This window comes from Sorex araneus, chromosome 1 (assembly GCF_027595985.1).
Source record: "Sorex araneus isolate mSorAra2 chromosome 1, mSorAra2.pri, whole genome shotgun sequence".
In the NCBI taxonomy this organism is placed as follows: Eukaryota; Metazoa; Chordata; class Mammalia; order Eulipotyphla; family Soricidae; genus Sorex; species Sorex araneus.
This window is the reverse complement of record NC_073302.1, coordinates 319,822,271-319,894,359: the sequence shown is the minus strand read 5'-3', so window position 1 is coordinate 319,894,359 and position 72,089 is coordinate 319,822,271. Positions and strand designations below refer to the sequence as shown.

Sequence of the window (72,089 nt, the reverse complement as noted above, 5' to 3'; positions counted from 1 at the left end):
TCACCTTAATCAATGGCTGAATAAATAGTAGTACTCCTACATTAAAAAAAGAATGCTATGATTATACTGAGATTAAGAAGGTTTATTTTTTATATTTCTCTAGCTTTTACAGGAATAATGTGACTACAGAAGCCAATGTATGAATTCTGTACATTAGATCCTCTCCTGCAAGAAAGAAACAAAACAATCCCTGCAAGGGAACTTCTATGTTTAAGAAACCTTTTAGCACTACACAGCATGACATCATTATGAGAAGTGGCTCTGCTATGCTGATAAGGTGGCATTCCAAGGGAGTTCTGAGCACTAGACTAACTGCCTTTTATTTTTCAGTACATTGAGTAACAATGTATGACAGTGCACTGCTATAAAGTCTGATTTCACCACACAACTATTATCTTTTACCTGACTACCAACATCACTCTTTCCTCCCCTGCCTTCTGGGAACCACTAATTGGTTTTTGAGTATAAAGGTTTACTTTTGTTTAATTCATTTGTTTATATTACTCAGGAATGAACTGATAAATAAAGCAAAGTAAACAAACAAGAACATAATAGTAGCTGTCAGACAGGAATGGGCGAAGAGAATGGGAACAAAGGAGTCAATTGTATTGTGAAGCACTGGGAACCACTTCCTACCTTTTAGGGCAACTGTAATGTACATCAGATGTTCATAGTGTTCTGAGTCTGAACTGAACTTCTATCATAGTACAAACCAGTGTTACTTCAATAGTTTCTTTTAAGCTAAATAACTTTCCTAGATCCACACTGCTTTCGAAAGACAGAGGTAAAAATTTAAGACTCTCAGCAGGGGGCCACCTCTCTTGCAAGCATGAAACTCTGAGCTCTGATCCTGGCAGTACCCTATGGGTGTTCTGTGTACCATTCTGTGTTACCAGAATCCCCTGTGCCACAATAGTAAGAACAGAGTCCTGAGAGTTGGACAAAGAGCTGAACCCACCCTTCTCCCTTCTGTGAGGGTGCAGTGATGCGCTGAGGACCCCTTGACACCTTTTGTCTCTGCCTGTCCCATCTTTCAGACTTGAACCCTTATTCCCTGCCCTTACCTCACCACGACATTTCCCCATGCAAAATCTGTGGTTTTTCAGAAAATAATTTGAAATGTCAATAATAAATATTAACTATAAGACTTTTTTGAAGAAAACAGAAACTTGTCCTTTTTCTTCTGTGATGATGACAATATTCCATTCAACACGTAGTCACTGCCATATTTTGTTCCATTTACATCACTGGCACACTTGCTTCATAAAACAAATTAATTGCTTGTGATATATTCTATACATTTAAATCCCCATTTTACAAGGGCCTGAGGTTTGTGTCACTGCATGTTTTTCACACTTGTAGTTCCTTTGCAGAATTTATTCTGACCTCAGTGAAGATAAGACTCCTGGCAGCCAATAATTTACTAACACCTCAGAAAGAAGAGCCCTTGAAAGGGAAGATAAGGAAGTTCTCTAATAGTTTTAACAGCTTTTACTGAATGTATAAGGAAAAGAGTGACTCAGCTATATGAGAACTCTGCGAATCGTCTATTTCTTTCTCCTGCTACCCCCCAGAAGGAGGATGAAGCAAAATGGAAAGTCCAGAGTTACAGAAGCTTGCACATGGGACGGGCAGAGTATGTCTGCTGGACTGTGTATATCTGGGCATTAAAGGCATGGATGGCAGAAACAGTCTTCATCTGGCTACTGGAGGAGGCTCAGTCTTTTAGGCATGTATGATATATTCCTATTCATGTCTGGAAGAAATATATTAGTATTTCAAAGAATTATAAGGCTGGAAGAAAAAAATTACTTCATTCATTTTAATGAAAGTATAATGTTCCTAGAGAGATCTGGATGGAGGTGTGTACATGAACCTGTGTATGTAGGTGTGTCTACGAGAGTGCATGTATGTGTAGGAGTGGGTGTGTCCATGTTGCCTGTTCGTGTGTGTTACAGAGTAGAAATGTGGTAAGTTGGATAGTGCAGTGGGTAGAGCATTTGCTTTGCACGTGCCAACCAGGGTTCGATTCCCAGCATCCCATATGGTCCCCTGAGCACCGCCAGGAGTAATTTCTGAATACAGAACCAGGAATTCCTGAGCATCACCAGGTGTGACCCAAAAAGCAAAAATAAAAAAAAAGAAATGTGATAATTTCTCTTTATTTTTAACATCAATAATAGTCACTAAGAGCTGTGTGTCAGTCATCATACATGACAATTGTATTTAAAAATAATAATCCATCTGTTCCTTATAATGGTCCTGTCAGGCCATGCAATAACAAGCACATGGAGGCTCACACAGTTCAGATGAGGTACCCAAGGTACACTCAGACCTTACATGCAGGTCAGAATTGGGGTTCTGTGTAGAGCTCACCCTCTTATCATACTTCTACTTTTTATAGCTACTCCCTAAAGTCTAGCTTCTCCATAAAAAATTATTTTTGATAAAGTACACTCCACTTCACAAAGAACGATGGCCCACTGATCTCATCCATGTCTCTGTTTTACAGACAGGCAAGCTAGTGAAAATCTGAAATGACTGAAGCCATTTCATGGGGTTAGTGAACACAGAGCCAGAACTGGAGCTCAGGTCAACAGATCCTGAACACACCTGGCAGGACACCCCAGCATCCTGGCCGATGCCCAGGCAGTGTTCTTGGTGTGCAGTGCCTGGAGGCAGCTGCTAACACAATATTCAGAACAAGCCAAGTCAGTGTAAGCTCTAACACCCTTCTTTTTTTTTTAAATTTATTTATTTTTAATTAGTGAATCACCATGAGGGTACAGTTACATATTTATACACTTTTGTGCTTATGCTTCCCTCATACAAAGTTCGAAAACCCATCCCTTCACCAGTGCCCATTCTCCACCACCAGTAAACCCAGCATCCCTCCTACCCTCCCCAATCCCATCTCCCCCCACCCCACCCTGCCACTGTGGCAGGGCATTTCCTTCTGTTCTCTCTCTCTGTTTAGCTGTTGTGGTTTGCAATAAAGGTGTTGAGTGGCCACTGTGCTCAGTCTCTAGCCCTCATTCAGCCCGCAACTCCCTTCCCCCGCATGGCCTTCGACTACATTATAGTTGGTGATCCCTTCTCTGAGTTGCCCTTTCCCCAGAATGTGAGGCCAGCCTCCGAGCCATGGAGTCAACCTCCTGGTACTTATTTCTACAATTCTTGGGTGTTAGTCTCCCACTCTGTTATTCTATATACCATAGATGAGTGCAATCTTTCTATGTCTGTCTCTCTCTTTCTGACTCATTTCACTCAGCATGAAAGTTTTCATGCCGATCCACTTAAATACTAAATTCATGACCTCCTTTTTTCTAACAGCTACATAGTATTCCATTGTATAGATGTACCAAAGTTTCCTCAACCAGTCATCCGTTCTAGGGCATTTGGGTTTTTTCCAGATTCTGGCTATTGTAAACAGTGCTGCAATGAACATACAGATGTCGTTTCAATTATACTTTTTTGCCTCTCTGGGATATATTCCCAGCAGTGGTATTGCTGGGTCAAATGGAAGCTCAATATCTAATTTTTTGAGAATCGTCCATATTGTTTTCCAGAAGGGCTGAACCAGTTGGCATTCCCACCAGCAGTGTAGGAGGGTCCCTTTCTCCCCACATCCTCTCCAACAGCGGTTGCTTTTGTTCTTTTGGATGTGTGCTAGTCTCTGTGGTGTGAGGTGGTATCTCATGGTTGGTTTGATCTGCATCTCTCTGATGATTAGTGATGTAGAGCACTTTTTCATGTGCCTTTTGGCCATTCGTATTTCTTCCTTGGTAAAGTTTCTGTTCATTTCTTTGCCCCATTTTTTGATGGGGTTGGATGTTTTCTTCTTGTAGAGTTCAACCAGTGCTTTATATACCATTGATATCAACCCCTTATCTGATGGGTATTGTGTAAATATCCTTTCCCATTCTGTGGATAGTCTTTGTATTCTGGTCACTGTATCTTTTGCGGTGCAGAAGCTTTTTAGTTTAATGTAGTCCCATTTGTTGATCTCTGTTTTTACTAGATTGCTTAGTTCCGTGTCACCTTTGAAGATACCTTTATCTTCAATATCGTGGAGGGTTTTGCCGACCTTGTCTTCAATGTACCTTATGGTTTGTGGTCTAATGTTGAGGTTTTTAATCCAGTTTGATCTGACTTTTGTGCATGGTGTCAGGTCAAGGTCTAAACCCATTTTTTTGCATGTCGTTGTCCAGTTGTGCCAGCACCATTTGTTAAAGAGGCTTTCCTTGCTCCACTTCACATCTCTTGCTCCTTTATCAAAGATTAGATGATCATACATTTGGGGTTGTGTGTAGGGATATTCCACCCTGTTCCATTGGTCTACGGCTCTGCCTTCGTTCCAGTACCATGCTGTTTTAATTGTTACTGCTTTGTAGTAAAGTTTGAGGTTGGGGAGGGTGATGCCTCCCATCATCTTTTTCCCAAGAATTGTTTTAGCTATCCTTGGATGTTTGTTATTCCATATGAATTTTAGGATTGCTTGATCCATTTCTTTGAAGAATTTCATGGGTATCCTTATAGGGATCGCGTTGAATCTGTATAATGCTTTGGGGAGTATTGCCATTTTGACAACATTGATTCTCCCTATCCACGAGCAGGGTATATGTTTCCATTTCCTCATGTCCTCTTTGATTTCATGGAGTAGCGTTTTGTAGTTTTCTTTGTAGAGGTCTTTTACTTCCTTGGTTAAGCTGATTCCGAGGTACTTGATTTTCTGAGGCACGATTGTGAATGGGATTGCTTTTCTCATGTCCCTTTCCTCTGCCTCATTGTTTGCATATATGAAGGCCATGGATTTTTGGGTATTGATTTTGTAGCCTGCAACTTTACTGTATAAGTCTATTGTCTAACACCCTTCTTGTTCCCTCACTTCCAGGATATCATGGTGTTACTGTCTGGTCAATCTGCTGGCCACAAGGAACAAGAAGTCGTGCTGGGAGTGCCCAACTTTATTTGTAGAATATAGAAGAGGAAATGGTGCAGAAATAGGCATGTGGGTTTGGGAAATTAACAGGAAATATAAAGTAATATAGAGAACAGAGAGCAATTTGGGGCTTCTCCTCTTCCTAAAAAAGTCTGAGTGGCTATAACTTAAGAAAAATGTCCTTACTTAAAGATCATTTAAGTAGAGGTAACAATCACCACCTAAAATATTTTCTGGGGCATGCATCAAGTTCTTAACTTTTGAAATTTCTTGTCATAAGAAGATGACTTTTTATCAAGTATGTTGTTGTATAAAATGTTGCTACAACTTCAAAATATTCCCAAAGCTCTTAAAAAATAACTTGAATTTGTTTACCAGTACCCTCCAAATGACAGGACAATCATAAATAGTAAAATAAATCAAAACTAGTACCTCAAACATGAAGGTATCCACTTCTTCTCGAATATCTTCATGACTTAGCTTGTTTCCTTCATCATCAGTTACATTTAAAAGCAAGTCAAGGAAAACCCTTCGTTTGTTTTGGGGGGGTTTAGTGCCCCCATTCTCAGTTCTATATTCTTCCTCTCTCTTCATTGCATTGGCCCTTTCAACAATGACCTGAATGATTTAAAACATTACATTCTTTTGTTTGGGATTTCACATGCCAATAAAATATTTATCCCATGAAAAGATACCTGGTTGTTTAATTCATTTACAAACCCTTTCCTGTTCTTCCCCTCTCAACAATAACTTAATATCCTATGGAAATGTAGCAAAACTTCCTCTTCACAGATTAAGGCATTATCCGGGAGGAGTTTAGCAACAACCTTTAAAATTTTTTTTTTTGTTGAATCACTGTGAGATAGACCCTTACAAAGCTGTTTGTGATTAGATTTCAGTCCCACAGTGTTCCAACACCCATCCCTCCACCAGTGTATATTTCCCATCACAACAACTTTTGATGTGAGAATAATTCCAATTTTCAAATGTAATTTCTGCAGCCTTTCTAGCCAGGGAACTGAGCTGTGACCCAAGAGATCTGAAGGATCTAATGAGAAAAAGCTCAGGTGGTGGAGAGAATGCAGCCATTCTATAATAGACTAATTATAGGTCACTCTAATTACATGTGCTGAGAAAAGAAACAGTAAGTCAATTAGTCAGTTCACTTATGTGCTGCTGGACCTTCTACCTGGAATGCTCTTTCCTCAGACAGTTCCTCAGGAAAGGCCTGGCTCCCAACTTCTTTACGAAGGAACTGAGTTACAGTGTTAGTCTCTAGAACTCATTATCTCCTGCCCCTCATTTGTTGTTTTAGCATCAAATTTCCACAGACATAATATCGTGCTTGCTATTCAGTGTCTTTCTCCTCCAGCTTCGATGACCATCTACATTGTCTTGGTTGGTGGATATATTTCGAACTTTCAAAACATGACTGGGCACTTAAAAAATTCTCATTAGATAGTTTTTTAATAAATAAAAGAATTATAGTTTATTAACATAATTGCCTATATGTTAAAATTTTTCTTCTATAAGATATTTGGCCAAACCTGACACTGCAGGATTTGACTAAATAGATTCTAAGTTCTTTGAGAGAAGAACGTCATATACTTTATTTTCTCTATCCTGGTATAGCCCTTAAATCTAGCAGTCAGTAATCTATTTTTACATTTAGAAAATACTAGGGCTTACTCTTGGCTCTGTGTTCAGGGATCTTTTCTGGCAGGGCTTGGAACCTTATGGGGTGCCAGGAATCAGACCTATGTCAGCCATATGCAAGGCAAGCACCCTACTCCCTGTACCTATACCGTCTCTCCAGCTTCTCATGTCACTTTCTGAAATTATCTGTTTACATACTACCTCTTCTACTAGTGTAACTCCTTTGGGGTAGGGAGCACACATACGAATATTATACACTTGGTAGTGTTTGGCATCTAGCAAGATCTTAGTAGTAGGTGAATACATAAGTTAGAATTAATTATATTTTCCATCATTATTTTTTCCATCATTATTCAGTGTTTCTCTGGTGAGAAGCAGGCTCCATGAAAAATCACTAGGTATGAAAACAAAAATATAAATCACAGACTTTTAAAAGTTCTGGAGACAATAAAGCTGATGGATAGACAATAATGCATTTGATGTTTTGGAATCATACATTTAGAATGATAAATATGTAAAAATTTATGCATATTCTACTGTAGTCTAAAGAAATCAAAGACTTACTTTGTTCGTAAAATTATGGAGAATTTTTAGGCTCCTTTTGTGTTCCCACCCATCTTTAACCATAAGGAACCAGAGGTCAAGCCAAAGCCAAGGCATCTTCATTCTTCGATGTATCATATCACTCATCCTATAAAAACAATAAGGGTATATCAGCTGATACATTGAATATGTATTTCATGAGCACCTTTTCAGTTCCTGGCCCCTATGATGTTAATAAGGAAAAAATGACAAATCATATTAAAGGCTACAAAGTGCTCCATAATTTATTCAAAATGACCCAGTCCTGAGTTACTTTAATACATTTGATCAAAAATTCTAATTTTGATCATTTCTCTAGAGGAAAGCACAGTATGTTATTAAACTTCCCTTCTAGCTGACCATCATTTGTCTGCTTGTATCCATTGGGAACATCCTGGCTTCTCAAGGCAATCTGTGACACTTGCATCACCAGTTAGGATGAGATCTGTCCGTTCTCAATGACAAATCATTGCTTGATCACTCCTCTGGACTAACAATAAAAAAGACTGCCCCATTCTATAGATATGGTCTATTATTCCTCATCATTTCCAGTGACAGAGCAGAAAGGTATCTCTGTACATGATCTTTTTCCTCATGACCTGATTACATGCCAGTTATTTATGGTAGCATTTCCTAGCTATTCAATCTGTATATTATTTCACTGTTTTCTTCTCTAATACCAAATTTATCTTTTCTAAATATTTACTATTATTTATAAGATTCTTTGTTTCAATGCCCATCTCCCATTCTGTTGTTAGTTACATAATAAAACTCAGCAGTATGTTCTACAATGGATGACAGATTAAAGCTAGTAAATATTTAAGAAAGTGAAATAATTCTATCCTTAATATAGAATATGTCCAATCAACTCCTGGCTTTATCCTTTAATAGCTGAATAATTATAAATGAAACCAATTGTTTTAGTTAAAATAATACATACTCATTGCAGAAAATATGAGAAAAATAAAATGTTATTAATTCACATCCATAAAAATGTGGATCTATAGCAAAGAAACTGAATCACAGTAATGTAGATAAGTGTATAAACATAACATAAGAGTCATAGCTAACATTTTGGTACAGTATCCTTTAGTTTTTCTTATTATAGTTTACTTATACTTGCTGACTTCAGTACTAAAATGTTTTTATCTCTTTTGCCACAGAGTCACAATTCAATTACATTTAAAAACTATCATTTAGGGCTATAGAAATCATCCTGAGATTAAGGCTCTTGTTTTGCATGCAACCATCCTCAGTTGGATCCCCAGAACCAATATGGTCCTCCAGGCACTGACAGAAGTGATCGCTGAGCACAGAGTAACCCAAATGTAAGCCAGCCTTGAGCACCATCAGGTGTGGCCCAACTCACTTTCCTCCAGAATAACAAAATATCAAAACAAAACAAAACCAATCATTTAAAAGATGCTAGGGCTGGAGCAATAGCGCAGTGGGTAGGGAGTTTGCCTTGCATGCGGCCGACCCAGTTTCGATTCCCAGCATCCCATATGGTCCCCTGAGCACTGCCAGGAGCAATTCCTGAGTGCAAAGCCAGGAGTAACCCCTGTGCATTGCCAGATGTGACCCCCAAAATTAAAAAAAATTAAAAAGAGGCTGAATATTCTGAGTGTACCATAATTTATACAAGCATTCCTCTGCTATTGAAACACATACAGAAAACACACTTGATTAAATGACTAGGTTGATTTTTCTTACTGTTTCCTTCAATGCAATGAAAATATATAAAATAAATTATTAACAATTTTTTGTTACTCATAATGCCAGCAAACTTCAGTAGAGTTCCCAAAAAGTGCTTGTGGGCTACTGGGCTACTGGGCTACCTCTCAGGAGACCATGAAGTATTGGGGACCCAACTCAATGTCTCTGCATGCAGCCATAATGCTCCAGCCTCTTTGACCAGTGCCCTGGCCCAATAGTAACTATAATTTAAAACAATCTAAAGGATCCCATTTACCTATAAACTGCACGAACATACTCAGAATCATCATTCCTCTGAGCACCGATATTCTTCCCCATCGCTGTTTCTGTAAAACATGTTGAGAAACCAAATTTCAACTCCCGCATATTTATGTTATTGGTCCTCCAGGGCCCACTCTTGAAAACTGATGTGTAAGCTATTCTGTTCTAGTGGACTTGAAATGTGTTCCTCCCCCAGCAACTGCCGGCCTTTTATTTCTCCTCCTCCTTGCTCCTGACCCATTCCGGAAAGGCCCGGCTGTTGGCTTTCTGACTGCTCTGTTCCAGTTTCTAAGAGCTGTAGATACTTCTCAGCATGTTCAGAAGTAGGACCCCTGACAACCCCCAGTGTCTTTTCTAATCCTCCATTGGCATTTCCCAAGACTTGTTATATTCCTTTGGGGCCATTTCTTCTGTGCGGCACAACAGTAGAAAGAAATCACTGAGACTCACCACAGATGATATCTAAAGCACAAAGAGTGATGTAGAAAAAGCAGTTAAATGCTTCCTGGTTAACATGCTTCTCAAGCTTATCAGCCAATATATTGGCTTGTTCATTCATGATGTCTAAAAAGTCCTCCAGAATAGTAAAGTGGAAAGTGGGAGTTAGCATTTTCCTCCTGGAGCGCCATTTTTTCCCAGTACTAGAACGAAATACAAGACATGATGATAGATAGAAGAAGTGACACTTGGAACAAAGTATAAATAAGAGCATAAATAAGCAACAATAAGTATAAGTAAGCAACAAAATTCTCCTAAAGTAGCTTAATATACATAGTCACAAGTGCATTGCTCAAAGAAACAAAGATCCATAAAAAGATACAGAATGTAAACATGAAGTATCACACCATATTACTACCTTTTAAAGAAAACTTATTAAAACTCTAAAGTATGTTTAAAAAGCCTAAATTTTAAGTTTTTCAAAGTTAGACTTTTTCACTCCTCTACCAGTGCCATCTTTATGCTCCATGATACAGTGATGTATCTTGAGTTCTGCAGAGTACCCCATGGATCTCATGCTTGTCTTGATAGGCCCACTCAGAAATTAGAGTCTTCATTCTGGATGCCAGCTGGTGAATTGGGGTTTCTTCAAAGTATGTGTGCAACTGATTGCCTTTTTCTTTAAAGTTATATCTCTGCTATAAATGCTGTTCATCTTCACCCATTTATACATCCAGGCCTTCTAACTCTGCATTGGGTCATCACTATCGCAATAGTGGCTGGAGATTCCCTTAAGCCCTGGACTCCTGCTTGTGAAAGGCTCATTGTTAGTGAAATCATATTTTCCAGTTTACCCCCTTAGTTTCCAATGGCATACTCCTGCTTCAGGAAAACTTTTTTCCACCAGTTCCTGATATAACAATTTATTCTCAGATGCATTGTTTCTATAAGACAATTTACACATGGAAACTCACCTTGTAAGAAGTCCTAGGCCAAGCCATGGTTCTAGGAACTTGTACATAAACGACTTGTCAATTTGCTTTGAACTAGTTAAAATTGTCTTAGAAAGAGAAAGAAAGAAAAGTATCTGAGAGAGATATCAGAGACATCAGTACAATCTCGATGATAAGAATACCTGGCCAGAACACAGCAACTTTTTAAAGTCTCATTTTATTTTATAGCACTTATTTATTTGCAATTCATTTTCATTCCTGTGTTTCAAAGAAATCCAAGTAGAGATTTGAACATACAACTGTCATTGAGTCTTGGGCACTGAATGGAGTGGAACAAAATGAAAATATCCAAGAAGATTCCATGGCTCCTGCCATGAATTACAAACCAAGTGGGATCATTTATTAAGCAAGGGGGGAAGCTCAGGAAGGATCTCATAGCAAGCTGGAGTTCAGGATGAGCTCAGAAACACATCTAAGGAGCTGGAGCAATAGTACAGTGTTTGCCTTGTACGTGGTCGATCCGGGTTCGATCCCTGGCATGCCATATGGTTCCCGGAGCTCTGCCAGGAGTAATTCCTGAATGCAAAACTAGGAGTAACCTTGAGCATCACCAGGTGTGACCCAAAAAACTCTTGCTTTGGAGAGCTTTCTCCCCACATCTACCAAACTACGTGAGCCAGCAACAGTTGAACTCTGCTATCTGGGCCTTTACTGTCTACTCTGAACCAGGTGGTGGTACAAGAGAAACGCCAACATTTTAACCTCATTATAAAACTGGCATATCCCAGTACTATTCCCTAGGGAGTTCTGTTCTCTAATCTAGTTCCAGAATAGAAGCCATGCTTTGCTTACTTTTACTGCCTAACCCTTTCTCATCAAAGAAATTCCGACAACACAACAGTTTCTATAGCATAACAGTAATAAGTAAAGGATACTCGATATATTTTGTTCTGCAGTGACTAGTGTTTGGGGGTCCACAACTGGTATAGTAGAGAGCCTCGAGCCCCACTGGCAATCCTCTGGCATTGTGGTGGAAGAGGACATGGACTGCTGGGGACTGAGCCCAGAGCACTGGCATGTGCTCTACCATTTGAAACCTATCCCTGGGCCAACAATATTTTGTTTGTCTCTTGTATTTTCAGGGAAGTGCTGTGCAGGCCATGCAGTTTGGGGACTCCGGGGACCTGTGCCAGGTAAGCGCTCCAGCCCCTTGGGCATCTCCCCAACTCCCAGGCCTACGGTGTTTGTGAGGAGTGATTTTGAGTTGCGTGGAATTAACGATACCTGCTTTCTCACTATCAGGAACATTAAGAAAATTAATTTGGCGTGTTGTGAAAATTAATTTGGAAGAATACATTTATAATGTAGAGAGAGATGAGACTGAGATGCCTTTAAGGAAGAAAAATTCCTGTTTTATTGGGATTCAGAATCATAAGATAGTACAAGGTACAAAACTTGTGCTCACCTATAGAAAAATCGATTCCATATTGCTATATATATGTATACATGTATACATATTGCTATATATTGCTATATACATGTGCACATATGTATACATACATATATATAACTATATATATACTTATATAAAATTTTTATAGAGTTATAGAAAACTATATCCTTCTGAAAATGGGGAAACAAACATTTTGAGACTTGGTAACCGATGTGCTTAGATATCTACAAACTAAGGATTCAAAGTACATGCGGAAAGCATTAAATGTTTCTATGTCACCCAAAATGTTCAATTCAGTGTTTGAGATACAGAATTCAGTGAACCTTAAGGATACATTACTGCATTTACTATTATATCGTCAAATGTGGATTACATTTATACTGATGCATTATCTTGCTGCATTTACTATGGTGAGATTCTTATACTGTCAAATGTGTATTGATTTATATACTCACCTCCACATTTTCTGCATTATAAAGTGCTAACACAGGCACTGGCCCAAGCCAGAGTTTCAGTAGTGGTGTTTGTCGATACTCTTCAGTATAAAAAATAAGCTGCTGAAAAAATTCTGAGAGAAAACACTTCATTTTAGTTTCAACCACATCAAAAATATTGTAACAAGTTACTGATTATATCATTTGGTAGTTTTAATTAACTTACTTTGGGCAAGTCAGCTAAATATCCCAGTTTTCTCATTTCTTAAAAACAAACCATATAGTCACTATTCAATCAGATGAAATTAAAAAGGTGGAGGGAAGCAGACCTTCCAGGGGTGTGTGGTGCTAGAAGTTTTTATGCAAGAAACATTATCATTTGCATAATTGTAAACCACAGTGCCTAAAATATGTTTAAAAATTTGCTTGTCAAGGACGCAGGCTAGGGATTGGGAGGGAACATGAGACATACGTCAAAGGAAGTTGACAGATCATGGGACTGGTGTGGGGACATTGTATCCCTGAAACTCTATTATGAACAGTGTTGTAAATCATGGTGAGAAGAAGGGAAGGAAGGAAGGAAGGAAGGAAGGAAGGAAGGAAGGAAGGAAGGAAGGAAGGAAGGAAGGAAGGAAGGAAGGAAGGAAGGAAGGAAGGAAGGAAGGAAGGAAAGAAGGAAGGAAGGAAGGGAGGGAGGAAGGAAGGAAGGGAGGGAGGGAGGGAGGGAGGGAGGGAGGGAGGGAGGGAGGGAGGGAGGGAGGGAGGGAGGAGTGTAATGTAAAATGACTTGACACATTGGAAGCAACCTGCCAACCAGGAAATACCACACTAATTGGGTGCTGATGGTTAGCCTTCTCATGTGCATTCTCAAGACACCTGGCTGCTTCCATCTACCATGCCTTATGCTTCCTTTCCTAGGAAGGAAAGCCTGTCCTCTGTTTTCAGCCCTGGAAGATGCTGCCCTTCCACCCCCATAAATGCTCCTGTCCTGCTATTCCTCCTCTTCTCAAAGATCTCAAGGCCTTTTGAGAATTTCTCTAAGGAACTATTAACATCTGAAAAAGAAGAAAAATACCTCCCTCTGTTTCTTCTCTGAGTCTTGTTTTTAGGTTTTGCTGTCAAGGCTTTAATCTGTTTTGAGAGAATACTTCTGTTTCATTCTTTTGCATGGGAGTATCCAGGTTTTCCAACACCACTTTTTGAAAAGTCTGTCCTTACCCCATTGGATATCTTTAACTCTTGACATAGGTAAGTTGGCCATATTTGCATAGCTTTATTTCTGAACTCTATTTTTTGTTTACTTTGCTCAAGAGTCTGTTTTTATGTTAATATTATACTGTTTGGATTACAGTGGTTTTGTAGTATTGCTTAGAATTGGGAAGTGTGATGTCACCAAATCTTTCCTTTCTTCTCACTATTATTCTTTCTGTTTGGGGTCATCTGTGTTGGTTTTTATAAATTTTCTCTATTTCTGTGAAAATGTCATTGAAAATGTCGTGGTGATTATGTTGTGCCTGTGTATGTTTTGGGTAGTAACAGTGTAGCACTATCATACCATTGTTCATCGATTTGCTTGAGCAGGCACCAGTCTCCACTGTGAGACTTGTTGTTTGAGTAGTATGAATATTAACTCTTCTCAACCATGAGCATGCAACATCTTTACATTTATTTGGATATTCTTTTATTTCTTTAAGCTACATCTTATTGTTTATAATTTTACATGTCTTTCATATCTTTGGTTAACTTATTCCTAGGTATTTTTATGCAATTATAAATCACTGTCATCCCATTGCTCATCGATTTGCTTGAGCGGGCACTATTGTGAGACTTGTTGTTACTGTTTTTGGCATATTGAATACGACATGGGTAGCTTGCCATGCTCTGCCGTGCAGGTGAGATACTCTCAGTAGCTTGCCAGGCTCTCCAAGAGGGACAAAGAAATCGAACCTGGGTTGGCCACTAGGCTATTTTTTTTAAAGCTCACTTCCTCACCGTTCATTATCAGTGTCAAGCATAGCAATCAAAAGTTGTGCATTGATCTTAGTTTTATTAAATTCATTTATTGTAACTTTATTTTTATGAAGTCATTAGGGTTTATGTGTGTGTATGTGTGTGTGTGTGTGTGTGTGTGTGTAATACTGTGTCGCTGGCAAATAGTGACAATTTTACTTCTTTTGAACTCAGGTGTCTTTTATTTCTTATATTGTCTATATGCTCTGAGTCAGAAATTCTAATCCTTTATGAATAAAAGTGCCAAGACTGGGCATCTCTGTCATGATGCTGATGTTACAGAAAATACTTCCAATATCATTTCTATGATCTTCTTGTCAAAAATCCATGAACTCAACCATGTAAAAACAACAGACAGACCAAAACTGAGAGACATTTTACAACTGCCTGACCTGTACTCAGTAGAAATGTCAAAGCTATAACAGACAAGGAAACACTGAAAAATGATCACAGATTTAAAAAGATTTAGAAAATACAATAATTAATACCATGTGGGATCTTGGATTGAATCTTGGAAAGAAGATACTCTGGGAAAAGTTGTGAAACCCAAATCAAGGCTGTAGTTCTGTTAATGATCTTATGCAAATGTGATGATGATGATGGTGATGATGATGTTGATGATGATGATAGTTTAGATAATTATACAGGATCTGCGTGAGTTATCATTAGAAGTAGCTGATACAGTGTATGTGTGAATAATCTGTACTATTTTCTGCTATCCTGTAGGTCTAAAATAATAAAATATGTATATAACATATATATGTATGTATATATTGTTTTTGATTCTAGGCCATACCTAACTATGCTCAGAGTTTACTCCCAGTGGGCAGTGGGGTTCAGGGACAATATGGGTGGTGGGAATGAACCTGGGTTGGCCATGTGTAAGGCAAGCGCCTTACCTGCTGGACTATCTTTGCAGCTCAATAAACATAATTTTTAAAAGAAGAGGAGGTTTAGTTTTTTAAAGCTGAAGAGTAAGAAATCTTGATCAACTTTCTGACGAGAGTAAGAATATGAGATTGTGATGCTGGAGAAAGATTTAAAATTTATTTTGCTGGTGGGAATAAGACACTGTCACTGTCACTGTCATCCGGTTGCTCATCAATTTGTTCAAGCAGGCACCAGTAATATCTCTCACTGAGAGACTTATTGTTATTGTTTTTGGCATATCCAATACACCATGGGTAGCTTGCCAGGCTCTGCCGCATAGACTCGATACTCTCGGTAGCTTGCCGGGCTCTCCGAGAGGGGCGGAGGAATCGAACTCGGGTTGGCCGCATGAAAGGCGAATGCCCAATCGCTGTGCTATAGCTCCAGCCCCAAAATACATAAATATCTTATATTTGTATTTTCTTTAATGTATAAAAAGTTTATATAAGTCTCGGTGGTGGAATTGGATTAGTAAATGAGATAAAATAATATGGACTAATTATTATCGTAAATGTAAGAATCATTAAACTAAAACATTTTACTAAGAAGAAATGGAAACCATATAGGGATTATATCAGAAAAAAACTGTAGGCATCCCTGTTAGTCAGTTTTCTAGCACATGTTCAGAAATGGGACTAAATATGATGGTGTTACCTTCATCTCCCTGGATATAACAGGCACTGAATGGACACCTCCAATGCACCCAATCGCTATGATCAAGAACTAAGCATCTTGGGAGGTGGTCACTTCTGGAATAAATCACAGTTCCTGAGAGAAGGAAGTGGTGCTAAAACAGAAGTTTAAGTCTGACTCATGGAAAGGACTGGGAAATACAGGGATGCCAATGGCATGGGAGCACTGATGAGTTGGACTTCCGGAGGTGAAAAGGAAAAATGGGGCTGGGAGAAAGAATGTCAACCAAGCAGCAGCAGGAACACCCCAGCAGACACACAGGGCCTGAAAATCCCCCCAGGGGTTCAACACAGGCATAGGACCAAGGATGATAACATTGGGAGATGAGACAAGTTTGGAGGGAGTTGGATGTGTGGTTTTTCTCTTAAGGGCTCTAGGAACAGCTGGAAATTTCTGATAAGGGCTAGCAAGGCAGGACTTATACTTTAGCACCAACTCTAATGTGTGTGAGGTCTGTGAGCGCTTGGGTAAGATGGGGCCACAAGAAGCTTCTACTTTTTGAAAAAATGTTGAGAATCCAAGCAGCCGGGATGAGGGCTGTGACCTTGGTATTGGGATGGGTAAATCCCAACTACAGCATGAGGATTGTGTGGATAACTTGGGAGTGAACAAGCTGTTCTGTGCCACCATCTGGTGGGCTCAGCCTGGAGACGGCAGCGGGACCACAGGCAAAACCAAGCCATGGCAAATCTCTCAATCAGGGGGTACCATGTGGGTGAGCCCTGGGAACGCATGGACGAAGATAGCCCGGGATTAAAGGATGAAGATAGAGTCTAGAGCTTTGAGAACCAATCAAACAAAGGCTAGACAGAGTATTGGGGCTTATGTCCAACAAGGTGAGGTTATGGGAAGATTGAGTTAGTTGCTGATTGCATCCTAGGAAATGAGATCGCATTCAACTGTTAGGAAGAGCTAGGCAGAGAAGTGAGCCGTCAGGGCTGGCTGACTAGTAGCCACGTTGGATCCACAGGACTTATCCCAGACAAAGAGAAAGCCCAGGTCACAATGGTAGGACTAACTCCAGCACCACTGGGATTTTACTATTACAGCTTTTGAGATTGTTTGAAATCGTTCTGATCACTTGTTACAAGTAAATGTTTCTAGTCTTTTAGTCACAGACTTCCAAAAGGCCTTGTCATATTCCTGAATATGATATGTTGCTTTCCTATTTCTTCAGGTGGATGAAATTGGAAAAGAAATTCTACTTTTGGAGTTAATATTCAATCTGTAAAACTATTAATAATCTGGAGGAGGAATTGGGGTTTAGACATGGAGGAGTTTTAAATATATAAATCACTTGGTGGTAAATCTTGTCCACTCTGGGTATCTCGACTTAAACAGTCATGGAAATGAAATTTAGAGCTCAAACTGACATTCCCTGATGTGGAATTGTAAATACCAGTTTTCTTTGAGTGCATCAGAAGTTAAAATGAGTTTTACCTGCCAGCAAAACATTACATAGATTATCTATTTGAAAATATTGTCAATAAAAAACAATTTGCTCTTATTCAATAAAGTATTTCTTTAAGTTTCCCAGAAGACCCTGCCATCAGTTTATTGCTATTATATAATTTTTTTTAAAAGACTGGAATAGTACAGTGAATAGCACACTGGTCTGAACCCTTGAACCCCCTGGAAGTGAGCCCTGAGCACAGAGCCACAAATAAGCCCCAAGCACTGCCCTGCGTGGCTCTTCCAGCCCTGGTGCCTTTGGCAGCTATTGCAGACAGAATGACAGTTTCCAGATAGAAGCAGCTAAAAGTGGGAAAGAGAAATAGCGGAACAGGACTTTAGATTTATTACCTCCTTGCTAGACAGGAGAAAAAGTTCACATAACGGTGTGTGCTTAAAACATTCATACTACTGACGGGGCCGGAGCGATAGCACAGCGGGTAGGGCGTTTGCCTTGCACGCGGCCGACCCGGGTTCGATCCCCGGCATCCCATATGGTCCCCCAAGCACCGCCAGGAGTAATTCCTGAGTGCAAAGCCAGGAGTAACCCCTGAGCATCGCTGGGTGTGACCCAAAAAGCAAAAAAAAAAAAAAAAAACATTCATACTACTGAAAATCCACGATACCTCCATGAAAGATATATACATATGGATGTATGTCCTGATCCCTTTATCCTAGGGACATATATGTTTACGTGCATATAATATACATGTTTACATATATGTCCTCTCTGCGATCCCTGGAGACTAGTGATCAGGGACCACGTGTGTGTGAGTGGTGTGTGTGTGTGTGTGTGTGTGTGTGTGTGTGTGTGTGTGTGTGGTGTGTAATGTATATTTCATAGGGACCAGAGGACATTAGCGATTTGATGAGGTGTCAGTGGGGACACCCCGGAGAGAACTGTGAATCTGCTCTGTGGAGTGTGATAGATTGTATCAGGCAGAGCTGTCACCACCTCTGGCCACCTGGAGGGGGAACTAGGGCTCAGGGTGGAGGATCCTGCGAGGCGGGGCGTTGCCAGGGACCCCAGCAGCGCCCGGCGGCGGGCCCTTACCCCTCGCGTCGGGTTTCAGCATCAGCGCGTGTCCCACCAAGGGGTAAGCACCGTCGATGGTCGGCACGGGCCGCAGCCACAGCCACTTGCGCGCGTAGCTCGCCAGCATCCGCAGGAGGTTTTGGAGGAGGGAGGCGGCCGCCAGGCACGCGGCGCTCAGCGCGCCCCAGAGCAGCAGCTTCTGCCCGAGCCGCACCAGCCAGAGCGCGCCCATCGCTGCCGCGCCCCGCCGCGCCGCGGGGTTAAAGACTGGAGCGCGGCGGGGCGGGGGCGGGGCCGCGAAGTTCCAGCGCTCGGGTCCTGGGAGGAGCCAGGGTTGCTGGAGACCGACGCGGCCCGCAGTAGATTTCCAGGAGGTCCCGATCCGAGCCGTGGGCAGTGACGCGGCCGCCCCGGAGCGGGGCCTGGAGGCTGAGATTCAGAGGTGCGGGGGCTCCTCTGACCCGGGACCAAGTGGTGCCTCCGACGCTGCTCGACAAACCGCCGCGAGGCTTGTTGCAATGCAGGGCAGAAACCTACGTAATGCACTCGGGCCTCTTTGTTTGGTTCCAGCCGGAAACGAAAGCCGGGGAAACAAACTCCGAGTCCGCTGGCGTGTGCTGTAAGTAAACGCACCGACCTGCATCGGGGCAGGCGAAAGCCAGGGAAATTGAAGGCAGAAGCCCCCACCCACCCGCACCCCGGGATCCTGTGAGCTGAGCTTGCGGGGGTCGGAGGACCCAGCTCCGGAGCGCCGGGGAGAATTCCTGATCGGAGAAATAATAAAAAAGAAAACAGCATCGGGTTTAATATTGGGTCTTTGGCGGCTTTTATTTCTTTCTTTGGAGCGACCTGCCAGGTCCCTGGACTTGCAGGGCAGCTGCGCCCTGGCTCTGTGTCCGGGGTCGTCGGAGCTGCTTGGGTTCTGCGCTCTCGGGAGCTTTCGGGCCGCGTTCCCCGGGAATTAGTCGAAACACAGGAGAGCCGAGTTAAGACGTTATTCAAGCATACATATTTTTCCTCCAAAATATCCTCCACCAAGAAAAGCCAGAAGATGCTCGTGGTGAAAGAAGCATGGGTACAAGATATTAAGGGGGGTAAGGGGAACTGTAGGTCTAGAACGTTCAAAGAGGTGCGCACGAAGCCCTACGGCCCCCCAAGGAGAAAATGACCACCTTTGGCACCCGGGACCCGACTCCTCACTCTCAGCTTCTCTCTGTTCTCCAGACGGAGGCGCTACAATCCTGCCTGATCCCTGTCTATACTCCATACTTCCTGCACGCGGGCTGGGCTAGGAGGGCCCCTCTTTTGGAAGCCAGCCCTAAGCTCTATGAAGCCTTGTCCCAAAAGATGAAATATTGGCTGGAGCAATAGCAAAGCAGGTAGAGTGTTTGCCTCCCACGCGGCCAACCTGGGTTCCAATCCCAGCATCCTATGTGCCCCCCCCCCCCCCCGCCCCCCGCCCCAGCACGGCCAGGAATAATTCCTGAGAGCAGAGCCAGGAGTAACCCCTGTACATCACCGGTGTGACCAAAAAAGCAGGAAAAAAGAAATACCCAGAAATGCCCTACTCAACTGGAGTTGTTTAGTAGTTGTGTACACATTGCCTGCAGCCACCCTGCAAGTCCTTTTTTTTTTAATAAAAAATTTTATTTTATTGAATCACCATGTGGAAAATTACAATGCTTTCAGGTTTAAGTCTCAGTTATACAATGCTGAAACAACCATCCCTTCACCAGTTCCCATATTCCACCACCAAAAAAAATCGTATACTTCCCATCCTGCCCCCCCCCTTCTGTAACTGATAAATTTCACTTTACTTTCTCTTTACTTTGGTTACATTCAATATTTCAACAAAAACCTCACTATTATTGTTAGGAGTTTCCCACTAGAGTCAGACCTGTTGTGAAGAGATACGAGGTCCGCAGCCGCTACTGAGCGATTTCTGTACTTTAGCAACTAAGTCCAGGGAGATTTCTTCCAGATACTGGATCACTGCAAGCTTGTAACTCTCATCTTAGGTGGTCATAATTTGGCGGTCGCCACACCCTTCACTCCCAGCAAGAAGAGGCAAGAGAGAGAAATACCTTTCCCTCCTGGGCAGGCATGGGGCCACGGCTTAGTTCTCAGTCTGGAGACATTCTGCAAGGAGCTTCCCATACCAAAAGTAGTTTAGCTGGCCTCTGGAGTCCTACTCCTGCAGCTGGATCATATCTCGGCAACAGGCCCTTTTTTGATGTAGAGAAAACTTGCCCGGGGCTTTCTCCAGCTGATGGTTGGTTTTTGTTTGTTTGGTTGGTTTTGGGTTTTTTGGTTTTTTTTTTTGGTTTTTTTTTGGTTTTTGATTTTGGCGGTGGGATGTGGGCAATGGGAAGGGGTGCTGGGGCTTCCTCCTGGTTCAGGGATCAGGGATCACTCCTGCAGTGATCTGTGGAACCCAAAGAGCAAACTCCTGTCCTCAGCTCACCCCCCCTCAATAACAGCTCATTATAAAATAAATAGTCTTTAGGTTTTCTGTGTGCACTCCGCGTAACCCCATGCACTTGAGCTATTTGTTACATAACCCGCATCTGTCAATCATGCACCCAAGTCCCACCTACAAACCCTGCTCCAACGTGATGTAATCACCTGATCCGCCCTAAAGTTCTAGAATTTAAAAAGGAGATTGCACGGTCCAGTACAACTGGCATAATCAACTCACTCCCACTTTTTATAGTTTTTATCAGTGTTCTCTGCTTTAATAAACTTGCTTACTTTGTTGCTACAGAACATGTGTGCGTTTGATCTTTATAACTTTATAAGGTCAATGACTGCTAGAAAACCACAGTGTATATCTATATCCAACTCACCGCTAATCTCTATGGACTAATAATAATAATAACAACACTATACAGGTTGCCTTGGAGAGTTAGGAAAAGGAACATCATGTACCCAGCCGTTGCACATAAGAGTTACATGCACTCTCCAAGGCAGGGAAGGATATGATGAGCTCAGAAAGGGCTGAGTACCCCTGCCTGTTAGCTCTTGGTGACAGAGCAAGATACTGTTGCGGAGTAGCATGAAGCAAGCGTAAATAGATCTTGCCTTCCAATTTAAGTTGTGTCTTTTTCTTGAGCGCAGTTTGTGGGTAATGAAGAGGGACATTACCATTTTGTGAAAAAAAGTCATCAAATAAAAGCCATCCACTTATCTTCTCCAGGTTTTCGTTTTACCACATAAGACGCTCTCATACAGACTCATCCTACTGAGGTTTCAAACTAAACCATTCAAGATGACCACATATGAAAGAAATTCATAGCGACATCCTTCTCTTCCAGCCACAAGTACACAGTTTACATCTTATAATATTCTGCATGGTGATATGTAATACAACCCTGTGTAGCAAATGCTGCATTGTCAACATAAAATAATCTATCTTTGATAAAGACATTATAGGCACACTGATTTTTCAGCTTCATGGAAAACATCCAACTGGATAGGAAGGTGTGTCCCTACTTTTTCACCTAATAATTCATTCTGTATTAAAGAACTTTCACTTATCACATGACAATTTTGGTTTTGTATTCTCCCCTGTTTGAGACAAGTTAATTTTTTGAAAGTTAATGGCCTAAAATTTGATATAAACTTCAAAAATTCTTTTAAACGTTGACACTTTGATCTCATTAAATTTTATGACGTTGTGGGGGGGAATGTTTTCTCTCTTTGTCCTGACTTGAATGAATATGAGCTTTCAGAGAGACAGAGTCATATATTAATTTGGAATGGTGACCTGTATCAAAAGGAAAGAAACAAATATCTGGGAGAGATAGTACTGGGGTATGGCGCTTGCCTTTCATGCAGATGTCCCCAGTTTGATCCCTGGCACTGCATTTAGTCCCCTGAACACCATCAGGAGTAATTCTTGAGTACAGAGTCAAAACATTATAGGTTTGGTTCAAATCAACAACGCTCCACCACCAAAATATATCTCTATAGGTAAATTGAGTCCAATAAGAAATCCAGATCCATGAGAAACAGTGGAAACTACTTTGTAAGCGGACCAGAGGAAGACCTTTTTACTTCCAGGAGTACATAGCTAACTCAGTGCATCCCAAATAGGTGTGTGTGTGTATGTGTGTGTGTGTGTGTGTGTGTGTGTGTGTTGGGGACAGTGTGTGTGTGGGGTGTAGATATTGAGGGGGCATGGACCATGCAGGGAAATATAAAGAACTTAAAATTCCAGCAGTCCCACATTATACCATATGGCATTTGTAAAAATATACTGACTTATCCTGAAATTGACCAGTTAATCTGTTTAGAGGATTAAGAACTTTTAGCCAGAGGTCCACTACTAGTTTAATTAATTTTGCTGTTGTCAGTGATGGTGGTTATTCAATATAAATTATACCTCTGAGGAAGTGCAGTTCATTATGTTGCTGTGGTTTGCTTGTTTATTCTCCTACTTATCATGAGTTTATTCCAAACACTGGTTTAAGTTATTGTTGTGAGTACTATCTTTGTGCGAGGGTGCCTCAGAGGGGGGCAGATGAGAGCCCTCCCCTCCCGAAGGGACTCAGACCTGGCAGCTGACCTCCACTACCCAACCACTGCCATGTTCCAGGCCACTTTCCACACTCTAGGGCTGAGCCTCATGCATGAGCAAAGTCCCACGGAACCCAGGTAACGTGGAACTTTGTGATCTTGGACTCTGGGCTCAATGGGATCCTGGAGCAGAAATCCTCTGCCTGCTTCCCCCAATCTCCAATCTCCGGCAACCCAGGGGTCACACCCATAAACCGCCTCCTGCTGGAACCCGATAATCTCCTCATAGGCCACCCTCCAGAGCTCATGGCTGTTTCTCCCAGAAGGGAGTATAATAAAATGAGGCCCCCATAACTGTGCCACAGGACTCCACACCAGGAGTGCCCCAGGGGGGGGTGGGTGAGAATCATCCTCACCCCAAGGGACCCAGCCCCAGCAGCCGACCTCTCCACTACCCAACCACCGCCTGCCACGCTCCAGACCGCTTTCCACACACTCAGGCTGAGCCTCACGCATGAGTGAACATATTCCTGGAACACACGACGTATCATCATAAAGAGAAATATCTATATTTATATATAGATATATAAGCATATATATTAAAATATATGTATATATAAATATATATGTATGTATATAAATATCTATATATGTCTCTGGGAGAGCCTGGCAAGCTATCGAGAGTATCCTGCCCACATGGAAGAGCCTGGTAAGCTCCCTGTGAAGTATTCGATATACCAATTACAGTAACAATAACAGGCCTCATTCCCCCTGACCCTGAAAAGATCCTCCAATTGTTAGAAAAAATGAGTAAGGAGCGACTGCTAAAATCTCAGGGCTGGGATGAATGGAGACATTACTGGTGCCTGCTCGAGTAAATCGATGAACAGGATGACAGTGATACAGTGATACAGTGACAGAATGTTTTGCATTGCTTCTTGGCCTTTTGGTTAAGATTAAGTATAGAATAATTTTCAGTTTGAAAAATATTTAATTTAGTTTATAAAAGTAAATTCTGATGAGACATGAAGCTATAATATCTCCAGATGTATATAAATCAATTTATCAAGGCAGCAATCACACTGTCACTAACCCCCTAGATCATCCAGTATTTGTTGCTCTCTCTGTCTTAACATAAAGCCTTTCAGTAATTTGATTTATTTCTTTAAATTTGATTTATTTTATTTAATTGATTATATTTCCTTTCATTAAACATTTTATTTTTAGGTATCTCAGACCCTCTGCTTGCTTATCCAGCCTCCTGGGTGAGGTTAACCTCCCTGATTGACAACCCCAAGGCTTTTTTGAAACCAGAAAATAATTCTCTTACCTTCCCTGGCACTATCCATGTCTGTCCTCTGCCATTTCATCAGGCCCACCTCCACATCTTCTGAACTCTACTCAGAATACATTACAGTGCTTACATATATGCTTCCTGTCACGAAACCAGGTAGGAAAGGAAGAGAGCAATTTCCACAGAGACAGAGAGGGGGCTATTGTAGGGTGGAGGATGGTGGTGGGAGTAGGCAGAGGACTAACTACAAAGATTCACCCTCAGCTTAACAGGAGCACTGAAAAGACAATAAGAAGACACGTAAAAGCTCATCAAATTCAGCGAGTTAAAATAATAGCATGGAAGGCTCTACCAGTGACTTTATCTCATGGATTGTTGAGGATATTTAATGGGCTCAAAGAAACAATAGCACAGTTAGTCACCAATGCACAAGAAAGTATGAGAGCAGAAATGAGAAAACTACCATCAGAAAAAACAGAAATAAAGAGGTGATACAAAAATGCAGTAGAATCCTGAGCAGAATAAAGAGGTGATATAAAGATGCAATTGGGGTTTAACAACAGAATAACAACTGAGGCACCAGTTTACAGTAGTATCAACATGATTGCTTGCATGCTTTCAATACTTCTAGAGCACACCTACAAGGTAGAGATGCCCTGAATCTTTATTCCAAGATCCTTTATTCTCTTTCCCCTTCTGTCAGCTTCAGTTCTAACTTCTTTTGACCATAACTGGATATTGTTTTCATTACACTTTGTCTGGGCTGGAGCAATAGCCTAGCGGCTAGGGTGTTTGCCTTGCACACAGCCAACCTGGGTTCGATTCCTCCACCCCTCTCGGAGAGCCCGGCAAGCTACCAAGAGTATCTCGCCCGCACGGCAGAGCCTGGCAAGCTACCCATGGTGCATTCGATATGACAACAACAGTAACAAGTCTCACAATAGAGACGTTACTGACGCCTGCTCAAGCAAATTGATGAGCAATGGGATGACAGCAACAGTAACAGTACACTTTGTCTGTCAGGGGACAAAGAGCTTTATTCCTCTATATTCCACATATAAGTGAGATTATCCTATAGTTCTCTTGTTTTGGTCCACTTCACTTAGTAACCTCCAGTTCCATGCAAGTTGAAATGAAATAACTGTCACATTCCATTGTGTATATATAAATGTGATACATATGTACTATACATACTATACTATATGTACATTGGAAGGTGATTCTTCTCTTAAGAGCCCAAGGCAACTGCACCCTGCAGCTGAACGTGAATTGGAATTAATTGAGGAAATTGTAAATAAGGCTCAACTAGATAGAATGGATTCGTTAGAAAATTTAAATCTAATAAGGTGGAGTGATAGCACAGTGGGTAGGCCGTTTGCCTTGCACACAGCCGACCTGGGTTCGATTCCTCCATCCCTCTCAGAGACTAGCTACTGAGAGTATCACGCCTGCACGGCAGTGCCTAGCAAGTTCCCCATGGTGTATTTGATATGCCAAAAACAGTAACAAGTCTCACAATGGAGATGTTACTGGTCCCGCTTGAGCGAATCGATGAACAATGGGATGACAATGCTACAATTCTATACTGTGTATATATACAGTGCCCATAAACACACACATACCCCTCACAATTTTTGTATATAATCATCTATTGTTGGGTACTTTTGTTACTTCCGGATCCTGGCTGATGTCAATAGTGCTACAATGAACATAAGTGTACATCTGTTCTTAAAAATTAATGTTTATATGTTCATGGAAAACATGCTGGGGAGTGGAGTCACTGGTTCAGATGAAGCTCTGGTTTTAATATTTTGAGAAGTTCCCATAAAGGCAGAAAAGGACAAAAGTCCTATGTAGGATAACATTTGGTTTGTCCATTCAGCCTTGCCACAGGGAACTTAGTTTACCTTAAAGCAATGTCCTTTCTGTATAGACACAGGAAGACAGTTAATATTATGCTTTGTAACTTGGGAGTTGGTTGACTCCAATAATATTTACTCCTGGGCATCTGCTTTCTCAACTCAGTTGTCCTTAGTTCCTAGCACCCCAAAAGTAGGGTCCCGGCGAGGGACAGAATGGACCCAGGGCAAGCTGTGAGCTACCCTGGCATCAAAATGGGCTAGGCCAAAGCACCACAATATTCAACTATAAGTTGAGAACATGGTCATAGACAAATACTGTCATGATCCAAAAGTAACGAGGAGACTAGGACCCTGCTGGGGTTAGGAAGACTAACTTGACCTGAGGACTGTGGTCTGGAATATACAGTGAAAGTCCTCAGGAAGAACCAAACTTTAAGTGTGATATCTCTTACTGTGCTTATACAGAACTACATTGCTAGAAATATTAGAAGTACATTTACTACAACTAATTTAGTGGATTACTAGCTGGGGAAAGAAGAAAGCAACACACCCAGGATGGGATCCTGCCCTTAAGTGGATCTCCTAGTAATCAGGAGTAATCTCCTTAGATGAGATTTTGTTAATCTCCTGGAGGAGTGGTCTTACCCCTCTTTGCTGATTTGTTAATGTTCAACCCACCTTTGTTTTACCGTCCTATGTGATTGCTATATAAACTAAGACTGTAGCAGAAGCAGGGGGACAGAGGCAAGACAGAAGACACAGAAGCAGAGGTAAGACAGAAGCAAGGAGAAGAGACAGAAGCAGAGAGAAGACACAGAGGCAAGACAGAATACACAGGAGAAAACACAGAAGCAAGAGAGAAGACACAGAAGCAGAGACAGAGAGAGGTCAGAAGAGACCAGTGGAGAGACTACAGAGACAGAGACAGAGATAAGGAGACAGACAGGAGAGAGCACAGTGGCACACACAGAAGCAGAGTGCAAGGAGGAGCCATCCCGATCCGGTCCATACACAGCGGCTCGAGAGCACAGAATGTGAGCGATGAGAGAGAGAGAGAGATAGAGAGATAGATAGAGAGAGAGAGAGAGAGAGAGAGAAAGAGAGAGAGAACTGCCCCGAGAACCCGCGAACAACACCACACACATCATCATCATACCCTCCCGCGTACACGTGTCTATGTATTTTTTAAAGTCCTACAGACAGTGAATAAAAGTTTCCTTTTCACCACATTCCCCACTAGTACTGTTTCTGTGTAAAAAATACAAAGGCGTGTGTGCAGGGGGCGGGGGGTGATGTGTGTGTTGTGTTGTTCGCGGGTTCTCAGGGAGGCTCTCTCTCTCTCTCACCACTCGCCTATGGTGCTCTCAAGCCATTGTGTATGGACCGGATTGGGATGGCTCCTCCTTTGTGCTCTGCTTCTCTTTGTGCAGCTGTGCTCTCTTCTGTCTGTCTCTGTATCTCTGTCTCTGTCTCTTTAGTCTCTCCTCTGGTCTCTTCTGACCTTTCTTTGTCTGTTGTCTCTCCTCTGGTCTCTTCCGATCTCTCTTCTTCTGATCTCTCTCTCCGGAGCCCTTCTGCTTCAGTCTTAAAAGGTATTTTTTCACTATTCATGACACCTCATACACAATGCTATTCCATGGGGTATGTGACAAGTGCCATTTACATCAAGCACACAAATTAAATTAGGTATATTTTGGCCTTAACTAATTTGCTTCACAGTGCAGGAAATTTTTTGTTTGGTATTGTTGCATTTGTTTATTTACATGTTTTTGTTTTATTTGCCAGTAGAGCACTCATCTTTTTTTATTAATAGTTTATTTTTAATTAGTGAGTCAACGTGAGGGTACAGTTACAGATTTATACATATTTTGTGCTCATGTTTCCCCCATACAAAGTTCGAGAACCCATCCGTTCACCAGTGCCCATTCTCCACCACCAGTAAACCCAACATCCCTCCCACCCTCCCCAGTCCCGACTCCCCCCACCCCACACTGCCACTATGGCAGGGTATTCCCTTTTGTTCTCTCTCTCTGATTAGGTGTTGTGGTTTGCAATAAAGGTGTTGAGTTGCCATTGTGTTCAGTCTCTAGTCTATATTAGGCCCGCATCACCCTTCCCCCACATGATCTCCAACCACATTTTACTTGGTGTTCCCTTCTCTGAGTTGCCCAGAATGAGAGACCAGCCTCCAAGCCATGGAGACAACCTCCTGGTACTTATTTCTACTATTCTTGGGTGTCAGTCTTATAGTCTATTATTCTATATTCCACAGATGAGAGAGCACTCATCTTTTGAGGTTAGTATCATAGAAAGTTCTGCCCTTTGTTTTTCTCATATACTTTATGAATACATGTCTCATATTGAGGTCTTTACTCCATTTGGAATTAACCTTAGGGTATTATGAGGTAGGAATCTGGTTTCATTTATTTTTGCATGAGAATTACCATACAAGAAATAGTTTTTTCCACCATTATTTGTTAAAGAGACTTTCCTTCCTCCACTTAACACACCTAGCCACTTTGACATAAAATTAACTATCCATACAGATGAGTCTTTGCACTCTGAGTTCCATTCCATTGTTTGGAGAATCTGCCTTTATCCCAATACCACACAGTTCTGGCTACTATGTATTTAAATAATAATATACTTTATTTTTCCAGTGGTTAGGCTAGAATTTTATTTCTTGAGCTTTCAAACTCTCACTAAGCTTTTCCTTTTTATTTTATAAACAACCCCTGTGTAGAATCTAGGAGACTTTCTGAACTCAGCTGTAGACATTTTCCCAGAAGAAATTTTCATCATTTAAACTCAGGGAATACAAGGTCTCATTTTTATCTAATCATTGTACATTACTGTGTAAACTAAAACCTAAAGACATCTTTTATGATTCATCCAGAGTGATAAAAATTGCCCAGGTTGCAAACTCTGTATGCACAATTTCTTTCAGGACCTAAGACTTGGCTACTGATACATGGGCCAGATTTGAGTTTCATTTGTCCTTTCACCAGGCAACTGTGTGCTTACAAAAATCAAGAGCCCTTCAACAAAATGTGGACAATTCCACATTAATACAAAAAAGATCAAAATGTCTGAATCACTAAATGTCTAAATAAGTAATGACTAAAATACATAAAAACCAAATCACTAGTTGCTCTGTTTCACTTTGTATTTAATACAATTAATTTTGTATTTAAAAAGTAATAAAAAACTAAAATGAAGATATCTTTAACTTTTAAATAAAATTCACCCTGACTGGTGGAGCACAGTGTTTATCATTAAAATATGCTTTCAATGAACCTTTTAAACAATAACTTCTCTCTTAAGCAAAAATTAACCTTAGGGTATTATGAGCAAAAATAACTTCCTAACGCTAAAGTGAAAAACTTTCTATTTTCTACAAAATTCATATTTTCAAAGGCCGGAGTGACAGTACAACAGTAGGGTTCTTGCCTTGCATGCAGTCAACCCAGGTTGGATCCCCAGCATCACGTATGTCATTGATTACTGAGCAATGACAGTGATCCCTGAGTACAGAGTCAGGAGTAAGCCCTGAGCACTGCTGGGTGTGGCCCCAAAACAAAGCATTACTTTTTGCCACACAAATACTTACCTTTTATAAATTATAGATACTATAGTGATTTGGGGGAAAATCCAGCATCCAATATTATTAATAAGAACACTGATTTAGCATCCTCTTAGAGTTTAATTTGGCTTTCAATGAAAGTAGTCCCTAGTTTTTAACATTTTGTTTTTCTTAAACAAATATATATATATTTTTAATTTTTTAAATTTTTTATTGAATCACCATGTGGAAACTTACAAAGCTTTCAGGCTTAAGTCTCAGTTACACAATGCTCAATCACCCATCTCTTCACCAATGCACATATTCCATCACCAAGAACCACAGTAAATCTTTTCTTCCACCCCCCACCTCCCCAACCCCCCACCCTGCCTGTGTAGCTGATAAATTTCACTTTACTTTCTCTTTACTTTGATTACGTTCAATATTTCAACAAAAAACTCACTATTATTGTTTGGAGTTTCCCCCCCTCCGCCCAAAGTCAGACCTGCTGGAAAGGAAGCATTTGATAATTTGTCTTACATTGCTGAAAATAAAGAGATATGAGGTCGTGTGGCTACAATAGCGGCCACGAGGTTTTGGATTTCTGTATTTTAGTAACTAAGTCCAGAGAAATTTCTGCCAGAAGTTGCATCATTGCAAGCTCGTACCTCTCTGCTACTTTATATTCCACATATGAGTGCAATCTTTCTATATCTGTCTCTTTCTTTCTGACTCTTTTCACTCAACATGATACTTTCCATGTTGATCCACTTATATGCAAATTTCATGACTTCATCTTTTCTAACAGCTGCACAGTATTCCATTATGTAGATGTAACAAAGTTTCTTTACCCAGTCATCTGTTTTGGGGCACTCTGGTTTTTTCCAGATTGTGGCTATGTAAACAGTGCTGTGATGAACATAGAAATGCAAAGGTCATTTTACTATATCTTTTTGCGTCTCCGGGATATATTCCCAGGAGTAGTATTGCTGGGTCAAATGGGAGCTCAATTTCTAATTTTTTGAAAATCGTCCATATTGTTTTCCAAAAGGGCTGAACAAGTCGGAATTCCCACCAGTAGTGAAGGAGAGTCCCTTTCTCCCCACAACCACGCCAACACTGGTTGCTTTTGTTTTTTTGGATGTGGGCCAGTCTCTGTGGTGTGAGATGGTATCTCATTGTTGTTTTGATCTGCATCTCCCTGATGATTAGTGATGTCGAGCATTTTCTCATGTGCCTCTCAGTTATTTGGTTTTCTTCTTTGGGTAAGTTTCTGTTCATTTCCTCACCCCATTTTTTGATTGGGTCGGCAATTTTCTTCTTGTGGAGTTCAACCAGTGCCTTGTATATCCTTGATATCAACCCCTTATCGGATGGGTATTAGGTAAATATCCTTTCCCATTCTGTAGGCTGTCGTTGTACTTTGGTCACTATATCTTTTGAGGTGCAGAAGCTTCTTAGTTTAAGGTAGTCCCATTTATTTATCTCTATTTTAACTTGTTTGGCCAGTGGCATGTCAGCTTTGAAGATACCGTTGGCTACAATGTCGTGGAGGGTTTTGCCAACCTTGTCTTCAATGTACCTTATGGATTCTGGTCTGATGTTGAGGTCTTTAATCCATTTTGATCTGACTTTTGTACATGGTGATAGGTGGAGATCTGAGTCCATTTTTTGGCATATAGCTGTCCAGTTTTGCTAGCACAATTTGTTAAACATGCTTTCCTTGCTCCACTTCACATTTCTTGCTCCCTTATCAAAGATTAGATGATCATATATTTGGGGAGCTATGTCAGAATATTCAACCCTGTTCCATTGGTCTGCAGCTCTGCCTTTGTTCCAGTACCATGCTGTTTTAATTACTACCACTTCGTAGTAGAGTTTTAAGTTGGGGAGATTGATTCCTCCCATTTTCTTTTTCCCAAGAATTGATTTAGCTATTCGTGGATGATTATTGTTCCATATAAATTTCAGGAAATGCTTGTTCCATTTCTTTGAAGAATGTCAAGGCTATCTTTATAGGGATCACATTGAATTTGTACAATGCTTTGGTGGGTATTGACATTTTGATAATATTAATTCTTCCAATCCATGAGCAGGGGATATCTTTCCATTTCCTCGTGTCCTCTTTTATTTCCTGAAGTAGAGTTTTGTAGTTTTCATTATATAAGTCCTTTACCTCCTTAGTAAAGTTGATTCCGAGGTATTTGATTGTTTGAGGTACAGTTGTGAATGGGATTGCTTTTATCATGTCGCTTTCTTCTCTCTCATTATTTGCGTATAGGAAAGCCATGGACTATTAGGTATTGATTTTATAGCCTGCAACTTTGCTATACAAGTCTATTGTTTCTAAGAGTTTCTTGGTAGAGGTTTTAGGGTTCTCTAAGTATAGTATCATATCATCTGCAAATATTGAGAGTTTGATTTCTTCCTTTCCTACCTGAATGCCCTTAGTACCTTTTTCTTGCCTAACCGCTATTGCAAGTACTTCCAGTAATATATATAACAGAAGTGGAGAGAGTGGGCATCCTTGTCTCGTCTCTGATCTCAGAGGGAAGGCTCTTAGTTTTTTCCCATTGAGGATGATGCTTGCCGTAGGCTTGTGGTAGATGGCTTTAACTATGTTGAGGAAAGCCCCTTCTATACCCATTTTGGTGAGAGTTTTCATCATAAATGGGTGTTGGATCTTGTCAAATGCTTTCTCTGCATCTATTGATATGATCATATGGTTCTTATCTTTTCTTTTATTGGTATGATGGATTATGTTGATTGATTTCCGGATGTGAAACCATCCTTGCATCCCCGGGATGAATCCCACTTGGTCGTGGTGTATGATCTTTTTGATGAGTTGCTGAATTCTGTTTGCTAATATTTTGTTGAGAATCTTTGCATCCATGTTCATCAGAGATATCGGCTTGTAGTTTTCTTTTTTTGTGGTTTCTTTGTTGGCTTTTGGTATTAGAGAGATATGAGCCTCGTAGAAACTGTTTGGGAGGGTTTCTGTTTTTTCAATTACCTTAACCAAATATATTTTTAAGAAATTTTGTTGTTATGAGCCTGCAGTACTTTATAACTAAGAGAATTGAGAAGTTAATTACTGTTAATTAACATAAGCCTCTTGACCTTTAAATATACATCTTACTCAAGAGAAAAAGTGTATAATTATTTGATATTTTTATCTTCTGCTCATGTATCTGGGCTGGAGTGATAACACAGCGATTAGGCATTCACCTTTCATGCAGCCGACCCGTGTTCGATTCCTCCGCCCCTCTGGTAGAGACCGGCAAGCTACCGAGAGTATGGAGCCCACACAGCAGAGCCTGGCAAGCTACCCGTGCGTGTTGCATATGCCAAAAGCAGTAACAATAAGTCTTTCAATGAGAGACGTTACTGGTGCCCGCTCGAGCAAATAGATGAGCAATGGGATGACAGTGACAGTGCTCATATATCTGAAATATAAACAAGAAATTCTATGAATAAACATGTTAGGAAACAGTATACTTGATTGAGAATACAGTTGAAAGTTTATCCAAATAAACCTGCTTATCTGTCTTAAAACCATCAATATTAATCATTTTCATGTGCCTCAATAACATTTTAGATAAACATACAGCATAAAGTAGTCACTCAACCAGAAATATCATCAAATAGATCTACTTTGAACATTCTGAAATATATATTATCATATGTTGATTTTTTTATTGAGGCAGAAGCTTAATTAGAGGGTAATGCACTGAATAAAATATTTTTCCTTCTGCACATCTTCAAGTAATGTGCACAATTTAGCATCTTTCTCTACCACTTCTACCACTAATAGGCTATGTAATTTGAGCAAGTTTATTCTTGTTTTCTAGACCCTGTAAAGCATGGAAATCACTGTCAACTTTTTTGCACAGTGATGACACATGAATAGAGAAAATACATAAAAATGTCTACATCACCAGCACCAGATAAATCCAGTGGGCCTTGCTCACTGCTGTGATGTTTTCTATACTGCTCTTTGAAAACCAGATGTTTCTCTCCTTCCTGCCTCCACATTTCCTGCTATCTTCATTTGCCATCTATCTGGCTAGTAATTATGGAAAGAGACTTGTTAAGGAGGAATTAAGCACCTCTGAAATCTCTAGTTTTATGAGGAAGTAAAATTACTGTAATCAATGGCAATGTATGCAGTGGCCCAGAATGTCTCTCCCCGACACACACACACACACACACACACACACACACACACACACACACACAACACACATTTAAGCCCATTTTGATTGAAATTTAAATTTAATTTTTAAATAATCAGCCCATTTTTAGTTTTAGTTTATTTTTTTTTTTGCTTGGGGGCCCTACCCAGAAATGCTCAGGGGTTACTCCTGGCTCTGCACTAAGGCATTATACCTGGTGGTGCTTAAGGGACCATATGGGATGCCAGGGGTCAAAACTGGGTTTGCTGCGTGCAAGGAAAGCACTCTGCCTGCTGTATTATTGTTTTAGCAGCCCCCCCCCTCTTCATTTTTAGTTTTTTAATCAGTCAATGGTCTCTTTGTATTTAAAATATCATGCGCTTCAAATTCTCACATTTCCGCAGATGGAACATCATTTCTTTCTCTCTAACTGCATAGGAAATTAGAGTAGAAGATTTTTCTATAAAGTGAAAATGTGATTCACTTAAGGAACCTATTTGGAAGCAGTCAGATAAGAGAATTTCTTAATACGAGCACAGCTGTTTCCATGAGTGAAGGAAGATGAGGGGTCTCAGGCGCCAGTAAAAATGGGCTCTTTGCACGCTTTCCTAATGTGCCACTGCAGACAGCGTTTGCTTGGCTCCAGTATTGACTGTGGCTTTCTGTCAATTGTTTTAACATTTTGTCTTGTCAACATAATCTATTAACTGGTTCGTGTCAGATTCCAGACTGTGGGGTGTCCTACATTCCACAGTGGGATGCTGGGTGCATGTGGGCTGCCCTGGGGTTTGAATTCAAAGAGTCATGCTTATCCAGCAGCACTTTAAGTCATGGAGCCAACTTTCAGGCTCCTTTATAGCTTGATTTTACTTAAATTTTGAAGGAAGATATCCTACTTGGTAAAATGTAAGGAGAAGGGTCTGGACAATAGTACAGCACATAGGGTCTTGCCTTGCATGTGACTGACCTGGGTTCAATCACTGGCACCCCAGCAGTCCCCTGAGCCTCACAGGGGATGATCTTTGAGTGCAGTGGTAAGCCCTGAGCATGTCTGGGTGTTCCCTTCCCCAAACCTGATACAGGAAAATGTAAGAGTAAGATTGGAGAAAGTACATATTGCAGTTGTGATGCAGGCAGCAGAGAATGCAATTGCTTGTTTTTGTAATGGTGGGTTTTTAAAATATTTTATTTGAAGCACTTATTCACTGTACTGTTCATGATAGGATTTCATACATACAAGGTTACACCATATCCTCCACCAAAGTGTCCTCTTCTCTCCACAACAGCCTCAGAAACCACTTCCAACTGCCACCCCTTCTTTCCCCAACTTACTTGGTAGTAAATTCTGTAAACCTGTTATTACATTTTATTGCCTTTGACCATTCTAATTTCCGAACTATATTTCTATGTATTCTACACTGAGAGACACCATTCTGTATCTTTCTAGCTCCTGGTTGATTTCATTCAGCCTGATACCTTACAGTTCCATCCATGTGGTGGCATATTGCATAATTTCATTTTTTCTTTATAGCAAAGCAGTATCATGTGTGTGTGTGTGAGAGAGAGAGAGAGAGAGAGAGGGAGAGAGAGAGAAAGAGAGATGGAGGGAGGGAGTTTCTATTCTTGGACACAGGTTGTTTGCAGATCGAACTATTGTGAATAGCGCTGAAATGAACATTGGGGTGCAAATGTTTTTTTTTTTTTTGAAATAGTGTTCTTTGGGCCATTGAGGTAGATGCTGAGAATTGGAATTACTGGTTTTCAGAAGTTCAGTTCTTAGTATTTTTGAGAAATTTCCATATAAAAGAGAACTGCTTCCAATCCTCAGACTCTTCCAGAAAGATGAAGAAACAGGAACTCTCCCAGTTTCTTATGGCAAACATAACCCTGACACCAACATTGGACATAAATATCACCAGAAAAGAAAACCTTAGACCTATATCCCTGATGAACATAGACACAAAGATCCTCAACAAAAAATTAGCAAACCAAATCCAAAAAGATTATACACCATGACCAAGGATTTAATCCCAGGAATGCAAGGAAGATTTAGTATACAAAGGTGGTTTAGTGAACTTTTCTCAAATCCTTCCACCAAGGACTTTCTTTCAGTGTGAGGCCAAAGATAACTCAATACCTCTATTGCAAACTACAACACCCAACAAGAGAGAGAACAAAAGGGAATGTCCTGTGGCAAAGGCAGGGTGGGGTGGTGGAGGTTGGGGTAGGGGTGGTGGGAAGGATACTGGGAACACTGGTGGAGGAGAATGGGCACTGGTGGAGGGATGGGTAAACAATCACTGTATGACTGAAACGCAAACACGGAAGTTCATAAGTTTGTAACTATACCTAAGGGTGATTCACTAATCAAAATTTTTTTTAAAAAGTCTTAGAATTCAGTTAGTCTTTTCTCTAATCTTAACATGCCTTTTTTAATCCTTGGGACTGCTTTTCTGAAGGAATGCTTCTCAAGTTGGCAGCTCAGTGTTTTTGCACGTGGGTGGTACCTTGGAGTCTTCATACTGCTTTGGAGCTGGTGACTTGACAATGTCTTTGGATCCCATCTTGGTACTTCGTCCAAAACAGGAGCTCTATCTGCCTGTAATATAAATCTCCTAGAGTTTTTACATCCTTAAATCTTTGGGGGGCAACTTCATGAATATCTATCTTCTTCTATAACTACTTTCTGTTGGCCAATGCATATAGAACTACCTATTTAAGAGAGTTAAATATCACCTTGACCTAACAAATAATTCAACTTTTTTCTCAAGATGTCCCTTTCAAGCAGGAAGAAAACAGGAAGTGTGGACACAGGTATTCAATCATCCTTTCATTTAAAATAATCAATATCCATATTGGGGCTGGAGTGATAACACAGTGGGTAGGGCGTTTGCCTTGCACGCGGCCGACCCGGGTTCTAATCCCAGCATCCCATATGGTCCCCTGAGCACCGCCAGGGGTAATTCCTGAGTGAAGAGCCAGGAGTAATCCCTGTGCATCGCCGGGTGTGACCCAAAAACCAAAAAAAAAAAAGACATTAAAATAATCAATATCCATATTCAATACTATAGAATATTACATAATATCTCAACTCCAGCACTGATAGCTAAAATAAATATTTATTAAAATATTAATAACAAATTATTTGGGGGAAAAATTAAGATCTCAGGACATCTAATACAAAGTCACAATTTTTTTATTTTTAAAGAGAGTACAAGTGCATAAAATTGAAAAATAGTACTGATTTCCTTGAAGAAAAATTTAAATATTGAGTCATCTCGGAAGGATATTTTCTATATAAACCTAGAGTTTTGTTTCTTCTTCTTGTTTTTTTATTGGAGTGGGACCTACCTGTGGTGCTCCTGGATAGCTGCTCAGGGGATCAATGCAGTGCCATGATCAAACCAAGATCTTCCACATACCAAACACATGCCAGTCTGTTCAAGTCTCTCTCCAGCCTCTACGTATGTCCAATTTTTTAAACCAAGGCTAAGCATAGGATGGGAGTCTTTTTCAATGGTATTAGATATTTCCTTGACTTTTTATGATCTTCTTAGGGACTGGTATGTATATACTGGGGCTCTTTGGGACAGGAAAGTGGGTAGAGTTGCTGACCCCACCATTTGCTCAGGTCAGTATCACTTTTCTGGCCTCCTCTTTTGATTCTGATTGAATAATACATATTTCAACCTCTTTGTTTTCTGTATCTGTGGTTGACTTGGGAACAGTGAAGAAACAATCCTGTTTAAAATGATCTTATTAGGATATGTTTTCAAATATCACTGATATCGGAATAGAGATCAAGTTCCTATAATTAAAATGATGGGAGAATGAGTCTGGGAATATGTGGTAGGTGTGTTTTGGAGGACTGAATTACTACATGAGAAATGTCTGGTTACATGATAGAGATAAATTTTCTTAATGCCAAAAGAATTCTAGGAAAAATATGCTAAAATCACTTTTAGAAAATCTGTGTTCTAATCGCACATCTAGTTAGAGAAACAAGAACCCCAAAGCAATAGTATATAATCACTATATCACTGTCACTGTCATCCCATTGATGTCGGTGGGCCCCACGGGTGACTTACGTGAAACGGGGAGGAGAAAGACGGTCACTTTCTCTCCAACCGCCTCAAACACCCGGGACCCAGGGTTACTGGGTTCTTGTCTAGCTCTCGGAAAAGAATTTCAGGAGTAGACAAGCAGTGAAGTAGCAGATTTTATTTAGAAGGTCTTAGGGAAGGAGGAATGGATAAGTGGAAAAGAAAAACCAGTAGGAGTAACGCACTCAAGAAAGAACGCGGGCTCCTCCGAACATGGAGAGAGCTCTACACACATCCTAGCACTGGACATGAAAGCATGAAAGTACACATCTCAAGGGGGAGATGCGGGCGACACATGTGCTTGGGCACCACATGTGCTCGGCCACGTGGGCACAAGCAGCACATGGGCTCAGGCAGCATATGCACGTGCTTCCTTTGTTCAAGGTGGACTTTATAGGGTTTCTTCAACCTGCCCCCACGTGGGGGCTTCTTCCCAGGTAAAAGTCCGTTGCTAAGGAGGTTACCATGGAGGCTGGGTCTTCTTTAGGCTGGATCACATTTTAATCAGATTAAGGGAGAGGTTGACAGAATTGAGGAACTTCATAGTGAGGGGTTCAACCTCCTCAGGGTCTGCTGAAGGTCTTATCAGGTCCGTTTCCTCTATCCACAGGGTGGGTCAGTCTCAGGATTCTCCTCCCTGGAGACTTTGATAATCTAAGTTTCATTGCCAGGGGCCTTTTCCTATCTACCTGCCTACATTACCATTGCTCATTGACTTGCTTGAGTGGGCACCAGTAACGTCTCCATTGTGAGACTTGTTGATTCTGTTTGGGCATATCGAATATGCCATGGGTAGCTTGCCAGGCTCTTCCATGGGGTCAAGATACTCTCGGTAGCTTCCCTGGCTCTCCGAGAGGGATGGAGGAATCAAACCCAGATCAGCCACATGCAAGGCAAACGCCCTACCTGCTGTGCTATCTTGGACAGACTTACAAAGTGCCTCAATTTATTCTATCTGTATCACCTACTAAAATCAGAAACTTCTCTTCTCACTGATTTTCTTCCTCCTGTATATAGATCTAGTCACATTTGGTTCTTCTTACTCCAGATCCAGTAAACATCCCCTTAAGGCACTGTAAAAGGATTGGCTATTTCCAAGAGGAATCTCTCCAACAATATATTGATGTCCGTGGGCCCCACAGGGTGGCTCATGTGTAGTGGCAAGGAGAAAGATGGTCACTTTCTCCCGATCAGCCTCTGCCACTGGGGACCCAGTGGCCTTTACTTCCCAGGGTTACTGGATTCTTCATTTTGCCTCGAAGGAAAAAATTTCAGGAGTAGATAAGCAGTGAAATTACAGTTTTTATTTGGAGGTTTTGAAGGGAAAGAGGGAAACAAAGTGAGAGAGAGAGAGTAGAACGTGCTCAAGAGAGAACATGGGCTTCTCCAAGGGTGGAGAGAGCCCCTACATACATCCCAGCATTAGACATGAAAATACACATTTCACGAGGGGAGATGTGGGCAACACATGTGCTCGGGCACGGCATGTGCTCAATCACACGGGCGCAAGCAGCACATGGGGTCAGGCAGCATATGGGCGCCCTTCCTTTATTCAAGGTGGTCTTTATAGGGTTTCTCCAACCTGCCCCCATGTGGGGCTTCAACATAGGTCAAAATCTGTTGCTAAGGGAGGTTGGGAGTGGTGTGGTCTTCTTTGAAATTCCTTTCCTGGCCTTTTATTTCTGCAGGAGCTTCACTGAGTCTGTTGCTGTAGATGGGTGAGGGTCTTATCAGGCTTTTGTTCCTTTTTTCTCCTGTTTTCTTCTGAGGGTCTTATCAGGCCCTCACAGCAACTTCTGGGCTCTTTCTTCCCAGGAAATGTTGCCATTGTCTTGGGAGGGGGCTTTTTTATTTTGCCTACATCAATATGACATATTTGTGATGCAGTAAAAATGATATAAGAGCTTTAAGATTAAAGGCTAAAGAAAATATGCATAAAATATATTATATATTATAATATTAAGTTATTATAATGACAAGTTATATATTACCTACTTTATGTAATAAAAACATGAGAAATGTCAGAGCAATTATTCTCATAGTTGATGTATGAAAAATGTAAGATACTGAGATTAAAGGACTTGATATTATCTTTCAAATTTGAATGTATAGGTAAAGATATTTATAATTATTCCTGAATCAGCAGAAAAATTTTGAACATTAACATACCCTTTGGGTCTGTCCACTAAAGTTGAATTTTCTGTGAATGTGTCTATTGATAATCTTATTATGTGCTTACTAAAAGAAAAACATCAATTAACTCTACGTAGGTATCAAATAACAGCATAATATCTCTGGTGATGATGAATTTTTTAAAATGCTGCATTTGGTAGTGCTAACTTCAATTTTGTGGGACAAGAAAAATTAGGTACAGGGATTAATAATTTCAAACTCAAAATCTATAAATTATCATTGCAAAGCTTCTCTTTAGTAAAGACTTCTCATGATAAAGGCATAGCCTAATCACATAGCTAAGATTCATTTGTGTGTCTCTTCTTCAACTTGATCCAGATGCCATTCACTGGACGAAGAATCAGATCTCCTGCCACGCCAAGTTCTTCTCTCTTCTGGGTGGATTCTACCCAGAACTGCCTCAGGATCCAGGAAAGAATGGTCTTTTCTTCCATCATGGCAAACCTTTGACCTTCAAATTAACATAAATACCCTCACTTCAGTTAGCAATATAACTCAAATATGAGAAATAATAAGTTTCAAGTGACCTAGTATATATTGCTACTATATGTGTGTATATATATATGTGTGCATATACATATATATATACACACATAATGTAGACACTGGGATCATCAGAATAACTTAGGCTGTTTGTTAAAAACAAAGATTCTTGAAGACCCTTCCCTAATCATTGCATCTGAGCACCTAGGGAGGAGTAGGAAGTCTGATTGTTAGCAGTAGCCCCGGTGTATTCAAAGCATTGTAGTGGTGGGAGTCTTACTTTAGTTTGCTTTCTTTCAGGGCTTTTTTTAATTTACTGTAGAATCATCAAATATCATCCAGGTCTATCCATTAAATATTCATCTTAATTTTGTTATGTTAATGACACGTTAACATATATCCAAATTTCTGTTAATTATAAAAGGATAAAAACATTGCTCTTATATGTATTGATAATGCATGGTGATGTTGTGAAGTTCCTCAGCTGTCCTGTTATTAGCATTCTTTCTTTTGTGTTGCAAAATGTAGTTCTTAAAAGCAATAAATATAAATAGCTGGTTAAAAATAAACTCATTCTAAATAAGTAAATGGAAATAGACTCCCCTTTAATTGTGATTTACATTTTAAAACTACATTGAAATGTATCATGTTTCATATTATGGGCTGAGTTCCACCTCCCCTAATCATACTGCTAACTCCTAGTACCTGAGGATGTGAATGTACCAGGAGATAATAAGAAGGAAATTAAATCTAATTATTTTATACATTTAGGGCCTAATTCAATCTGATGGAGTTCCAATAAAATCTTTGTGTTCTTAAAAGAACAGATTAGGACACAAACACACACAGAGGAATGATCAGTAAAGGTCTTTCCTTCCACTGGAGAAGATCATCTACAAATCAAAGATACAGGGAGAAGACCATCTACAAATCCACAGGAAAATAGCCTTGGTCTTGGATTTAGCTCTAACATTCCCATTCAGCCTTTTGTACTTGACTATGACAGCCCTAGGAAACAAATAGAGTAATATTTGAAAATAGTAAGATACATAAACTTGGCGGCAGAGCCTGGCAAGCTACCTGTGGCGTATTCAATATGCCAAAAACAGTAACAAGTCTCACAATGGAGACATTACTGGTGCCCGCTCGAGCAAATCCATGAGCAATGGGATGACAGTGACTGTGACAGTGACAAAAAATTGGAAAAAAACAACTAATTTGGAGACTATTTTAAATTTCAAAGAAATTTTTATAGATTGCAGGGGTAAGAGATAATATAATAGTTAGGGGGTGCTTGCCTTGCACATGACTGATTTCAGTTCAATCCCTGGCACCCCAAATGGTCCCTAGGGCCCCCTATTAGGCATAATCCCTAAACACAGAGCCAGGAATAAGCCCGAGCACCACCAAGTGTGGCCTCAACACCAAAACAACCAAAAACAAAATAAAAAAAATATTTTATTTGTAACATGCAACCATTTCTTTCTTTTACTTTTCATTGTTTTTTTGAGTCAGACCTTGCTATGCTTACTCCTAGCTCTGTGCTCAGGGATCACTCTTGGCAAGGCTCAGGGGAGCAGGGATCAAACCCGGGTTGGTTATGTGCAGAACAAACACTCTACCAACTGTTTCACTCTGGCCCTGTATATTGAAAAAAAAAACATTGTGTGAGAAAATTACTATTATTAAGAACAAATGTAGGTATGAAGTAATGGAAGTGCAGGAAAAGACAGGGATAAACAAAGCCAGTCCCCAGAGTTTAAATGACATGCCCTGCAGAGTAAAACCCAGACCAAATATGCTGTGTGAAGAAAACTTCACTGGTGTTCCTGAAACCCGTAAGATCTGGGCCTGTGGGGCTGGAGCGATAGCACAGCGGGTAGGGCGTTTGCCTTGCATGCGGCTGACCCGGGTTCAATTCCCAGCATCCCATATGTTCCCCTAAGCAGGGCCAGGAGTAATTCCTGAGTGCAGAGCCAGTAGTAACCCCTGTGCATCACCGGGTGTGACCCCAAAACAAACAAACAAAAAGATCTGGGCCTGTGTTATAATCCAGGAAGAACAGAGGCAGGTCAGCCTTGAGTGACTGCAGAAAACTCTAGGTCATGATCACTGTATCACTGTATCACTGTCATCCCATTGCTCATTGACTTGCTCGAGCGGGCACCAGTAATGTCTCCATTGTGAGACTTGTTGTTACTGTTTTCGGCATATCGAATATGCCACAGGTAGCTTGCCAGTCTCTGGCCGTGGGGGCGAGATACTCTCAGTAGCTTGTCAGGCTCTCTAAGAGGGATGGAGCAATTGAACCCGGGTCAGCCTCATGCAAGGCAAACACCCTACCCACTGTGCTATCTCTCTAGGTCCTGGTATCATCACTAAAATAACTAATATATCAGAACTCTTGCCTCCTTATCAAAATCACACCCAGGCACCATGGCAGTTTATCATTATCATAGCAATTTATGAAAGTGGCCTCTATAATCAGAAACTGAATTCCAGGTACTTCCTGCCCACTTGGAAGGAGACTTAAGAAGCAACAAGAAAGATGTGAAGGCTGAATCCTAAGAAAGGCAAAACAAACACCATGCGTCATCATATGCTCTTCGTTCTCAGCAATAGAAAACAAATGATCTAATGATGCCTTTTCAGCAGGTCTGGTTGGTGGGGGAAAATTCCAAATAATAATAGTGGGTTTTCTGTCAAAAATTGAATGCAATCAAAGTAAAGAGAGAGTAAAGTGAAAATCATCTGCCACACTGGCAGGATGGGGAGTGGGAGGGGAGTATACTGTGCTTCTTGGTGGTGGAACATGTGCACTGGTGAAGGGATGGGTGTTTGATCATTGTATGACTGAGACTTAATCCTGAAAGCTTTGTAACTGTTCTCACGGTGATTCAATTAAAAACAACAACAACAACAACAACAAATAACAATGATGTACTCTCTGCACCCTTGGCAGTGTCTGCTATTTTCTCTCTTTCTTAAAAACTTAATTTTATCCCAGCTGGGTGCTAGTTTTCTTTATTTGTCTCCTTTACTTTTAAATTAAATGCTTATTTTAATATTTTCTGCTCACCGTGAAATCCAGCATAGGGATTAGGGATGAGGGCAGCTGTAGTGTCAGTCCCCTGGACTTCTCCTACTACTCATACAGTGGTCAAACTAATTTAATGGATACTAACCTATACAGTTTCTGGGTCCAGCAGAGAAGGGCACATATGCATATGGATGACGCCCTTGGGAATTCTCAGGAAAGAACCTTTCTGGCTTGAATTCCTCAGGGTCTGGGAAGAACCTTGGATCTCGATGCAGTGCATAGGTAAAGATGATTGCTTCAGAGTCTTTCACAATTTTGTAACCCGCTGTCAAGAAATAGTCAAGATGCTATAAGAAGGGAGCAAGACAGGCAAATATTCAGGACATCTACTGAATATAACAAATTCCGCCATTTATCACAGAAGGTTGAAATGATCGCCAAAATCTCAAACTTTGCTGTAATATTTTCCAGTCATCTATAAGTCTGCATTACTTGGGGAAGATAAAAAGGGATTGGGTAATCTATCAGGCCATGGAGAGAGGTCAGAGGTGCCAGAGCACATGCTTGAGACCACGTTCCTCCAGGCACCACTAGGTGTGGTCCTGTGGTTCCTAGAGCATCAGGGCACTGGAAGCATCACATAGCCAGAGTTACATGGGCCTACTGGAGAGGTGTCACTGGGAGTGGACCCCGGGTCCCTAGAGCTTGGGAGTTCTCTCTTCCCACAAATAAAAATGTATGGTCACCTTACCATTTTATTCTGAGGAATACTTACCAATTTCACAATCTTCATTAAGACAACGAGCAAATAAAGGCACCGAAGGAAATAAGCGAAGAGCCTCCTTAATAACACATTCCATATATTTAAGTTTTTTCAGGTCCTCTACTGTGACAGGATGGTCAGATGTCCCTGATTAAAAGTAAACACATGAGGTAATAGTGAAAAGGTAGTTGGGTTTGGAGGGCAGAGTCCTCAAAGCAGATAAAACTAATTAAAAAGATCAAATGTGAAATATCTTGCTTCAAGAAGAATTCTGAATATTACACAAGCCTCACCTGGCATCCAGCCTACAGCAAATCTCTGGACTAGCTGAAGAAAGAAAAAGAGTAAAAGAAGGTAATTGAACATACTAATGAAGGATACAATGAAGTACAAAAGAAAGGCATAACAATCAAACCAATGTGGAGATTTTGAAAGTAGAAAAGAAATATAACAAATTCCACCATTTATCAGAGAAGGTTGAAATGATCACCAGAACCTCAAATTTTGCTATAACATTTTCCAGTCATCTATAAGTCTGCATTACTTGGGGAAGATAAAAAGGGATTGGGTAATCTCAGTATAGTTTAAGTTTGCAAATATTAAATCAGTTTACAGAATAGAATTTTTTGATGGAAGTCGTCCATCCTAAACATAAGTTCTCTCCAAAGAAATCCATGTGAATGGAAGTGGTGATCCATCTTCAACATCTTACGGAAGTCAAGTATAAAGTATACAGGATTTGACAAAATGTCCAGTCAGGGGCTGGAGAGATAGCACAGAGGGTAGGGCGTTTGCCTTGCACGCGGCCGACCAGGGTTCGATTCCCAGCATCCCATATGGTCCCCCGAGCACGGCCAGGGGTAATTCCTGAGTGCAGAGCCAGGAGTGACCCCTGAGCATTGCCGGGTGTGACCCAAAAAGCAAAAAAAAAAAAAAGTCCAAGTCAGACCAGAATAAGCCATAGGAAAAGGAAGCAAAGAGAAATATCTATCTAGTGTTGCAAAGCAGCCTTATTAGTAAGTTAACGTGTAACTTCAAGCATTTTCCACTAAAGGTACCCAGTGATAGAACAGTAGTATACTTAACTTTCACCTAATCAAAGGAGGAACATGAGCAAGAAAAAACAGAACAAGCAAAAGTCATCTTTAAAGCCCAGAAAGCACAGAATGTGAACAAATAGCACAGAGATAGTGTCAGTGCTTTAAACACAGACTTCTGAGCCAAGCCAGAAAACAATGCAAACACAGGTAATCTATAAGAAGTAGATATGAAAAAAAAATTAAATGGTTTAAAAATTTATTATTTCCAAATGTTTAAGTGCATACTTTCCAATTCCTTTCATCTTATATTTCAAATCAAACAGGGGTGATGTGGGTGAACCTCAGCCACTAATAATAGTGCAAGGAGTAAGAAATGTGGAAGCTGGAGTGATAGCACAAAGGGTAGGGCATTTGCCTTGCACACAGTCAACCTGGGTTCAATACCCAGCATCCTGAGCACTGCCAGGAGTAATTCCTGAGTGCATGAGACAGGAGTAACCCCTGTGTATCACCGGGTGTGACCCAAAAAGAAAAATAAAAAAGAATAAGAAATGCCTGGGGACCAGATAACTTCCCCATAGGCTTTTCTCTTTTCAAAGTTAGTATTATGATTGGACCAACCCTTGTGTTCAACATTACAAGATGTCAAGATTGCAAGATGATTGCAAGATGCCCTCCAGCAATTATTTTCAAGAAGGTGGAAAAATAGAAGCTGGGATTGATAAGACTTGGAAATTGCACCTGAAACTCAGTGAAATATCTGGGAGAAAACAGTGGGGGTGGGTAGAGATGGGGGTGGAGAGGAACAGAAAGGGGCAGAAGAGAGAAGGGGGAGGGGGCCTTTTGCTTTTAGCGTGTAGGAATTTGAAGATGGTCTTTATATTGGCAAATTCAACGCATAAAGAATAGAATTTTAATGCAAGAGAAAACACAGAAGAAGGAAAAATGAGACATATCAATGCCAACTGACCAGTTATCTAAACCATGAGGCGCTTAAGAAAGCCTCTCTGTGGGATGGGGCAGGCTCTTGCCCAGTGTAGCTAAGTGGTCACTTGCTTAGCTACTCTGTCTGAATTTTAATATGGATTTCTCAGCTTTGGAGAGATGGTCAACCATGGGAGACTATCAGGAGAAGCAACTTTAAATGGAACAAACTTAAAGGCCTGAACAATTTTATCTGAATCCAGAGAGAGAAAGAGCAAACCTAAGGGATAAGGGCATAAGAACCAGAACCCACAGGTTCCAGAGGGTGAATGCAGATGTTGGAGGTGACAAAAGGGGTCCAGGAGGGATAGTTAAACACGTAAGATTCTGACTCCGAACCTAACATCCAGGTGTGAACCCTCCCTGAGTCACAGAAACCCAAGAAGCAGGACCTGAGAAACTCAGACCTTTGAGACTCCACAACTGTAGGAGGACTGAGTAAAAATGTGAAGGATTTAAGTGGATAATATGAAACTTTACTCACAAAATGGCTCAACTCAGGCCACGAGGATAGATGGACAGTCTCCCTTCCACCCTAAGACAGGAAACTGAAGTAAGCTTTTCTGTTAAAACCATCTCTCTACCAAAGAAATTTGCAAAGACTAACATTTTGAATTCTCTCATGGAGAACAACAGAAATTTCAGGTGCCCAGTGAGAAACCTGAAACCCAGCACTGAATCAACATTTTAGTGACCCTCTCTCAATATGAGGAGACAGCTAAGGATAACCAGATATTTGGAGAGATAATTGGGGTGGGGTGGGGGGAGCAAGCAAGAGCGGGGGGAGGAGAGAGAGAGAACACAAACAGAAAGCAGGAAAACAGGAACACACAATGTATGAAACAAAAATAATGTAAAATATATTGTCTTCAGAGAGAGAAGAGATTTGAATGATGTGGCCACAAACCACGGAATGCTGGCAGACATTAGTGGTGGCAAGGAATTCTCCTCTTAGGATGAATACTATCATACTTACAGGTTAACTTCAGTAATATTACTGAGTGTGAACTGCAGCAGTCAGAATTGCAGAAAACATTTCTGATGTTACATTTCTAATGTAATTAGAAAAATACATTTCAGTTAATACGATTTATTAATCTGGGCTAGAGTGATAGCACAGTGGGTAGGGTGTTTGCCTTGCATGCAGCCAACCCAGGTTCGATTCCTCCATCCCTCCCAGAGAGCCCAGCAAGCTACCAAGAATATCCCGGCAGAGTCTGGCAAGCTACCCCGGGGCGTATTCGATATGTCAAAAACAGTAACAACAAGTCTCACAATGGAGACGTTACTGGTGTCCGCTTGAGCAAATTGATGAACAACGGGACGACAGTGCTACAGTGCTACAATTTATTAAGACTGTCAGAGGATTGGTCTTTGTTCCAATACCATGCTATTTTAATTATTACCTCTTTGTCGTACAGTTGAGGTTGGGGAAGGTGATGCCTCCCATCTTTTTTTCTCCCCAAGAATTGTTTTAGCTATTCTTGGGTACTTGTTCCATATGAGTTTCAGGAGTGTCTGACCAATTTCTTTGAAAAATGTCATGGTTACACTTATAGGGATCACACTGAATCTGTATAATGCTTTGGAGAGCATTGCCATTTTGACTCTCCCAAGCCATGAGCAGAGAATGTGTTTCCATTTCCTCATGTTCACTTTTATTTTTTGAAGTAATGTTTTGTAGTTTTCTTTGTACAGGTTCTTTACCTCCTTAGTTAATAGAGTTGAATATCCTTACATACACTCTCAAATATATGATCATCTAATCTTTGATAAGGGAGCAAGAAATAGAAAGTGGAACAAGGAAAGCCTCTTTAACAAGTGGTGCTGAGAAAACTGGACAGCTACATGCCAAAAAATGGGCTCAGATCTTTACCTAACACCATGCACAAAAGTCAGATCAAAATGAATTAAAGACCTCAACATAAGACCAGACCCATAAGGTACATCGAAGAAAAGGTTGAAAAAACCCTCCACGACATTGAAGTTAAAGGTATCTTCAAAGACAAAAATGCCACTGGCCAAGCAAGTAGAAACAGAGATAAACAAATGAGACTATCTTAAACTAAAAAGCTTCTGAACCTCAAAAGAAGCAGTGACCAGAATACAAAGACAGTCTAGAGAATGGGAAAGGATATTCACCAAACACCCATCTGATAAGGGGTTGACATCAAGGATATACAAGGCATTGACTGAACTCTACAAGAAGAAAACATCCAATGCCATCAGAAAATGGGGCAATAAAATGAACAGAAACTTCTCAAAGAAGAAATCTGATTGGCCAAAAGGCACATGAAAAAATGTTCTTCATCACTAATCATCAGGGATATGCAGATCAAAACAACAATGAGGTATCATCTCTCATCACAGAGACTGGCACACATCAAAAAGAACAGAAGCAAGCAGTGTTGGCGTCGATGTGTGGAGAAGGGAACTCTCCTTCACTGCTGGTAGTAATGCCAACTGGCTCAGCCTTTTTGGAAAACAATATGGACATGTCTCAAAAAACTAGAAATTGAGCTCTCATTGAACTCATCAATACCACTTATGGGAATATATTCCAGAGATCCAAATAAATACAGTATAAATGACATCTGCACTTGTATGTTTATTGTAGCACTATCTACAATAGCCAGAACCTAGAAAAAAACCAAGTGCCAGAAAACTGATGACTGGTTAAGGAAACTTTTGTACATATAAACAATTCCACATATGGAATACTATGCAGCTGTTAGAAAAGATGAAACCATGAAATTTGCATATAAGTGGATCAACATGGAGAGTATCATGCAAAGTGAAATGAGTCAAAGAGAGAGGGACAGACATAGAATGACTGCACTCATTTGTGGAATATGATGTAACAGATTGAGAGACTAACACCCAAGGATAATAGAGATAAGGTCCAGGAGGATTGATCCATGGCTTGGAAGCCAGCCTCACATGCTGGGGGCAAAGGCAGCTGGGTTACAGAAAGGACCATTCAGTGAATGATGCTTGGAGGGCTCGCTCAGGATGGGAGATGCTTGCTGAAAGTGGACAATAGACCAAACATGATGGCCACTTACTATCTGTATTGTAGACCATAACACCCAAAAGGAGAGAGAGAGAGAGAGAGAGAGAGAGAGAGAGAGAGAGAAAGAGAGTAAAAGGGAATGTGGCCTGCCACAGAGACAGAGGGGACGGGATGGGAGGGTGGTGGGAGTGATACTCTACTCAAAATATTGGTAGTAGAGAATAGGAACTGGTGGATAGATGGGTACTCTATCATTGTATGCCTGAAACATAATCACAAAAGTTTGTAAGTCTGTAACTATCTCACAGTGTTTTATTAAAAAGTAAAAAAATAAATTAAAGAAAAATACTGTCAGAGGAAAGTAAGACATTCCTAACTCTTCTCCCCTTTCCTCTTGCCTCTAAGATAAACCTGAGGTCTGGAACAACAAACTAGACCACAGTCAAGATGGGAAAGATGTCAAAAGAAAAGGACACTCATATCCTCTGGGTACTATTCGCAGGACTCCTTATGTATAATACAAAGCTCTGTCCAACAACTTAACCTACCTTTACTTTCCTCCATGACCAGGTGCAATTCCTTAGGGGGTCTGAAACAGTTTTCCTTGATTGCTCTGACTAGAACCCCCCACCCCCTCTGCTCCAATAGCAGCTCTGCTTTTCTCTCAAGTGCACAACACACAACCTGGAACTTGAAGCCGTAGGGACAAGTGTCCACTTTGCTACTATGCAGAGAGACCTGTGAGCACAGTCACACTTATCTCTGCATCCCCAGCACCTGGCCACCCGCAGTCAAGCAGGCCATGAGCACTGCCTGTAAGTTACCAGGGGGAGGCTGGCAGAAGATAAGGTGCTGGAAGGGATCCCACAGGCCCTCCTGAACTTCCTACGGAGCAGAAGCAACACTGACTTCAGGGGACTTGGCTCCCACAGTGTAACTACTGAAGGGTCAGACATACCAAACACTTCCTCCAGTTCCTGGTCCACTTTTTTCTGCACTTCCGGATGTGTGCCCAACAGGTACAGGGACCAGTTTATTGCAGCTGCGGTGGTGTCATGGCCCTACAAATGGAAGGGGGGATAGCTTTAAAGCAAAGCTGTGTTGAGATTAGAGAGTCTATTGTCAGTTGTCTCTGGCTTTTACAGGTGCAATGTTACTTCAGAACATGACCATTGAATTCTGTCCAGCATGTTCCCTTGGTGAGAAACAAACTTAACAATTCCTGAAAGATGAATTATGCTTTAGAGGCATTTTGGTGTTAAACAACATTATGTTTATTTTGGCAAAAAAAAAGTGCTAATAAGGATATAGCCAAAGAACTAAGAGTTCTTGATATATGTGTGTCCATAGAAATATGTGTGTATTTGTGTGTGTACGTGTGTGGATAGAGGAATATATGTCAAACCAGCAGTATAGAGGTATAAAGGGATAACAAGGACAGTTCCTTAGGGTGTAAGAGGACGGGGATATGAGCATACATAACTGCGATTTAATTCAGAACCTTGCGCATGTGAAGCATGTGCTTTTCAGAGCCATGTCCCCAGCCCCTCAATTGTTTAAGGAGAAAAAAATCTGACTTTCCTGAGTCAACTTGCTACATTATTCCCTGCTTCTCACAGGTTGTACTTGCTGATGATGATCACCATATACAAGTGATCCTGAGTCAGTCAATACATCACCAAGGTAATAAATAGCCTCACTGAAGATGTACTGAGTTCAGGAAAAATGCTGTAGACTCTTCTAAAACTAAAACGTTACAAAACTTAAGGAAGCACTTGATTGAACAGCCTGCTGTTTCAAGGTTTAGACACCAGCGTCTGGGAGCTAGTTCAAGTGGTAGAGACCTGCCAAGCATGTATGATGTCTGTGCTGTATCTCCAGCCCCATATTCATACCCAAGCACTCCAGGGAGCGTTCCTAGTGGCCCCTGAGTATCACAGGGGCCTGAGAACCACAATGTCCAGCTGAGTGTTGAGCCGTCAAGCCTGCATCACGTAGATGGGCCTCCCCAAGAGTTTCTAGAAACCACTGGAATAGGACAGGGTATAACCTTTCATGATTTCATGACAGGTTTGGCAGAAAAAGTCAACCATCTAGCTTATGAAGAAAGCTGGACATAAGGGTAGAAACATGCATGATACAATCTTATTCATGCTTGGAAGGAAGATACTAGAATTTCAAAAGAATATATAAGCTAGGCCAAAAATGATTAGGTTGGTTGTTTTCACAAAAGGGAGAGATTGATGGTAGGAACTGAATGTTGTGTACGTACAAGGTGGACAACTGTGCATGAGGTGTGTGCATGTGTCTGGCTCTTTTTACTTTCTCTTTACTTGTAGTCCACATGCTAGAGATTCATTCTCTGTCAAACATAATGTGATCTGAATTATTTTGTATGTTTATTGTTTAGTTTGATAACTGAAAATCCCAGTAGCATCAAAGATGAGAAATTCTGTATCTCGAGGCTGCTATCTTCATAGCTTGACCTGCCTGGTGCAGTGGACAAATACTCTTCTCTTGAATCTGTAAAAGGAGGTTGAGGGAATATAATCCTTTGGGTTTAGAAGAATATCTAGGAGCATGAAGTACTAAAAAACTGAGAGCAAATTCTGGCTCCTCTTATACTTAAAAAAGCCTATTAGATCCTAAGTTTTCTTGAGAGAAAAATTATACATCCTATATGTACTCAGCACCAGTCAAAATATTTTGTATTCATCAGGTAATCAGATTCATCATTTATAATTTCTGGTTATGATAAATTAATGATTCTCATTTATATTAAGCTACTCAAAATCATATTTCAGATTTAAAATAACGCCAAAGGCTCTAAAAAGCATGTATTCATTTAATGATACCTGAAAAAGAAACTAACACTACATAAAGTACCTCAAACATGAAGGTGTCAACTTCTTCTCGAATATCTTCATGACTTAGCTTGTTTCCTTCATCATCAGTTACATTTAAAAGCAAGTCAAGGAAAGCCTTGCGTTTTTTGCGGGGGCTGCTATTCTCAGTTTTGCATTCTTCCTCTCTCTGCATTGCTTTGGTCCTTTCAGTGATGACCTAAACGATTTAAAATATGACATGCTTGTGTTGGGTATTTCACATACCAATTAATACATTCCTCCCCCCATTAAGAGACACATTACTTAGCTGCTTTGTGAATACTTTCCTATTCTTTCTACCTCAATAATAACTTATACCAAAGCTTTCTCTTTACATGTTTGGGCATTATAAAGTGGGAATTTCGTAACAAATTTAACGTCAGACAAATCCATAATCTTGAAGTGCTATTTCTGCAGTCTTCCCAGAAAGAGAACAAAGCAGGAGTGTACTAGTTATGACTCAGGAGATTTAAGGGAGCTAATGAGACAAACTTTTAAGTGGTGCAGACAAGAAGACCAATCTATGAGACCAATTATAGGTCACTCTAAGCACATGTTGTGCAGAGAAAAGAACAGTACGTCCATTAATCAGTTGAACTGTGTGCCTGCTGGACCTTCTGCTTTGATTGCTCTTTCCTCAGGAATTTCCTCAGAAAGGGGGCTGCCTCCCTCTTCTATAGGTTGTGACAGTACCAAAAGCAACTTCCCTGTACACTGCAATGCTCATCTGTTCATCTCTAACATTCACTATCCTCCTGCCACTGGTTTCTTGTTTTCCTCTCCATTTTCCACTAACATTTTATTGTCCTTGTCAGTGTCTTTTACCTCCGACTTGAATGACCACCCATCTTGTCTTTGCCCACTGACAAGTTTTTAAACTCTAGAAGAGTGATTGGCATTGGGAAAAAATACCCACTACATAGTTATGAATGAATGAAAGAATTTTCCATGAAATTAATTTGGGATACACTTTGTTTGATTCTCCTATCAAGACTAGAGTAATAGCACAGTGGGTAGGGTGTTTGCCTTGCATGCAGCCAACTGGGTTCAGTTCCTCCATCCCTCTCGGAGAGCCTGGCAAGCTACCAAGAGTATCCTGTCCGCACGGGAGAGCCTGGCAAGCTACCCGTGGTGTACTCGATATGCCAAAAACAGTAACAACAAGTCTCACAATGGAGACACTACTGGTACCTGCTAGAGCAAATCGATGAACAACGGGACGACAGTGCTAACAGTGCTATTAAGAAAATGATGCAATCTGACAGTAAGTAATCTATACACACAGATTCTATGTATTATTGAGTATGAACTACCACATGTTCTTTTATTCTTGATGCATTCCCCCTGGTCTAATACTCAGGATGATTTTTTCCTTTAAAATTTATTGAATCACCATGAATTGCAAAGTTCCAAAGGAATTTTTGATTGAGTTTCAGGTATACAATGTTTTAATACACTTTGCCAATGTCCACTCCTCTCCACCAGTGTCCCTTGTCTCCACTTTCCTGACTCCAACTCCTCTCCCTGTCTTCTTGATAGCATACACTTTTTTTCTTTATAGGCACTTTTGTTTGTGATACTTATAGGGTATCATATACATCACTTATTCCTTTTTTCAGTGCCCCAAGGATAACGTTTCAATATGGATTCACCAATACTATAGACTACCCAACTTGGAGCTTCTAAATTACTGATTATAATGCAGAATCGATGCCATGGGGTGCCTGGGGTGCCCAGAGACATGTGGTAGCTGGAATCTGCCCCAGATCTCTGCGTGCCAATCTGGTGCTCGAGACCTTTGAGATACCTCCAAGTCCAATTCTTTATTCTTTTAACATCAAAATCTGTTTATTAATAAAAGTTTATACATATCTCACTTTTTGTAATGAAGTGCCTATAGATAAGCTCTCCTATTAAAACAATTAACCCTCTTTAGAGTAGAAACAAATATTGCATACTTGGTTCAGTGTCTGGCCGTTAGCAAAAAACTTAATGTTTGCTGAACCTAATTTAAATATAATTATGCCCCACTTTTGTCCATTATTATCTATTTGTTTGGTGTCTTAATGTCACATTCGGATTGTGCTCAGGTATTATTCCTGTCTCTTCTTTCAGGGATCCTCCTGGCAGTGCTCGTGGGACAACCTGAAGGACTCAGGGACCTTGTGTGGTGGTAGGGATAAAATGTGGTGCAGCCACAAGCAAGTCAAGCACCTGACCTGCTGGACTAGCTCTATCTCTCCGATCCCTGTTATTTTTTATCTCAATGCTTATCTTATCAAACACAAATTCCATGGTTCTATACTGTGTATGTCAACAAAACATAAAACTCATGATACACAGATGTTCTTATGTAGTGGTTGGTGGAACAATGCTTCAAATGTATTTTATGCCACCAGTTTAAGATTATAATGGATAATTTAAAGTTACAAGTACTTAACTATGATTGAAAATTAGAGATTTACAGGCTAGAAATATAGCACAGCAGGTAGGGTGCTTGCCTTGCATGCAGCTGACACAGGTTTGATCACCAGCACCACAGACAAATGGTTCCCCATGCCCACCAGGAGTGATTCCTGAAGGCAGATCACTGAGCCCTGAGCACTGCCAGGTGTGGCCCCCAAATAAAAAAACAAAATTAGAGAGATATATGAGGTGAGAGAAATAGGTCAAAGCACATACTGAGCCTGCAGGAGGCCCAAGTTCACTCCCTGGCACTGCAAAGTCCTCGTAGCACTGCTGGGGAAAACTCCTGAGCACTAAGCTCAGAGTATTTCTTATAAGTAGTGTTGAGCGCAGCCCAAACATGACAAACAAAGAAGTAAACAGAATTAGAAACTTACACTGTTAGTAAAATCATGCAATATCTTTAGGCTCCTTCTGTGTTCCCGTCCTTTCTTAAACAAAAGGAATAGAGTATCATTCCACAGCCAGGGCATCTTCATTCTTTGAAGTGCTATGTCACTCATCCTACATAAAATATTAAAAAATAGATCGGTGACGTGATACTATACTTAGAGAACCCTAAAACCTCTACCAAGAAACTCTTAGAAACAATAGACTCATATAGTAAAGTTCCAGGCTATAAAATCAATACCAAAAAGTCCATGGCTTTCCTATACTCAAATAACGAGAGAGAAGAAAGTGACATGAAAAAAGCAATCCTGTTCACAATTGTGCCTCAGAAAATCAAGTACCTCGGAATCAGCTTAACTAAGGGGGTAAAGGACTTGTACAAAGAAAACTGCAAAACACTACTTCAAGAAATTATAGAGGACACGAGGAAATGGAAAGATATCCCCTGCTCATGGATTGGGAGAATTAACATTGTCAAAATGGCAATACTCCCCAAAGCATTGTACATACTCAATGTGATCCCCATAAGGATACACATGAGATTCTTCAAAGAAATGGCGCGAACATTCCTGAAATTCACATGGAACAATAAGCCTCCACGAATAGCTAAAGCAACTCTTAGGAAAAAGAATATGAAAGTAATCACCCTCCCCAACCTCAATCTATACAAAAAGTGGTAATAATTAAAACAGCATGGTACTAGAACAAAGGCAGAGCCACAGACCAATGGAACAGGGTTGAATATCTGACACACACCCTCAAATATATGATTATCTAATCTTTGATAAGCGAGCAAAAAATGTGAACTGGAACAAGGAAAGCCTCTTCAACAAATGGTGCTGGCAAAACTGGACAGCAACATGAAAAAAAAAATGGGCTTAGATCTCTACTTAACACCATGTACAAAAGCCAGGTCAAAGTGGATTAAAGATCTCAACATCAGACCAGAATCCAGAAAGTACATGGAAAACAAGGTTGGCAAAACCCTCCATGATATTGAAGCTAAAGGTATTTTCAAAGATAACACATCACTGGCCAAACAACTGAAAACAGAGATAAACAAATGGGACTATTTTAAACAAAGAACCTTCTGTACCTCAAAAGAAACAGTGACCAAAATACAAAGACAGTCTACAGAATGGGAAAGGATATTCACCCAATACACATCTGATAAGGGGTTGATATCAAGGATATACAAGGCACTGGTTGAACTCTACAAGAAGAAAACTCCTGGATACTGGCTCGCACACCGCTGAGATTTGACCCAGGTGGCCATGCTTTTGCATGGCCGCTTTGCTGCTGAACAACCAAGATCCAGAAGCCAGCTACACTACTTCTGGTCCCAGCAAGTGCTTGCAACCATGTATCTAGACTGTGAACTAAGCCTTTGCCCCATGCTGCCCCAGAAAGGGAAATGATGCAATTTTCAACATAAATTTCCCTGAACTTAATTACTAAAAAAAATCCTAAACCGCGCGGCCGCGCAACTTCATATCTCTTCATTCTCATCAATGGAAAACTAATTATCAAATGCTTCCTTGTCAGTAGGAGGGTAAACTCCAACAAAAATAGTGAGTTTTGTGTTGAAATCTGGAATGTAATCAAGGTAAAGAGAAAATGAAGTGAAATTTATCAGTTATGCAGGCGGGGAGGGGTGGGAGGCATACTGGGGTGTTTTGGTGGTGGAATATGGGCACTGGTGAAAGGATGGGTGTTTGAGCATTGTATAACTGAGACATAAGCCTGACAACTTTGTAACTTTCCACATGGTGATTCAATAAAATAAATTTTAAAAAAAGAAGAAAACCTCCAACCCCATCAAAAAATGGGGGATGGAAATGAACAGAAATTTTCTCAAAGAAGAAATTTGAATGGCTAAAAGACACATGAGAAAATGCTCTATGTCACTAATCATCAGGGAGATGCAGATCAAAACAACAATTAGATATCATTTCACACCACAGAGACTGGCCCACATCCAAAAGAGCAAAAGCAACCACTGTTGGCGTGGATGTGGGGAGAAAGGGACTCTCCTTCACTGCTGGTGAGAATGTCGACTGGTTCAACCCTCTTGGAAAACAATATGGAAGATTCTCAAAAAAATTAGAAATTGAGCTCCCATTTGACCCAGCAATACCACTGCTGGGAATATATCCCAGAGAGGCAAAAAGGTATAGTAGAAATGACATCTGCATTTCTATGTTCATTGCAGCACTGTTTACAATAGCCAAAATTTGGAAAAAAAAAACAGAGTGCCCCAAAACAGATGACTGGTTAAAGAAACTTTGGTACATCTACACAATGGAATACTATGCCGGTATTAGAAAAGATGAAGTCATGACATTTGTATATAAGTGGATCTACAATGGAAAGTATCATGTTAAGTGAAATGAGTCAGAAAGAGAGGGATGGACATAGAAAGATTGCACTCATCTGTGGAATATAAAATAACATAATGGGAGACTAACACCCAAGAGTTGTAGAGATAAGGATTAGGAGATCTGCCCCACAGCTTGGAAATTGGCCTCACATGCTAGGGGAAAAGGCAGCTCAGATAGAGAAGGGAACACCAAGTAGAGGATGTCGGGAGGACCCATTCGTGTTGGAAGATGCGAGCTGAAAGTAGACTATAGACCGAACATGAAGGCCACTCAATACCTCTATTGCAAACTACAACACCCAAAAGGAGAGAGAACAAAGGGAATGCCCTGCCACAGAGGCAGGGTGGGGTGGTGGGGGATGGGGTGGGGGTGGTGAGAGGATACTGGAATCATTGGCGGAGGTGAATGGGCACTGGTGGAGGGATGGGTAAATGATCACTGTATGAGTAAAATGCAAACACAAAAGTTCATAAGTTTATAACTGTACATGACAGTGATTCTCTAATAAAAAAATTTTAAAAAAGACTGGTAAGGTGGTTAACATTTTTAGTGGGGAGGGTCCTCCAAAGCAGTGCTCAGGAATCTGGGTGCCACCTTCTGGCGATCTCTGGACAGCCACTGATTTGGCACTGAAGCCTGAGAATATGCTGCTGTACAGGCCTTGCAGTGCCAGGCATCACCCAACACCACTGGCAAAGCTCTGGGGTCTCCAGAGCCATACCCCACCGTGCTTAAGGGGCCTCCAGGAAGGCACCCAGAGATGCTTGGGGGATAGAGTAGTGCCAGGGATTGAGCTAGTGTTGACCACTTGCAAGGCCTGAACCCCTGTACAATTTCTTCTGCCCTATTATGTATTTCTTGAGCACCTACTCCATGACAGGTCTCAAAGAGCATTAATAAGAGAATGAAAACTCACTAGAGGGTACAGTGGGATCAGTGATTTATGTTCAGTAATATAGCTAGGTATCTGGTAAAACTTAAAAATTAATCATTTCTGGGGGCTGGAGTGATAGCACAGCAGGTAGGGTGTTTGCCTTGCATGTGGCCAACCCGGGTTCGATTTCCAGCATTCCATATGGTCTCCCAGCACCGCCAGGAGTAATTCCCGAGTGCAGAGCCAGAAGAAACCCCTGTGCATCACTGGGTGTGACCCAAAAAGCAAAAAAAAAAAAAGCTAATCATTTCTTTAGAGGAAGAAAGAATAGAGGAATAATAGATGATCATCCTATCTGCATGTTTTTCATGGCAATTTCACATTCTAAGGCTCTATGGGGCTCTTATGTTACCGCTTACGATGAAATCTGCCTCCTGTCAATGACCAATCATTGGCTTGATCACTCCTCTGGTGCAAGAAACAAAAGTTGCTGCCCTTTTCTACAGAAAGTGCCCCCAGAACCTCACTTACCATTTCCATCAATGGAGCTAGCTCACCCTTACCTGGCAACTTAATCTGTAAACCATACCATGGTATTTTTCTCCAATATCTAATTTATCTATCATTTATAAGTGTAAATATATTTCTGTCTGTGCTCCACACTGTTGTATGTGCCACAATAAAAATAATCAGTACCCTGTATAGTGGATAACAGAATAAAGATGCTCAATAAATATTTAAAGCACTAAAATGAGCAATGGGCTTACTAAGGTAGCCAATCAATTTCTGACCCCAATCAGTTTCTGGTTAGCTGAATAAGAGCAAGTAGTTTGAAGCTAAAATAGCTTGATTTGTCTTCAAGACAGTATTCTCCCTCAAACGAGTATCTCACTTGCTTGCTTACTTCCACTTTGGAGAAATCTGTCTCTCTTTTGGATACATTTTCTCTTTTTATGTTCTTTCGCATCTTTTTAGGCAAGTTTTATTCAATAAAATCTACCTTGTTTCTCTAAACAAATATAAATAAAATGAAAAGAAAAATAAATTTAAAATAATTTATGGACAATAACAAAAATTCAGCTAGAATAAAGGGTACATGGATGAAGCAATAATAATGATAGCTAACATTTACATAGAACTTTTTTGCTTTTTTTTCTTTTTGGGTCACACCTGGTGAAGCACAGGGGTTATTTCTGGCTCTGCTTTCAGGAATTACTCCTGGCATTGCTCAAGGGACCATATGGGATGCTGGGAATCAAATCCAGGTTGGCCTCGCCCAAGGCAAACACCCTACCCACTGTGCTATTGCTTCAGCCCGAATTTTCTAGCTTTTACTATTAAAAAAATTTTTACGTAGCAGTTACACTATAAAAATATTTTAATATTTTGATACATTATTTCAAAACAAGCATATTATCCATCAGTCACATTTTCCCAGTCTTCCTCTGTTGCTGAAATGATGTTAAAACATTGGGCTAATTTTTATTCTAGCTTCAGTTTTTTAACTTGAATGACACACACAAAAAACGAAGCTATTTTTAAGCTCTAATCAGTAATGCTTATAAAATAAACAAAATAAATAAGTTTACCTATAAACCGCTCGAACATACTCAGAATCTTCATTCCACTGAGCACCAATATTCTTCCCCATTGCTGTTTCTGTAAAACATTGTAAGAAACCATCATTCAGCTCAGCACATTTCATTTCTTTTGTTTATCCTCTAAGGGACAACACCTGGGAAGAGAAATACATGCCTTTCTGTTATAATGAATTTTGGATGTGTTTCTTCCCTTTTCCGCTCTGCTCTTGGGCCTTCTGCTTCTCCTTCTCTCTCTCCTGCCATTATTCCCTTTCTCCTTCCTAGTATGTTGACTCTTTGTTCTTCAGAATAGGGAATGGCTGATGCTTCTCAGGCAGTTTGTTTAGCAGTAGAACTTCCAGAAGCACCCAGTGTTCTTTCAGCCCCAACACTGGCCTTCTCAGGACCCGCTACTGTTCATTTGGGCTATTTCTTCTTTACAGCCCAACTGTAGAAAGTAATCAATTTTCTTTTTGCTTTTATTGTTTTGAGGTCATACCTGGTGATGCTCAGGGGTTACTCCTGGCTCTGCACTCAGGAATCACTCCTGACAGTGCTCAGGGGACTACATGGGATGCTGGGAATTGAACCCGGGTCGGCTGCATGCAAGGCAAACACCCTACCCGCTGGGCTAATGCTCCAGCCCCGCAATCATTTTTTTAAATTTAATTTTATTGAATTACTGTGAGATAGAGCATTACGAAGCGAAGCTGTTCATGATTGAGTTCAGTCATACAACGTTCCAACACCCATCCCTCCACCAGTGTAATTCCACAGCAACAGTGTCCCCAGTTTCTCTCTCACCCCCATAAAACACCCCTCACCCCCACCTATGTCTCTACGGCAGGCAGCTCTCCTCTCTCTCTCTCTCTCTCTCTCTCTCTCTCTCTCTCTCTCTCTCTGTCTCATCTTAGAAGAAGCAATCATTGAGACTTACCACAGATGATATCTAAGGCACAAAGAGTGATGAAGAAAAAGCAGTCAAATTCTTTCTGGTTAACGTGTTTTTCGAGCTTCTTAACCAGTATCTTGGATTGTTCATTCATGACATCTAAGAAGTCCTCCAGAATTGTAAAGTGGAACGTTGGAGTTAACATTTTCCTCCTGGAGCGCCACTTACTCCCAGTGCTAGAAATACCAGGCATGGTTACAGATAACATAGAAACGACACCCCAAAACAAAGTATAAATATAAGGGATATCAACAACATTTTCCCGAAACAGGTGGACTATATATTCTTAAATGTTTTGCCAAAATCCCCAAAGAGTTAAAAGAAGTGTTTTGAATACTCCTTTATATTATAATATTGAAGGAAGCTATCATAAAATGATAATAGTTAAGAATGTTTCTAAACTCCTAAGCTATACGTGTAAATGTTAGATTTTCTTCCCCCCCCCATCTCCATCAACACTTAAATAAATTACCCCTAGAGGCACCGCTTTACAAGACAGCCCTCCACATGGCCACTCACCTTGTAAGGAGGCCAAGGCCAAGCCATGGTTTTAGAAACCTGTACATATAGGACTTATCAATTTGCTTTGAACTGCTTAAAATTGTCTAGAAAAAAGAAGAAAATCATTTTAAAGATACATTAGAGACATAGGAATAATTTCAATGATAAGAATAGCTGACTAGAACATGGTAGCTTTTTAAAGTAACATCTTATAGCCCGTATTTCTTTGTAATTCATTTTAATTCCTGTGTCTCAACAAAATCCAAGCAGAGATTTGAATGTAAAACTGTCGTTCAATATTGAGCTCATAATGGAGTGGAGAGAGAGGAAAATATCCAAGGAGATTCACGGTTCCTATATGAACTATGAACCAGGTGAAGTCATTTCTTAAACAAGGGGACAGCTCACGGAAATGAGGTAGTGAATGCAGAGGAGCACATTTATGGAGACAGAAAACATGGGTCTGTTTTCAGGCATGTTGCCTTGGAGAAATTCAGCTTTCCATGATCTGATAGCAGGTAGGGGCTCAGAATTCACTCATGAGCTAGAGAACTCATTGAGTGTCTCCACAATTAGAAGCAAAAAGATGAGCACTTAGGTCTAGGTCTGACCATTAAGATTCTGTGTCATGATTCTTACTCTTGCCTATGTCCTCTGGACAGCTCTTTACATGAGGCAGCAGGAGAACCTTCACTATCTTCTCTGAACCAAGATTCTAAGGGATGGCACAAGAAAAGATCCAACATTGTCACCACAATACCTCCGAAAAACAAATTCCAGCACCTCTCCCAAGAAATTTCTGTTTTTAACTTTGTTACATGAAAAGACCTGCTAACCCCATTTTTCCCCTTCCTTACATATACCCCTTTTTCATCAAACCCAAGATAATTTCTTCCACATCCTACTAAAAAGAAACATGCCTTTTACATTTGACACTTATTTTCAACAACATGGATCAGCCATATCTCTTCTCTGTCAATATCAAATTTCTATTTTCTAAAAACTGATTTGGAAGAATAATTTTTTAGACTCTAGGTACACTGAGGCAAACACTCATATTTTATTAGTGCTATATTTTCATAATCTTAAAACAGTGCCTGACAAGTCACAAATGCTTTCCTTGAAGAACAACCTATTTGTGGTTGTTAAACAACCTATCCTTGTGTTCACTTACAGTGCAAGAGAAACATGCATTTGTTTCTGACCATGTGTGTGAGAGAGAGCTATTACAGGACACTCCCAGGATGCAGAGAACACCGAGCAGCCATTATCTGGCCCCAGAAGGGCCTCGAATGTTTATGGGGCTGCTCAAGACAGATGCTAACTGTCATCCTCAGGCACAAGTACACACTTGCGCTACGTTAATTCAGTGCAGTTCCAGCAGGTAGTGGGACATTGGTCCTAGTTATTGCAGACTCACCTCCACATTTTCTGCTTTGTAAAGGACTACCAATGGCACTGGCCCAAGCCAGAGTTTTATCAGTGGCATTTGTCGGTATTCTTCAGAATAAGTAATTAGCTGCTGAAAAAATTCTGAAAAAAAAGGTTAAATTAAAAAATTGAATCAGTAAATACTTCCTTTCTAATTCAATAAATGTAAGAAATGTATAACATATTCCTTATTTTTATAATATGACTTTGGGGGGTTAAACCATTTTTGGTTAAGTTTAAGAAGTAAACAAACACTCACCCACATATCTCTCAATTTATAGCAAACCACAAGTCTCTATAAACTGCTCTAATGATTGAATCATGAGGATGATATAACTTTTTGGTCATATTTTGTTTGGAGAGGGCTCCCATATGATGCTTAAGGGGCCCAGAGCCACTCCTGGTGAATCAGAAACAGCTGGACCAGGAGGATGTGTATCCTCAGCTGCTCTGGTGCTAGACTACCAGGACCATCCTGAAGTTACTTGGGGTCTTCTTCAGGGCTGTATTCTGTGATTCTCAGTACTCAGGTGACCCTGTGGAGCCGTCTAGATGATCACTTTGGTGCTTGGTCCCATCACTTAATTGTGGATGTCATAATTACATGGCCAATTGTGAAATGCCAAACTTCACATGCTCCTGTAAAGACACTTAGATGGTGACTCTTACAGTGTGTTTACAAAGCGGAGAGGGACACTGGGGTCATGGGTGGTGGGAAAGGAACACTGGTGGAGGGATGGGTGTTGGATCATTGTATGACTGAAACCTGATCATGACCAGCTTTGTTACTGTGCATCTCAATTAGAAAAATATATATTTTTAAAAAACAAAGAATCTTTCGATGTTTATTACATTTGTTTCCTGTGGGGCTACCCAACAGAGTTGACAGGGTGAGGATCTGAGGATGTGGGTGTAGATATGCCCAGCTGGGTGGGATGGGTATGCAGTGCTGCAGATGCACGTCTAGCAGGGCTAGGGACCACAATCCCACAGCTATTCCTGCAGTGCTCATAGGACCATGTGGACCAGGCTTCCAACGCAGGGTCTTTGCATCTGAGCCCTTTGAGATATCTCCTAGCCTCCCCCTGTTAAGTTTCTTTACATGGGCTTCATGCAGCTTTTAAATAGGAAGAAAACATACGAATCCTTCTAGCCTTCTCAAGGTCTGTTACAAACATTTTCTCTTCTGAAAAGCTGTACTCTTGTTCCTCCATCTCACATCACTGATGTACTATTCAAGCATCATATAAATGTGATTTTCCTTCAATGTCGCCAAAGAACACAAACCAAATATTTTGGTAAAATGGCCTTCCAAATTGGCTCCCCAAATCATCTTTGTACTGACATCCAGACCTGAGTTTCTGGAAAACTTTTGCCAATAAAATTAATAATAAGTATCTTCGTATTGATTTTAGGGTTTAATCAGGAAAAGAACAAGATACATGGAATAGATTATGGTGTAGGAAGATATGAAAGTGCTCAAAAATCACAAGACCATGTTGAAAAATCAAGAAGCCAATCTGAAAGGTTTCCAACCAGCTGAAATAGTGAAAGAAAACAAATAACATAATATTCTATATGTCACAGATTGTTGTATATAGAATAAAGCAAATACACATGTATTTATGCTAATATGCAGTCGTATTTTGCTACTTTTGTATCTATACATATGTACACATAAATGCTAAAGAGAAAACTCTTCCTTAAAGAAATATTCTAGTTTATGTGCATAGGATAAATCTAGGAAATACATAGTTATAGTTTTGGAATCACTACCACAAAAATGTTAGACAAAATCCAGGAGATAATGAATAATACTGGGTACTAGAGGAATGAAGAGAAATGGGTAGTGTATCTAAGTATTTATATAATTTATCTGTACTACTGTTCAGTTGCAAAGGGAAAGGGTAACTTTAGAGTGCAATGACCTACACACACCACTTTTATCAAGAGACCGAGGTTAACAAAAGCTCTACCAGTATATAGCTCTACCATGTACTGAGTAAGACACAGCATAGCTTATATGGTGTTCTTGTCAAAGATAATTATCTATTATCTAGACAGGAGAAAATAGCAGAAAACCGCATATTGAGACAGAATCTATAAAACATGTGACTAGCACTCCACAGATCTTTTATGGTCATAACAGATATGAAAATATTGAGAGAAAAAACTCATAGTTGATGAAACTAAAGGAACATAGTAACTGAAACCCACGTGGGATCTTGGATTGAGTCCTAGAACAGAAAAAGTTCACTACTGGGAAAAGTTGTGAAATTCAAATAAAGCATGCACTTTGGTATTATTTTTGAACAAGTACTAATTTCTGTGTTTTGGCATTTATAACAGTGGTATATAACCGTAGAAAAATCTGGTTAACATGTAGAAGTGCACCATTATCATTCCAACTTTTCTGAACCTTTAAAGTTATTTCAAAGTAACAAAATGTTAAAAATAAAGAAGACAGTTTCATTTTTTGAAACTTCATATAAGAAGTAAGCTGAAGGAAGATTTTTTAAAGAAATGTGGGTGATGAACTCAGGTCACATGTAAATATGTTATGTTAAAAAATTGCCCTGTGTTCATATTTTATTTAATGTAGGGGGGAAATTTACAACATAGATCTATGTGCTGGTGGAATTAGATTTGGAAATATATGAAAGGTATGACAAAATATGAAAGAGCTGTAAATATAAGACAAGGTAGTAAATATAAGAGTAAATAGTAACAATAAGAGATATTAAAAATAAATATAAAAATAGTATAAATAGTTAAAATTTAAAATAGTATAAATAGAATAAATAGTATAATAGTATAAATACAAAAAAATAAAAATATAGTAAATAGTAAATATAAGAAAAAGTCATTGAGCTAATTAGAATTACTCAATAACTTTGAGGGCAATCTAGAGATAGATAAGAAATTTTATAATCATGTCAATCAGTTTCCTACCCCATGCTCAAAACTGGAAGTGAGCATGATGTGATTAACAGCATTCAGCAGGTACTGTATAACCACCTTCAAGGGGCTCAGTCGCTCCTCTCAGTAACTAAGCATCATTGGAGAGGGTCACTTCTGTCATGAATCACACTACTGTAGAGAATAAAGTGATTTATTTAAACTTAACAAAAGTTTAAGGTGCCAGAGACATACTCCAGTGGGTAGGGCATTTGTCTTGTGTTCAGCAGACCTGGGTTTGATCCCCAGCATCTCATCTAGTTCCTCATACCCTACAAGAGTGATCACTGAGCACAGAGTCAAGAATAAGGCCTGAGCACTCTGGATGTGGCCTGAGAGAAAATTAATAAAACAAGAGATTAGGTCTAAGGAATTACTGATTCTGTAATGAGGCAGATGGCATGGGACCATGAAAGGATGAATTGAATTTGTAAGCAGCTAAAAGGGAAGCGGGGATGGGAAAGAGGATGTGAGCCAAGCAATGGTACAAACAGCAGAGCAGAGGCACAGGGTCTGAAGAGACCCTGAGGTCCAGTGCAAATACAGGAACAGGGGCTATAGCACTGGGAGATGAGACTGGAGTTTCAAAGGATCGTGTGCATTTTCTCTTAAGGGATCTAAGAGCAGCTCCAAGTTTCTGACATGAACCCGAATGGTGTGACTTGTACTTTAGGACAGTGACACTAATCCTATAAGATCTATAAGATCCTATAAGATCAGATGGAACCACAGGGAGCTTCTGAGCAGCTAAAAAGGCTAAAGTTCCGTGCAGCGAGTGAAAGCTCTGACCTGGCTTTACAACTGTACAAGGCCCCAGTATGGGGTTGGGGAAATGTGGCCATGAATCCCAACTACGGCATCAAAGTCTTGTGCAAAAGTTCGGAGTGAACACTTTTTGCATCACTATGCATGTGATCTCAGTCTGAAGAAGGCAGCAGGGCGTGAAGAAAAGCTAAAGTAGTGACACCCTTGCCTCTGTTAGGTGGAGTGCCATTCATTTCTGTCATCGTTTCCCCACACAGGTGGGGAAATTGTTCCCCTTTAACTTTCTTACTCAGTATCACAGAACTGGGCAACAGTACGCCTGGCTTTGTATCCAAGGCAATGAGAATACAGACCAAGCCACTTTACCCATTAGGCAACACTGCTTGGTTCCAATGGTTTCCAATCTAAACAGTTGTTGTTGAAATTGCAGTGGAAACAGCTGGATCAAACCTCAGTGTCAAAACAGAGTTCTTCTAAGTGATATGATGCCTCCCCTTAGTCTGTTTGACAGAAGAGACATGGAGGTCTGAATCTGCGGTTTAAAGTTACCAATCAAGTCCAATCCTGAGAGTAAGATGGGCAAGGTAGATCTGGGCATACTGAACCAGGAAGACAAGAGACCAGAGTTGGAGAGGCCAGTGGGAAGTCAGCTGCACGAATCCAGCTGGGATTGCTGACTAGAACTTAAACCAGAGTCACCGAATGAAAAGGCACAGCCTGCTATAGAAGAAATCAGTGCGAGATAGCTCAGGGGACTCCTTGAGGTAGCTCAGAGTGCTTGCCTTGAATATATTAGACATGAGATTGGATTCCTGCACCACAGTGTAAAACAAAATATGACATAAAACAACACAATACACTAATTCCCCATTACAGTCCCTGGTAACAAAGGAGTGAAAGCAGGAGTGGGATAAATGATTTAAAATAGGGAATATATTTAGATTATTTGGATAGCCACACTTTGCTAAATTCAGTGTTTAGCAAGTCATTAATGAAAGCTCTTGATGGTTAAGGAATTTATTACAAATAAGTTCTAAAAGTAATATGGACTGTATGTATTCAATAATATTTAAAATTACCTTGTAATATAGTTACTTTTACAAGTAAAGGGCAAACAACTGCAACTTAGCTGTGAATAACATTTCAAAGTTGGGCAATGTGGTCGTAAAGATGGAACTAAGCAAAGAGTTGCCTAATGTCCAAATTCAGTACTGGTTGGTAGATTACAAAGTCCCTTTTAGAAGACACAATATATTTTCATTCTCTTCATCTGAAAAGTAATTCTTGGAACTTATTTTCAAATAGGTCTTAAACGCTGGAGATTTCAATGGTAAAATTATCCTCCAGTGTAACTAGAAGGCATCATACAAAGTGAAATAAGCTTAGTATGAAATAAGCAGCACAGCGGTTGGGCCTTCACCTTTCACGAAGCCAACCCGTGTTCGATTCCTCTGCCCCTCTCGGAGAGCCCGGCAAGCTACCAAGAGTATGGAGCCCGCATACTCTTGCCGCAGAGCCTGGCAAGCTACTGGATATGCCAAAAACCGTAACAATAAGTCTCTCAATGAGAGACGTTTCTGGTGCCCACTCGAACATATCGATGAGCAACTGGAGGACAGTGACAGTGACGTGACTGAGTGAAATAAACCAGCGGGAGAATAAATGCTAGGGATCTCATTTATCTGTGGAATGCAGAGCAACAATATAGAGGAATAAACAATAACAAATGAGGACAAATCCTTGACCTTTGATCAAAGCAGATTATCTATTTATGGGGGTGGGGTGATGGGGAACAAAGAATTGGACTCCAGGTGACATAAGAGCAGAGGTGGACGGTCTAGGCACTTTGGTGGGATATACAGGTGCAGTCCTTGTCACCAAAGCCATGTATATTAGCATTACTATAATCATGTTACCTAAATGATAGCAAAAATTACTCAGTGCAAATAAGCACTCCTTAATTTTCATAATTTAAAGTCTATTTAAAGATGACTCATAAGATAATGCATTTATATGATTAAAAATGTACATATTCCCTGCTAAAATTATGAGGAGCAAGGCGCTGGGTGGGAAGGTCTCTGTTGCAGATCTGGCAGATTCACTCCAAACCCAGCAGCACTGCCATCTGGGATCTCAGGACCAACAAGTGAAGTGTGAGTTCTCTGACTTGGGATCACAATGACCAACTGCGTGGATCCCCACCCCTAAACTCATCATTATCGCAACAACAAAGGGAAGATTAAAAAAATAAAAGAAAACGATGAGTATGATGAGATTTTGGGAGCTCTAGGGGAGCAGGGTCTTTACAAACAATTATATGTGCATATAATCAAAGGACAGAGGAGAAAGGGTAATTGGTTTGCCTTCACTGTTAACTAAGATGTTTTTTAATACATTCTTCCTTTCTATCTAAATGTGCTATTGGGTCACTGATAGGTTAGACAGATGTTTGATTGTTCAAGGTTTACTTGACTTCTTCTTTAAGCAAACATCCTCCCTATCTAGGTGGCACACTCCCACAGAACCTCCTCATATTCCCAGGAATAGGACATGACATCATTGTATTAATCTGGGGAAACATAATAATTCCAGCTTTGGAATTAACGATCAGCATGTTAATGACTGCAAACAAAATAGTGGATGAAAAGAGATCGATTTAGACTTAGACTCAGTTTGCCATTTTGAGCGCCTTTTTTTTTTTTTTCTGCTCTGCATCTCTGCCCACTCATGGAGAGGAAATGCTAAAATCTCACTCACCTCCCTGATGAGGCATTGTAAAGCCAGGTACTTTCGAGAGGTTTCTAACAAAGTGATTTTCCATCAACAAACTGTAATATAAACCAGTGTATATGTTACAGATAATAGATAATTCCAATCAAAAACAAACACAAATGAAAGGTCTTTCAATGAAGTGGATGAAACTTGCTATGGACGTTTGCCCAAGGTGGCCTGGCTATGAATGCTTGTTATGTAACTTCCCTGAAAGTGTTTAAACAAGAAAGCCGAGGTAATTTAAATTGTAGACTAGTGTCCTAATCCGCAGGTGGGGAGATAGTCTTAAAGTGATCTCCAGCAGAAGAGGGAGGGAGGGAAGGAGGAAAGGGGAAGAGAGGGCGGGAGGGAAGGAGGGAGGGGGGAGCGGGGACTGTGATGTGTGCGGAGAGGGACAGAGAGAGAGAGACAGAGGGGGGGCGGGGATGGGGAGAGGGGGGAGGGAGGGAGGGAAGGAAGGAGGGAGAGAGACAGAGGGAGGGAGGGAGGGAGGGACGGAGGGAGAAAGAGAGAGAGAAACCAAAATCGGCTGTTTTGTGGAGAGAGGGGGAGGGAGGGGAGGAAGGAAGGGCCACTACCGGGAGAGAGAACAGAAACAAGAGAGAGAAACTGAACTTTTCTAGCTAGAGGAAGGACCCCGGGAGAGATAGAAAAACAAACATTTGCTCTTTTGTAGAGAGAAGGAGTGAGAGGAAGGAGGGAGGGTGCAGAGCGAGTCGTGCTGGCCCTCGGCCAGCATCTCCCCTTGGCCAGAGCACAGGACAGCCAGTCCCCGGACGGCAGCGGCGAGCGGGGCAAGGAAGGGACGGAGCCGCCCCGAGCGTTCCTAGCGGCCAGGGCGACAGCAGCTTTGCCCGGGTGGCCTGGGCCCCCTCGCGGCCCTTACCCCTGGGGTCCGGCTTCATCACCAGCGCGTGTCCCACCAAGGGCAGGGCTCCCGAGACGGTGGGCACGACCCGCAGCCGCAGCCAGTTGCGCGAGTAGAACGTCACCATGCGCAGGAAGTTGAGCAGCAGCGAGAAGGCGCCCAGCACCGCGGCGCCCAGCGCGCTCCAGAGCAGCAGCTTCTGCCCGACGGGCACCAGCCAGAGCAGCGACATCGCGGCGGGCGGCGGGGACGCGGGTGCGGCCCTGAGCGGGTGCCGGGAGGAGCGCGGATCGGGGCAGAAGTGCCCTTGGGCTGGGCCGATCCAGGGAGGAGCTTGGCGGGTCGGGGTGCGGGAGGATCCCGTGAGTGGGTCGGGGAGGAGCTCGGCGGGTCGGGGTGCGGGAGGATCCCGTGAGTGGGTCCGGGGAGGAGCTCAGGGTGAGGTCGCTCCGGGCAGCGCTGCACTCCCTCTGACCCTGCCTCCCGGGCTGGCAGCCTGAGCTGTCGCCCCAGCCTGGGTGCAGTACCCTCACCCGCCCGGGCATTTCTTCAGAACAGAAGGACACCTGGAAGGTGGCATTGTGATTCCTTTCAATTAAATCATTTTAAAAAAATACCACGACGTGGACGGGATCTGGAGAGTCTCATGCCGAGTGAAGTCCGAGGGAGTGGGGGGATGGAAACCTAGATCTCTCTCATAACTGGGGTATCCAGGAACGTGGTTCAGGGATAACAAGTGCCCCCAAGGCAGTAGAAAGGACGAGCTTGAGATCTGGTCTTCGTAAGAAGCTTGCCAGGGTGGTAGGGGTGGGGGTGAAGGGGATAGGGTAGGGAAGAGAGCTCTGGGGCAATGCTGCGGGGGAGGGGTCACTCTGGAGGAGGCCTGAGGGCAGAAAAGAGGAAGAGAGGAAGAGGATATGCTTGATAACCCCATCAGCAACAATATTGTAATACACAATGCTTGAAAGGGCGGGGCAGGAGGGGGCAGGAGGAGGGGAAGTGCTGCCTTACAAGCAGGCTGGGGACAGGAGGGAAACTAGGGACACGGTACAGGGATTGGTGTTGGGACACTGTATGTCTGAAAGTCATGAATAACTTTGTAATTCATGGTGATGCAATATAAAAAATTGCAATTTTCCTCTTGAAAAGTACCTCCCCCCATCACCAAATCATACAAGAAACAGCCAGTAGGGCCTGGCAAGATAGTACAGCAAGCAGATACTTGCCTTATACACAGCTAACTCAGATCCTTTCCCCAGCACACCATAAGGTCCCCCAGTTACCACAAGGAGTACCCCTGAGCACAGGGTGAGGAGTAAGCCCTGAAAACCACTGGATATGGTCCACCCTTCCCCACACCAGAGAAAGAGAAAAAGAACATAGCCAGTAAAAAATCCCCATTACAACCCCCCCCACACACATACACACCATGAAAGTAGGTACTCTAGTCCTACCTGACCTGGAAAGGCCTGCAAAGAGAAGGTAAGGGCATCCTAATCACTAGAGATAGAAAAGTGGGGCCACAAAGGCTAGATAAGCCAACCTATATTGCTTCCTTGCTGGAAAAAAGTACAAAAACTACCTGTTTAGGTTCATCTTTGAGTCTCATATCTTTGAATTTCAGATACATTAACTTTGATTTCCTGCTGTTAATTTATCTTATGGATACTAAATTCCTAA

At 41.0% G+C, this 72,089-nt stretch overlaps 2 protein-coding genes across 3 annotated transcripts in view; both read right to left on the bottom strand.

The window, feature by feature from the left end:
* LOC101556979 (cytochrome P450 4V2) overlaps nucleotides 1-18,788 on the bottom strand; it is a 21,771-nt gene extending 2,983 nt beyond the window's left edge. The window contains exons 1-7 of the mRNA XM_004610339.2: nucleotides 18,575-18,788; nucleotides 12,457-12,569; nucleotides 10,570-10,655; nucleotides 9,608-9,798; nucleotides 9,153-9,222; nucleotides 7,163-7,289; nucleotides 5,375-5,560 (exon numbers count right to left, since the gene is read on the bottom strand). Coding sequence (XP_004610396.1) covers nucleotides 5,375-5,560; nucleotides 7,163-7,289; nucleotides 9,153-9,222; nucleotides 9,608-9,798; nucleotides 10,570-10,655; nucleotides 12,457-12,569; nucleotides 18,575-18,788 — 987 coding nt within the window. The remainder of the gene's footprint in view (nucleotides 1-5,374; nucleotides 5,561-7,162; nucleotides 7,290-9,152; nucleotides 9,223-9,607; nucleotides 9,799-10,569; nucleotides 10,656-12,456; nucleotides 12,570-18,574) is intronic.
* A 20,566-nt stretch (nucleotides 18,789-39,354) lies between these two features.
* On the bottom strand, nucleotides 39,355-70,790 carry LOC101557255 (cytochrome P450 4V2-like). 2 transcript variants are annotated; one of them, XM_055140466.1, is made up of 12 exons: nucleotides 70,428-70,553; nucleotides 69,527-69,597; nucleotides 63,036-63,148; nucleotides 61,634-61,719; nucleotides 61,100-61,290; nucleotides 60,172-60,241; nucleotides 55,315-55,441; nucleotides 52,473-52,649; nucleotides 50,545-50,647; nucleotides 44,562-44,696; nucleotides 43,932-44,111; nucleotides 39,355-40,714 (listed from the first exon to the last, which is right to left on the bottom strand). In XM_055140466.1, the coding sequence occupies exons 2-12, from the start codon at nucleotides 69,588-69,590 to the stop codon at nucleotides 40,542-40,544; spliced, it is 1,419 nt and encodes a 472-aa protein (XP_054996441.1). In that variant the 5' UTR covers nucleotides 69,591-69,597; nucleotides 70,428-70,553; the 3' UTR covers nucleotides 39,355-40,541. The 2 variants fall into 2 exon arrangements, with proteins under 2 accessions (XP_054996441.1, XP_004610397.1); XM_004610340.2 differs by lacking the exon at nucleotides 69,527-69,597 and having other exon boundaries at nucleotides 70,428-70,790.
* Nucleotides 70,791-72,089: the final 1,299 nt, after the last annotated feature.

Bases quoted from the DNA above. Each gene is read 5' to 3' on its own strand.
- LOC101557255 (XM_004610340.2), bottom strand. From the start codon at position 70,641: ATGTCGCTGCTCTGGCTGGTGCCCGTCGGGCAGAAGCTGCTGCTCTGG. The intron at 60,242-61,099 runs GTAAGTCTCAAT...AATGTTTTACAG, and splicing joins TGCCTTAGATATCATCTGTG to AAACAGCAATGGGGAAGAAT. The intron at 50,648-52,472 runs GTACTTTATGTA...TTCCATTTGTAG, and splicing joins TTGACACCTTCATGTTTGAG to GGCCATGACACCACCGCAGC.